The sequence below is a fragment of the Populus nigra genome, chromosome 12, assembly GCF_951802175.1.
Source record: "Populus nigra chromosome 12, ddPopNigr1.1, whole genome shotgun sequence".
Lineage (NCBI taxonomy): Eukaryota > Viridiplantae > Streptophyta > Magnoliopsida > Malpighiales > Salicaceae > Populus > Populus nigra.
The window spans coordinates 15,024,243-15,095,740 of record NC_084863.1 but is presented as its reverse complement, the minus strand read 5'-3'; the positions used below and the strand labels follow the sequence as shown (position 1 = coordinate 15,095,740).

The 71,498-nt window shown below is 34.3% G+C and overlaps 6 protein-coding genes and 2 pseudogenes across 12 annotated transcripts in view; 5 read left to right on the top strand and 3 right to left on the bottom strand.

Annotated features, from left to right (window-relative positions):
- LOC133670170 (zinc finger protein CONSTANS-LIKE 2-like) overlaps window positions 1–2,732 on the top strand; it is a 3,397-nt gene extending 665 nt beyond the window's left edge. The window contains exons 2-3 of one of the 4 annotated variants that reach the window (XR_009834020.1): window positions 1,737–1,877; window positions 2,172–2,732. Coding sequence is in view for 2 of the 4 variants with exons in the window: in XM_062090674.1 (XP_061946658.1) it covers window positions 385–510 (126 nt within the window). In the remaining 2 variants the exon portion in view is untranslated. Of the gene's footprint in view, window positions 1–384; window positions 976–1,736 lie in introns of those variants that run through there. The other 3 variants (XR_009834019.1, XM_062090675.1, XM_062090674.1) reach the window with 3 other exon arrangements.
- Window positions 2,733–9,829: 7,097 nt separating this feature from the next.
- Window positions 9,830–11,711, bottom strand: LOC133669420 (frataxin, mitochondrial). The gene is made up of 5 exons (XM_062089545.1): window positions 11,414–11,711; window positions 11,216–11,288; window positions 11,078–11,125; window positions 10,888–10,982; window positions 9,830–10,196 (listed from the first exon to the last, which is right to left on the bottom strand). The coding sequence occupies exons 1-5, from the start codon at window positions 11,644–11,646 to the stop codon at window positions 10,067–10,069; spliced, it is 579 nt and encodes a 192-aa protein (XP_061945529.1). The 5' UTR covers window positions 11,647–11,711; the 3' UTR covers window positions 9,830–10,066.
- Window positions 11,712–19,046: 7,335 nt separating this feature from the next.
- LOC133669658 (uncharacterized) lies at window positions 19,047–22,931 on the top strand. Of its 3 annotated transcripts, none has more exons than XM_062089879.1 (6): window positions 19,047–19,118; window positions 19,266–19,356; window positions 19,968–20,409; window positions 20,499–21,762; window positions 21,882–22,028; window positions 22,144–22,931. In XM_062089879.1, the coding sequence occupies exons 3-6, from the start codon at window positions 20,359–20,361 to the stop codon at window positions 22,767–22,769; spliced, it is 2,088 nt and encodes a 695-aa protein (XP_061945863.1). In that variant the 5' UTR covers window positions 19,047–19,118; window positions 19,266–19,356; window positions 19,968–20,358; the 3' UTR covers window positions 22,770–22,931. The 3 variants fall into 3 exon arrangements, with proteins under 3 accessions (XP_061945863.1, XP_061945864.1, XP_061945865.1); XM_062089880.1 differs by having other exon boundaries at window positions 19,047–19,356; window positions 19,968–20,234; window positions 20,322–20,409; XM_062089881.1 differs by having other exon boundaries at window positions 19,047–19,356; window positions 19,968–20,234.
- A 243-nt stretch (window positions 22,932–23,174) lies between these two features.
- Window positions 23,175–25,930, bottom strand: LOC133669659 (universal stress protein PHOS32-like). 2 transcript variants are annotated; one of them, XR_009833943.1, is made up of 3 exons: window positions 25,093–25,930; window positions 23,910–23,974; window positions 23,175–23,521 (listed from the first exon to the last, which is right to left on the bottom strand). XR_009833943.1 is itself a non-coding variant. In XM_062089882.1 (3 exons), the coding sequence occupies exons 1-2, from the start codon at window positions 25,841–25,843 to the stop codon at window positions 23,967–23,969; spliced, it is 759 nt and encodes a 252-aa protein (XP_061945866.1). In that variant the 5' UTR covers window positions 25,844–25,930; the 3' UTR covers window positions 23,175–23,521; window positions 23,927–23,966. The 2 variants fall into 2 exon arrangements, 1 of the variants encoding a protein (XP_061945866.1); XM_062089882.1 differs by having other exon boundaries at window positions 23,927–23,974.
- Window positions 25,931–29,689: 3,759 nt separating this feature from the next.
- On the top strand, window positions 29,690–32,738 carry LOC133670131 (pentatricopeptide repeat-containing protein At1g63330-like; annotated as a pseudogene).
- Window positions 32,739–33,685: 947 nt separating this feature from the next.
- Window positions 33,686–37,671, bottom strand: LOC133669396 (putative pentatricopeptide repeat-containing protein At1g12700, mitochondrial). The gene is made up of 3 exons (XM_062089516.1): window positions 35,803–37,671; window positions 34,509–34,662; window positions 33,686–34,388 (listed from the first exon to the last, which is right to left on the bottom strand). Exons 1-2 carry the CDS (start codon window positions 37,630–37,632, stop codon window positions 34,633–34,635), a joined length of 1,860 nt encoding a protein of 619 aa, XP_061945500.1. The 5' UTR covers window positions 37,633–37,671; the 3' UTR covers window positions 33,686–34,388; window positions 34,509–34,632.
- Window positions 37,672–41,591: 3,920 nt separating this feature from the next.
- LOC133669042 (uncharacterized) lies at window positions 41,592–43,523 on the top strand (annotated as a pseudogene).
- Window positions 43,524–45,251: 1,728 nt separating this feature from the next.
- Window positions 45,252–46,019, top strand: LOC133669041 (uncharacterized). Its single transcript, XM_062089051.1, has one exon. The coding sequence runs from the start codon at window positions 45,252–45,254 to the stop codon at window positions 46,017–46,019; it is 768 nt and encodes a 255-aa protein (XP_061945035.1).
- Window positions 46,020–71,498: the final 25,479 nt, after the last annotated feature.

Here is a 71,498-nt window from a genome sequence, read left to right as displayed (position 1 = left end):
CAAATTTGCAGGGATGAGTTGATCGATATACCAATTGAACTGTCGTTAGTGGGTAGTTTTTTATTTTCTTAGTGTTTATGATGCATTGTTTTTAGCTTGATCGGAAAGGTGAGCCATTTTCTTAAAGAATTCTTACTTTAACGTCAGGCTTTTTCAGATCAGTATGCGCAAAACTGAAATCTCTTCATGGTCAAATTATAATAGCTCATCAACTGATATCCGTGTTCGCAGCACTAGTTACTCCCCGAGCACACGTTTCGAGTTTGAGATTTATTTTATATATATATATAAAATAAGCAGCTCATCTACGCAATAAAAGAATTGTTGCATTGTCCAAGTAGGAATTGGAACTAGTATTTTCTTAGCGGGTTTTGATTATTGCAGGATGATCTCAACCGTTCGTATTCTCTACGGATGTACGGAGACACAGCTACTCCCGTTGAATGTTACAGTTCTTCTACGAGGGGATCTTTGAAAGAAAAGAGAAAGGAATTGGACCCGACGGTTTAAGCCGGGTGGAGAGAACTGCTGAGTTTGTTGAGAGATTGGGTGGAGGGTTCGAAGCCATTGATGTTGATTTGTTGAGGAATATTAGCCGTACGATTTGAGGAAGATTAGGGATGTCCTTACTAGTATTTAGTAGTTTGACCTTTTCTAACAAAGATATTAACAGGAGGTTAGGGCTGTTTAGCTGTGGATCTTTTGAGACTTTGATTGACCATTTGGTTAATTAATTGTGTTGTTAAATCTTAATTAATTATCTCCATGATTTCTCCATGTTGAAGCCAAAGCATAATCAACTTGTATCATGTTAGGAGTGAGTGCTGGTTCGCAAGTTCTTGGTGCGAGCCCATTTTTTGGAATGGTGTTAATGGTAGGGACTTGGGGTTTCTTCCATGATTAGAGGAAAAAACAGGGATGTGACATTTATTTATTTATTTTATTAATATTATTTGTCTCATTGATATTGGACTATCTACGTTGGAGTCATTTTGATTTTCTTCATAGGACAACGTCTTTTTTTTATTGTATGGGGAAATATTTTGGCATCCACAGCCTTGTCTTAAGCTCTATTTAGGTCTTGTTTAGATAGAAATTAGGTGATAGGGCGAGCATTCTTTCTTTCTTTTCTTTTTTTAATTTTGTGTAGGTAAATAATTTTGAGAGGTGCAATTGGCACATGTCGATTAAAGCATCTTTGTTAGTTTTATTTTTTAAAGTATTTTTTTATGTAAAAATATATTAAAATAATATTTTATAAAAATTATTTTTGATATAAATACATCAAAATGATCTAAAAAAAATTTAAATTTTTTTAAAAATACTAATAAAACAGAAAAGGATAAAGAAAACATGATGTTGTATTGCTGGGTTTGAAATTATATATATTCATTCTTTTATTTATTTAGATTTTGTTTATTTTTGTGTTTGAGATTGAGAAATGCTTTTAAAAAAATTGAAGAATTTTTTATGTTTTTTAAATTAATATTTTTTGATGTTTTTATATTATTTTAATATGTTAATATTAAAAATATTTTTTTTAAAATAAAAAATATTATTTTAATATGTTTTTACACGAAATAATTGTAATTACATTTTTAAACACGACCATGAGCATGTATTTTTTTTTTTTTCTATCACGGGATATTAATAACAGGGTTTTATCCTTCTTGCTATTTTTATCATTGAAAGTAATTATAGAAAATGGGAAATTGACGATTATTTCTGTGATGAAGCGTGGCAGAGTGATTTCCAAGAATATTTAGAAGGCATATGGAATAATGGAGAGCAGCTTTCGTTTCCTCCATGTCGAGAAAAGGAAAGAAAATTGCTGTATCAGCAGCAGCAGCAGCAGCTTTGAGTGTGGTGCACAGAAGGTATTTTTGAAACTTTAAATTCCATCCACTTGATTGAGAGGTGGGTTTTGCTCGCTCATCACACGCAAAATGTCAGGTGTCAGATAACCTATGGCCAATGTTGAGTCACTTTAGGGGAGAACATAAGCCCTTCTGGGGGACCTCTCTGCAGCCCTGAGCCTGTGTCGTGTCTGTCCTTCTATTTTCCAGTTTTTATTTATTTTTTAAAATGTATTTTTTATTTGAAAATATATTTTGAAATATACTTTTTTAATTTTTAATATATATAAATAAACAGAAGCTGCTTCTGAACAGGATCAAGATACAAACTACCTAAAGTCTCTGCCTGCCCTGCTCTGCTCTTCAAGCCTCACGAGTTCCAATCCTGAGAAAAGCCCTGCCAACCAAACCACTTGATTTGACAAGTGTCGTAACGCTATTTAATGTTCTTTAAAATTATTTTTTGATTTAACAATACATTAAAATAATTTTTATTTATATTAGAAAAAGTATTGACACGTGTTTTCCTATATAAATATATTTTTAGAACGATTCAGTTTGAATTTCATATCACCATCACATCTTGAAATTCAAGGTGATTTCTTCAATTCGTGGGAATCTTCCTTTTTAAGTACAAATAAAAGTTTATCAGGAAAAATCAAAGATAAAAAGATTTGAATATTACTGGCAAAAAGGAAGGGGGGAAAGAAGCCTTATCTCCTCGGTTAGTGGCTGTGGCCATGGTTAACTCTTTATCAATGATTAGAGTAAATAACTATGTTTAATTTGTGTGGTTAGCCTTTGTTGTTCTTATTATTTTTATTGGAGGATAAGGGTAATTATTTATTTGCATCAATTAAGATTTTTTTATTTTAACATACCCATCATCATATTATTTTGGTGCGTTTAGAAATATTTAAAATCTGTTTAGTAGTGTGACGAGGTATGATTGAAACTTGTTTTTTACTTGAATTGTAATTTTAAAAATATTTGATTAATTAATAAATATCATAATTTTTTTAAACATGCTTGTTTAAATGGAAAATCTATTACAGTACTAAACATACACTTAGAACGTGTTTGTATCTTTATTTTTATTTTTAATGTTTTGCTTTAAAACAAAGCAATTAAAAGTATATAAAAAAAATAATTTGGTAATGATTTTAAAAATCAATTGTTTAACTTTTGAGAATGGGAGATGATTTTTATAAGGAAAATAAATATATGTTTAAAGTTATATAAATTTTTACTTTAAAAAACATCCACTTTATAAAGCATCGGGGAATGATGCTTTTCAAGATGAAAATTTACTTATTTTGTTTAAAAGATAAAAAAATAATGTTAAATCATAAAAAAATTTATCAATATAGCAATTTTATTTAAAACAGTCAAGTGATTTTATTCATGGCACAATATGTCATTTCATTACTAAACATTTTAATATATGCTTAATCTTATAACACAATATAGCGCAACACTCACAATACAATATAATAATTATAATTACAATATAACACAGCAAAACCAAATAAACTCTTAATAAAATCTTCAAACTTCAAAATCCAAATTCAAAAGATAATAATAAGAAAAAAAACTAGTGAATTTATTTTAACTATCAAGCAAAGCTATTAAACTCGGTTTAGACCATAACTTATATCACAAATTGAATGGGTTAATTCAGATAAAAAAATTATTATTTTGATTTTTTCTTTTAAAAAAAGGCAAAACAGGTTTTGATCAAGTTATGAGTTAAATTAGTGAATTGTTAATTGACTTATAATGCTAATTTCTATATAGTTATTAAACTCGGCTTAGATCATGACCTAGATCATGAATTCAGGAAGTTAACTTGGATAAATCAAAATAACATCTTAATAATTATTTAAAAAATATTAAAATAATTTTTTCTGAAAGTTTTTTACTGAATCAACCGAGAAGGGATTCACTGACGCGGCCATCAAGGTCACCTCTAATCTAAACCAGATTTTTATGACAATGCTAGCGAGTAACCTATGAGGATTAGACACGCAGTTAACGACCTCCCTAGAGTTCATTCGTTTGGTTTACAAAATGTCAACATTGGTTGGGGAGATATCTATGAGTTTTAAATTGTTTTCTCTCCAAAATATCAGAGAGCATATGGTCTTCATGGCTCGCCTGCCAAGTTGATGTAAACAGAAGAGGGGCAGGCAGCATCTTTACTTCACCTTTTAAATAAAAATAAATAAATAAATAAATAAACATATGGTAGTAGTAATAAATACGAAATAGTATAAAGTTTTTGGCCGGCCATCACATCAATCAAGAACATCTTTATGTGTTGGAATTCAACTTTATTTAAAATTTAAAACCATAATTAGTTTTTAAAATAATGTAGTCTTGCAAGAAATTGTGGTCGAGGAAAGTCCTCCCACCATAGAGCATGCTCGAGCCAACCAATCAAGAGTCTTAATTACTTTGTTAATTATATATATAAAAAATAATAATTGGGATTAACGGTTGCCAAGGAAACTTCCCTTGAAATACAACAAAAAAGAATCACTTGAGAGAAAAGAAGAGAAAAACCAAGTGGGGTTTTGTGGTGGAGATTGATTGAGTGTTTTGAGGTGGAGTCGGTGTTTTGTGGTGGTGGTTGGTGGTGTTCACCTCCTGAGAATTTTCTTGACAACCGCGTTGATATTGTTGCTGGGGTGGGGGCTTTGATTGATCTTTCAGTCCCTTTATTTTATGAAAGTAATCAATTAATTCTTCATCTATTTTATATTTTTTTCTATTTTATTTTTATTTAAAGAAGTAGATACGATGAGGAAAAAAAATGTATTTTCAAAACAAAATACTGTTAAATTAACTATAGTCAATGCTTGTTAAGGGACCATTTAATTATTTTCGATATTATAAAAAATTAGTTTAATAAAAGTTATAATTAACTATTGATCATAGGATTCTGCTGACCGTGATCTCATGATCTTTGATAATGACCATATAATTTCCTTTTTATTTAAATGTTTGTGTTTTTTTTTTATAATATAGTAAAATGCAATTTAATTTATGTATCCATCCACCTTGAGTGATAGAGGATCATTTTGGCACCACTCCTCAAATTGGCCCTTCAATTTTATTAACTACATCATAAATAAATAAATAAATAAATAAAAATGTCCTTTGCCCCTCACTTTATGTTAATAATAATAGCTAAGTGCAATTGTGGCTAAGATCCATTCCTCATTGGCTTTTTCTCAGATTAGTGGTTTACAGGGCCAAAATCAATCATTCTTGTTTCTTTACACAAACTAGGTTGATTAAAACTTAACAAATGTTTGTTTTTGTGTTAAGATTTGATTTTCAAAGCGTTTATCAAATTAATCTTCATCTGAAAAGATATTAAATTAATATTTTTTATATGTTTTTAAAATTATTTTAATATCCTGATATAAAAAATAAAAAGAAATATAAAAAAATAATATTATTTTAGTATATTTTTAATTAAAAACAATTTTAAAAAAACATATGCAATCGGAATACCAAATACATACTAAGTCTGGTGGTCTCGCATCATTCTTTTTCATTCTAAGTCTAATAATTATAGCACTTGATCCTACAAAGTTAGATTTGGACTTATACTTGCTCAATTATATATAATGTTTTTGGAAAAAAATAACTTTTTTTAAAAGATTTTAAATTAATATTTTTTAGTATTTTATTATTATTTTGATATACTAATATAAAAAATAATAAAAATATTATTTTAATACGTACATTAACAAAAATCATGAAAAATACATCCTGAAAGGCAATTCCCACCTCACTTCCGAAGGCTTTAAAGCAACATAACATGCGGCTAAAACACTTATCCTGCGAAGAGAGAAGGACAAAGAGGCAAGCAAAGATTCGACACTGCAACTTCCCGATCCTATCTTCACTTGCTTGTGAAAAGCACTTCTACTATCTGTAGCTATCATGTTAAGTTCCCTTCCCTCCAAATAGCATATCACAGATATCAATTACGACTCTCGAGTTATTGAAAATATATGCGACTCATTGAACTGTGTTATTTTCTCAAATATTTTGTTCGGCAGGTTTACCACAGTTGCTTCAATTCACTTTCTAATATTTTTTAACAAAAAATTGCTTTCATCGGTCTATAAACTCAAGCTTGGAGCATTTTGAACCCAAATCAAATCTGGAAGAACCACTGCATGAAAACCAGAGTGTACCTGCCAGGGGAGAAACAAGAAATCAGTGCCAAGATAACTGAATTTTCAGGGCCATGAATATCCTGATAATGCAATTGGCTTCAAAGAGTACAAGGAGAAAAATGCAGATGAGCTTGCTAGTGCAAGAGCATATTAGATTAAGATGAGTGTTGAGCTTACAAACATAAACAGTCTGCATTAAAAGCGTATCCAAAAAGAAAAGAAATGACACGAACTTTGTTTTCTTTCTTTCTTTTTTGGTACCAAGAGGGAAGTAGCAAGCAGAAAGGATAATGGTGACGACAACTCTTTCAGTCATCCTAATTTTACAGTAGTACTGTGCAACCCTAGGAACTTTCTAAGCAGAACTATAGAGAGATGATGAGAATGTCTCTCCGTCAAAATGCAAAGAAGGTGTATTAGAAAGCAATGCCATAAGAGTGCACCACAGCTAAATGTGGCTTGCTGCTCAGGTATATCCATGCAAGACGCTTAAATTTCAAAACCTGTTATAGAGGTAGCAAGATCGGCATTGGCCTGAGGCAACCAACCAATCCAGAAGGAAAACTTGGGAGGTATGAAGATAATAAGATATCAAATCCCAGAGATTGAAGAACAAAACAAACTGATATGTTTAGAGAAAGGCACAGTTTTGAACAGCAAGGCAGTCGTCATTTATTTCTACACCACTAATTTCCTTGCAGAGAAAACCAAACCACCCTCGGAAATTGGCACAATGTTCAAAATGATCCTCAGTTGCATCAAATGTTTGTCAACCAACCATGTATAAGCAATTTATCTGATACTTAGGTCTAATCAATGTTCTTTTACCATTCAATTTATCTGATATTAAGCTCCAATCAAATTTACAAAAACCTACCACGATTTCTCTTGTTTCTCAGCATGTAATCAAAACTTTTCTAAAACCTAGATTCACATTTGTTCAACCGAAAGTATGTTTATGTAACTTCAACGAAACAAAGAAAGAAATCAGGTAAATATCAATGTAAGTGCCAGAAAGAATCAATTGAACAAGGCAAACTCGCAATCACACATCATGCCACACGAAACGCAACATTTGAATCACATTAGCATGGTCAAATAGACAAGATAACAACCAAAACATCAAGCCTAACACAACCATACCTCACTGGAGAAAGTGACCAAAGCTGCCTATTTGTGGTCTGCTTATTCAAAACACAAGTCTCTCAATCCCCCGAGCTTTCGAGTCAAATTCTCATTCGACAAAAATTCCATATACCAGAAACTCTCTGACAACAAATCTCTAATCAAAAGAAACCCTTAACAGTAATCAACAAAATAAAACTCTCCCCGTATCAATGTCAAGCCCATCAATTTGAACACTAGCATCATATTCCAGTCAAAACCAAAAAAGTTTTTTTTAAAAAAAATGTAATATAGCTAGGCCAGGTAATTCTTGTATTTGTTTTTTCTTTTCCAACCACTAGTCACTCTGTTTCAGTTTTACTCGTTATAATCTCATCATGATCATGTAATATATAAACTAAAACAAAGCTTATAGCATGTCAATTCATTATATTTCTACTTGCTTGAAGATTCATAATTCAACTGACAAAGAAAGCTTGAAACATTGATCAACAAGTTTTACAACTAAAACCCATTTCTTTTCCTTTGTTTTTTAGCAACAAAGATGTTGGCACACATACAAATCTCTTTTCTCAATCTTAGAGACAAGCCTGCATTTCAACAACTATAAACATTCCCCTACTTATTTGCAGTTGTTAAGATGCAGTAATATATTTCTAAAATTGAGAAAAGAAATAAGTCTATGAATCCACAACCCTTTCAGGACACAAATAAGCGCATTTTTCAAAAGATAGGGAAGCAAACGGTTAGATGTAAAACTTGGTTATTGATGTTCCGGCTTATGGTTGAATCATAAACCCTTTTGTTTCCATCACTTGAATTATAATTTTTCTAACAAATAAAATTTAAATTTGAAATCTACACGATATGAGCTATCTTTTGGTGCATGGCCTTGATTAGAGTGCAACAAGTCATACTGCAATAAAGTGGCTATTACTGCAGTCATAACAAAAACCAATTTTGAGGTTCATTTCACTGGCCACAGAATGCTGCTATGAATAATTCTTAATTTTTAACAATCTATGCAGGTACTGAAGCCCTTGAGCAATTCTTTCAATAATGCATATGTGATCATGTTCAGGAGAGAATTTCTGAAATGTTCCAAAGCTAGAAGCTAATGCAAGAATGACGTTGAACTAAGAAAGTAATGGTGAACGTAAAGAGGATGAAACTTAACTTCCTAGTATACAGGTCCATACCCTCCCTGTCAAGGCTTGTTTTCTGCTGAGAATTTTTCAGTTGGAGCAGGTGATCACTTTTATCAATCACCCATCTCGTTATGGAAAAACAACACTATTACTTCGTGGAAAAAATGTAGCAATTTCTAAGAATAAAAATGAATATGTAAGAATCCCATGCTATCATTGCCAAAGTCCAGGAAGTGATTCAAATGAAATTTCACTAAATCACAATGAGCCATCTAAATACTGCTTAGGCAACTTGGCATGCTTTAGTTGCATTATCAATGGCAGGCCACAGGTCAAGAAAAACAAAAAATTGTGGTTACTATATCAGACTAGTAACTGAAAAGGTTCTCTCTGTACCCTGACACTCATTTTCTTCTGCTGTCATTAGACTTAAGACTTTACTTTTCTCTTTCTGTCCAAAACTCACAGCAAGAAATAAGATTTACCTTCGTGTCTGAGCTTTCTCTTGAACAGGCAGCAGGTCAATGACCTGATTGTTTATACTGCAACCACTGTAAGTTCTACCATAACAAATGCACATACTCTAAAAAATATTTCCTGAAATTCACCACATTAATCATTGTTTTTACCACTCAAGTTTTGAAGCTCAGATGCAGCATGTTGATGTAATCTGTTCCAGCAGCACCACCTCCTAACACCAACTGATGTAAATTCACGAGAGCATCTTTCCGTACAAACCACCCACTGGTGATGAACGTGCTGTTCATGAGCAAATTTCTCATGCGATCCAATTAGCATCTTGCAGCACTTGTTTCCTAGTATGCTTTTGAATTTGCAAAGAATGCGAGACTTGACATTTTTAACCACCGACCTTCCTCTGCATAACCTTCCTTGTTCGCACACTGCAATGATTTTCTAACAAAAGCTCTCGATCAATCATTTAGTGCAAGAAGGCATGTGACCTTGGGAGCATTGACAAAGGTTCAGTGAAGTCTCATGAAGACACAGCAAGGCCCTCGAAGAGTATAAATGCCATCTTGGTCTCTCATTTTTATCAAAACACATCCAAAATCCAGATCACTAGGCCACAATGCTAGTTGGTCGTCCTGTCCTGAGATATTTACCACTTGTCTTGAAATTATAAAACTATTGTATACAGAATAAGTGAGATAGCTTCATTTTCATTCCACACAAAACTAAAATTAAATACATGAACATATTGTTGAATCTCATCTCACAAATCAAGCTAAAAGTAGTTCATTCCAAACTCCAATGCTCCAATACCTATACGGCTCATTCCATTATATGAATGAATCCCTCCATATAAGTGCATCACATTTGAGAATATGCCTGCTCCATCTGCTGAGTTTCCATGAATAAGAATCCAAAGTGGTATAGCTTAGTTGCCATGCTACGAGACATTCCTATTTGGACCAGCACACGCCATTCAAAAACTACCAATCTTTAGGAATGCATGCCAAAACAGGATAAGAAGTCAAAAAACTTATTTGTCAGACAAGAGAGAATTTCTGATTTCTTATTTCGGATGAGAATTATAGGACCAATAAAAATGTTGGAAGGAAACTCTGGTTTACTAGGGTTTTTTTCTCCCTACATTAAACTGAAAAAGGAACAATACAGTAATGATTTAGAAAAGAAATCAAAGCACAAAAACAGTACATATAAATTTCCAGGAAAAGAAATTCCGCAATACATCTTATAATTCAATTAGCAACGTTTCTTAAGCAAGTTTGATAGGTTCACCAAACAGTTGCCCCATTTCACTTTCCAAGACATTTAACAAATTTGCTTTCGTCCGTCTATACACCCAAGCTTGAGCACTTCGATCCCAATCAAACCTTGATGGACCACTGCAAGAAAACCAGGTCGTAACAGTCAAATCACAAACAAGAAAAACAGGGTGGAAAAAAAAAACTAAATTTGGCAGCACGAATATCTGATAATGCCATTGACTTAAATAGATAACAAAGAAAAAAGTTAAAGAGAGACAAGCATTAATGCAAAAACATTCTAGCTCAAGATAATTGTTCAATAAAGTACACTACCAAACAGAACTTTCAGCATCAAAAGCTCATCCTTAAAAAAAGAAAGGGACACGAATTTTATACACTTTCTTTGGTTCTGAAAGTGAATCAGCATGAAAAAGGATTACAATGATAGCATGGAGTTCTTTTGTTTTAGTTTTAATAGCACATTACTTGCTTCCAAACCTACTAATATATACAACTTAACCAACAATGTTCACTATTTCAACTTAGATCCAGATTCATTAGAACCTCCAACAATTCTTTCGCAAGTCCTAACCAACTTCCTCCAACCTAATTTCACAGCCATTTGACCGCCCACAATTATAGTAACATGTTCAATTTCACTCCAAAAATCAAAAGAGACAAACAAACGAGAGAACATCAGCACAATCATCCCCTTCAACCAAAGGGCATCAATCATTTACACAACATCACATGGTACTTAAAACACAATCCTAATCAAACATATAAAAATGTACGAACTGAACTAGCTAGCAATAAGAAAATTCCACACCTCACAGGGGAAGATAACCAAAGTTGCCGATTCGGGGTTTGTTTATTCAACACATAAGTCCCTAAATCTCCAAGCTTTAGAGTCAAAACCTCATTCTACCAAAAACCACATAAAAAACTTCATTAACAACAAAACTCAAATCAAAACAGAACCTCAAAACAATAACGACCAAAGAAAAAAAACAACTCACCCCATAATCGATATCAAAGCCATCAATTTGAACACTATCACCATATTCCTGTCCAAAAACCAAAAACTCATTATTAAAAAAAAACAACAAAAGCTTCAAACTCCATTAATTTGAAAGCCGGGAAAGTTAAAAATTAACCTCAAATTTCTCTTGAAGGTCATGAATAGTTGAATCAGCTAGAGAGTGAAATTCATCCTCCTGTAAAAGCGAACTGTATCCCACTTTAATCAATTAAAAAAACCATAAAAAAACCACCTTTAACCAAACCAAAAAAGACCCAGATAACAAAATCCGACATTAGGTGCCCCTTAACAAGACTTGCAACGAAAAACCTACCGGTAATCAATGGCAGCAGGACCTTCAGTGTCGGTTGAGTTGAGATTTAACAAGGGAGAAGAGTAGAAGGTTCTTGAAAGAGGAGGAGAATGACTGCTTGAATGGTGGTTGATAGTTCTTGAGGATTGTATAAGAAGAGAACGTGACCTGACCAAGAATGAAGAAGGAGAAGGAAAGCAGTGCTTTAGAAGTGCGGAGAGCCTTCTGACAGAAAGTTGCAGCTCTGAAGCCATTGATGATTTGCTAAAACCTGGTACTTCGGTGGTGCCTGTTGTTGTCTTAGCAAGCCTATGTGCTCGGTTTCTTAAGTTTGGATCAAATTTCTTATTGGGCTTGCATCCAATGGATTTGTGCAAGGGATGGACCAAAAGCATTGAAAATTATATAATTTTCGTATGATCGATTACAAACAATATTTTGTTACTTCTTGAAATAAAAAAATGAAGATGATGAAAATTTATTTAGTTAAATAAATAAATATAAATATATGAAATAAATTTATTTTTTTAATTTTAATATTAATTTATATACTTCTAAAATATAATATAAAGTACATGAAAGACAAATCTTCTATGTTTTAATTAGTGATAAAAATTAATCTCAAAATATTTTTTTTTAAGTGGATATTTTTTTTATGTAATTGATTTCAAAATTTGAAGGAACAAATTTGATCATATAGTTTTCAAATTATTGGAATTATAAATTAACAAACAAATATCATATGCTAAATTGAATTTTTTTGTTTCCAATTAAGCTGGTTTTGAAGAGGTTGAGATGTCCAAGATTATAACTAAAATAATGACAAAAATCAAATTTTAATAGTGGGACTTTCATTGCTATGGCCCAAGTTTACAACTAATATAGATGACAAAAATTAAAATTTAATCCACAGCTAAGGCAAAAGCTATTGAAACTTAGATTCTGATTGGTATTGTTATTAAGATTGTTTTATAAAATGTTTTTTTAATTAAAAATATATTAAAATAATTTTTAAATTTATTTTTAATATCAACATATTAAAACAATTTAAAAATATTAAAAAAATATTAATTTAAAATAAAAATAAATAATTTTTTCAAAAATATTTTAAAAACAAAAAAAAAGAGGCTCTTAAACACAAAGTTTGAGTTTAATTAAGACCAATTGATTGTTTTTAGGATGCTGATTTTTTAATTATATTTATCTATAGTCATATTTATTTATATTAGATTAATTGATTATGTTAAATTAATCTGGATTAATACAAAAAATATGAATATAAAAAAAATTAAAATTCTCATTAATCTCTATATTCATATTTTAATCTAAATACAGAATAATTATATATAAACTAAATTAAAAATATTATTATATTTTTAATAAATAAAACAAGATAAATATATAGTTCTTGATGGATTAGATTATACGGATGTAATTTTTCTATAAATATATTTGTAAGTGTAAATTAATCAATAATTTTGGCAAATTCCAAATACTTGTGTATATTTTGTTTCTGTATTAAAGCTTAGGTTAATTAGGAGAGAGAAAATACAACAGCCTTTCTCTCTTTAACAGTCGAAAAACGCATCAGTGTTTTTGACAGCAGTAGATGAGTACAGCAGCAACTCGATTACAGCAGTAGCAGCAACAAAACCTCCAAACGCATCAGCGAAGTAGCAAGTTTCTCTCTTTTTTTTCCCAGCTCCCAACTCAGCAACACGCAACAGCAGCAACTAACTTTTTTTTCAGCAGCAGACCAGATACAGTAGCAATGTTCTTCATGTAACAGCAGTTCCAAACCCTTTCAGCAGCTGCTATAGTCTCTTTTCAAAGCAAACAGTAGCTTGTAGCAATTATATTTGTTCAGACCCTTCCTCGCGCAGCTTCCGTTCAAGCAGCAGTTTTTTCACGGTAGTGCAGACCCTTCCTATCACAGATTTTTTTCTTACGGCATGCAGTACAGCTTCAGTTCTATCACAGCTTGAAGTAGCAACGTCTACACATATTTTTTTTCTTGTGATCCGTTGAAAAGCAGCATCCTTCTCACTTGTAATCAACATGCGTGGCAGCAATAGACCTCCACCTAGTCAAACAAGCAGAAACTTGATTTACAGTAAGCTCATTAGCCTTGCTGAAACAAGCAGCAGACTTTTCACTTATTGCTGACGAATAATTTTTTTTTTCAACAGCTTTGACCTTATTAATTTTTTCAAACTAATAAGTGTTCAAACAAAATAAAATTCATGGCTTCCCGTAATTTTGTTTAACCGGACAATCCATGCTTTGATGGTCATTACAAGGAGCATGCTAATGGAGAATTTTTTTTAACAGCAAAAGAGTATTGACAACTCATTTCAATGAATAATTTAACAATAGCGAATGAATAGAAATAGAAATTGAAAAATTTTAAGCCAAAAAATTATCTTTTCTAATTAATTCAACCATCAATCTTAGAAACTATTATTTGTAAAAAAACTTCTAAATATCGATATTTGAGATTTGATGAAAAATAATTAATACAAAGGAACAACTAGAGCAAAGAAAGATAAAATCAACTAGAGCAAATATAATTCAAATTACTTAGGAGAATTAATAAAATCTATTAAAAATTTAATTAAGTTCTTAAATTTAATTATTCTTGATTGACGTTAAAATTTAATATTCAAATCAATATATATATATATATAAAAAACACACAAAAGAGAGGAGGGGAGTACAAGAGGAATAACGTCTTAATTAAAAACCCAACTATATCGATCGATCACTGCATGGGAACCAAGTGTTTGAAAACCTCACTGCCCTATGGATTTGAAAAAATGGTGGTTGGAACCATCTGTATAAGATCATACACTTGTCCAGGGAGTGCATGCATGCACTAAAAAACATAGAATGGCAAGCAGACAATTGTCGACAGCATAACACTACACCAGTAGTGTCTCAATTATATCACGACAGTTGACATATTTGTGTTTAACAATTATATATTCATGATAAGCACCTTTACTTTAATGTGTATTAATTACTTATTTAAAAAAAAAGAAAAGAAAAACACTAGCATGCAACATAGGCTAACTACTATATATATTAACATGCAAGTACAGCAAAGAAGCATATCCTTAAAACTTGTTGCCTATGTATCCCGATATGGAATCATACAACATGGTTACTGTCCTTCAACACTGTCAAGTCTCTCCACCACCTGGTACCACCTCCGAGAAATCACTCCCTCTCACCTTTCTTGATCTTCGTATATATGGTTGACTCGTCAGCCAAACATCTCTTCTTCTTCGAATGCACCAGTATCTCCAAGAACCATTTTCTCGAGTCCATCATTCCAAAGCCTTAAACATTCATTGTCCCTCTCCCTCAAATACTACTACCCTTTTGCTGGAAATTCTGGTAAGCCTGAAATTCGTCACTTAGAACGTGATTCTGCCTCATTAATCTTCGCAGAGTCGAGTAGTGATTTTATTCATCTCACTGGGAAACAGATAACACGAAATACGACAGAATTCCTATCCTTTCTCCCTCAACTTGTCGATGTCACATGAAACGCTAGTGGTTCCAATTTCTAGTTTTCAAGTAACACTCTTTCCAGATTCAGGCATTTGTGTGGACCTCCACCTCCGCCATGCAATTGGTGATGGCAATTCAGTCGTCAAATCTTTCTTTAAAACTTGGGCTTCGATAACAAAAGCTGGAGGAGATGCCTATAATGGATGCTTTTGTGTCCATTTTCAGCTTTGGACTTCAAACAACTTCATAAGGAGTAAGATCTAAGGTTGGAAACTGAGAATTTGTTTTAATTTTTAATTCTACTGTCAATATATATATATAACCTGGTGCGATTCTAGCAATTAGGGGACATACTCCTTTTATAAACTATCAACTTCACATTGTACTGTGAAGTGATTCTATGCTAGTAGAACAAAACTATTAAACAAGATTTTCTTTATACTGCTTCAGACCTTCTTATGTCAGCTAGCTGAAGGCATTCATAAATGGAGTTATATAATTGTTTCAGTTTCTTCATCTGGGTTCTTGAATTTAAAGTCAAAAGTAACTAATTCTTGGTTTGTAACTCTATATTTTTTTTCTTTGTGGTTTAATTTGATATATGAATTTCATGCACCTGATCGATGGCAAGTGATTTCCGTCCAAAGCTCTTTGTCAATCAGCATTTCATTTTCTATAAAATCCACAAATTTGATCCTTTCGACAGTGTAATTCCTTAGAGAAGAACCTGCATAATAAGAGCTTAGAGAAAAAACCAAGATATTTTAATAAGAAGATGGTTAATTAACAATAGTTAAGGGATCAAGTTGTAAGTTTTTGAAAATAAAGGACTGGGTTATAATTGCTCTTAAAATCAAGGGACTAGACAATAATACACTCCGAATCCAGCTTCTAACGAACAATGTAACGTACAATCAACATTACCGGCGAATACAATTTTACAAAATGTTTTTTATTTAAAAATATAATATTAAAATAATATTTTTTTTATTTTTTAAAAATTATTTTTGATATTAATATATTAAAAATTCAAATATATTAAAAAATATTAATTTAAAATAAAAAAATAAAAAATAAAACATTTTTTAAAATACAAAAATAAATACACGCTTAATCTCATTAGGTGGATGGGACGAGGAAGAACTTCAGGATTCCAAGATGAAGCCAAAAATGGTGCTTGAGGTGGACTAGACCTCCTATGAACTAATTGGTTAATTAGGACTTTAATTTTCAAGGTTGTATTTAATTATTGTTCTCTGATAATTAAAAAAAAAAAACTTCTTTGGTTAAATTAATGGTAAAGATAGAAATATAGAATAAATTTATTTTTAAAATAATTTTAAAATAAATTTATATATTTTCAAACCAGATAATATATAAAAACATATCTTTATTGTTATTTTTTTTATCTGGGAATAATATCTACCTATAACTTTAGATTTGATACTTCTTTTATTTGTTTTTAACATCAAACCAGCTTTTTATTTATTTATTTAATTGGAAATACTCTTTCAAGAATTGAGGAATGGTAACGTCGTCCCATCCACCACTGCTTTAGAATGTTAAGGGTGGAATCCACATTACCTAGCTAGCTCATTCACATGATTTGATTGGCTCATAAAGGAATGAAATAATTGATTGATTTTTCTGTTTCTTTTTTTTTACTTTTTTTTCTTTTATCTCATCTCCACTAGGCCATATGCTTTTTTATTTTATTTTTTTATTTTTATTAATATAAATATCTAGGTCAGCTTGTATACATCTTAACTAATCTCACGAACCTTAAAATTAATAACCATATAGATGTCTAGTGATCATCATAGTAGTAACCACAAAACTCGAATTTAAAACTATAAAAAAATAAATTTTTTAATTCCAAACTTTTAATACTAGATTACCTACTATAGATTTGCCATATGTTCTTTTATTAATCAGAGAGTTGGAAGCTTCCCTGGTTAATGTATCTGTTTTGAAGATGATATTCTACGGGTTGTTGTGATGGATTTGCATTTTCCCTGCATGTACAGATAAAACACCAAACTATTTTAATAATCTTCTAAGATTATAATTTATTTTTTCCAATTGAAACATACGATACTTCAAATCATAATTATAAAACTTAATTTGAGAATTAAATTAAAATAAGATTTGGGATAGAAAATTGAAGAGTCGACCACCCAAAAAATATTTTAAATAATCAAAATAATATCGTTTCAACTTAAAAAATAATATTAAAAATAAATAAATAAATTAAGAGTTAGTTTTAAACGAATCAACCAAGTAAACAAGTTAATTCAAGCTTTCGACGTGGTTAATAATGTTTTTCCTACTATTTTCTCTATTCCCAACCAAAAGTAAAAGAGAGATAACTAGAATAGAAAAGACAAGATGAAACAAAGAAGTTGATATTGAATTAAACTACAAAAATGAAGAAAAAAAAAAGTTTTCCTTTTCTTCATATTTATCATCATCAAAGCAACGTTTTCTTCAAGTACCACTATACGTATATATTTTTGTTCTTTTTAAGGAATAGAAAATTGATCTCTTTATCTTCGTAGCTAAACATGTTTCTTTCTAAGCTGTCTTTATGTTTTATGTCCTAAGATCGCAAGCAAGAAAAACACCAATGAAGGCTTTATAGATTCAATATTGATATATACACATATTGTTTTATTCTCGTTGGAAAAGAAAATTTGAAAAAGTAAAAATAGTGATGCACATGAAAAGCAAATCACATGACACTTGTGTATTTGGATTACATTTGAAACTATTTTACAAATATATTTTGCATAAAAAATCATTAAATTTTTGTTTTTTTTTTGTATTTTTTTATGGTTTTGATATGTTAATATAAAAAATATTTTAAAATTTTTTGTTGTAATATATATATAAACCAAAATATTATAAAATGGTGGTTTTTCATTATAACAAGATATATAGTTCACTAAGAATTGTTACAGTGAAGTTACTTATTTGCTATTAAATAGAAAAGAAGAAGTCTTGAGGTTGGGGGTGCTTTGGTCTTTTTTACTAGCTAATTGATCATTAAAAGATTGATTGAGGGTATTTAAGTTTTTATTTTTATTTTTTTGCATAGTAAAAATATTTTTTTACCTTTGAAGTCAATAAAAATTAGAGTTGCTGATTAAGAGTTTTTTTTTTTACTTTTTATAAATTTTTAAAGAGAAAATATTTTTTTTATTCTAAGGATAAAAAAATTATTGGATTGTTGGATAAGAGGTGTTTTTTGTTTTTTTCATTATTCATGTTCCATAAAAGCATGTTTTTGGCCTTAGATAAGACAAAAAAATTAGGTTTGTGTTTGGTAATTATCTTGGTAATTACAATGTGTTTTAGTATTTTCATATTAACTTTTATTTTTTAATTAAAAAAGTTGTTAGGGCGTGCTGAGTGAGTGGTGTCAATGTTATTTAGGCAGTGCATGTTACATTGCTCGATGGCCAAACTTGACCCTCTGTTGTTTCCTTGAATGCACAATCATGTCCTCTTTCACATGGTATGACATGTGACGGTGTATAGTTATCGGATTGTAACCAACAATCGTTTTATTTTTTTCTCCTCCTTTTCTCTCTCCTTCAAAATAAGTATATGACTCTCATCTTTTTTTGATTTTTTAATTTCAGTCTTTATTCTTTTAAATTTTTATTTTGTTTCTATTTTTTTCATAGAAGTTTTTTTTTAACTTTTTACATTTGTGCACTTTACAAAGTGTATATTTTATTTTATGTGATTGAATATCTTAATCTACATTCATCTTTTATTTTTTTTATTTCTCTTTTGATTTTTATTTTTTTTATTTATTTATATAAATAATTATCAATTTATTTAATTAGAAGTTTGCATATACTTTTTAATTTATATTTTAAATTTTTTATGTAAAAACATATATATATTTTTAAAAAATTTATAACGCAAAAGAATATACTTGCGTTAGATAGTGTGTGTGTATATATTTGGCCATCAAATAAAAATATACTTAATAAAGCAGAATCCATTTAAACATATGTATTTGTTCTTTCCGTAAAAAGAAAAATCAGCGAAATTTTATTTTTAATCACAGCCATAAATATTCTTGGCCTATAAAAACCTCAATCACAAATTAGTACAAACACACAAAATATTAGGGTTAGCCAAGTTCCAAGCTTTACCACATAGCCTCTCCCTTCATCAAATCTCTCTCTAAAAAAAAGTATTTTTACCATTTTTTTTTTGTTTCCCATTGTAATAACGATTTCTGTTTATTTTGGTAGCCCAAGAACAACACGCGACGTATTTTTATTTTTTATTTTTTCTTTTTATTTCCCATTGTAATAACGATTTCTGTTTATTTTGTTAGCCCAAGAACAACACGCGACAGCAAAATAACAAGAAAGCTTTTTTCTCTTGCAAAAGGACCATGGTCTTTATCAAAACCTGGCTAGAGAAAGGTAACATGTTTCTGCTTCTCTTTTAGTTTTCTGGGTGCTAGTTGCTTTTATTTTTGTTCTCTCAAAATGGGTTCTTTTTTTGTTTTTGTGTATCTCTTGGTTTTTTGTTTGAGAGAATGAATTCCTCTTGCTTGTTTCTGAGAAAAAAGTTAATTGTGCTTGATATCTGTGTTCTTGAATAAATGGGAAAAGATTTCTTTTTCTTTGTTTATGCATAGATTGGTCTCCTGTTTGTTTGAATAACAGCAATGTGTCTCTGCTTCATTGAGTTTTGTTTTCTGAAATATTGAATTTGCTATGGTTGGCTGAAGTTTATTGGCTGCTGCTTTGGCGTTATGTGATTGCTAAGGACTGATGGCTATACAGTTTTTGTGAATGCTATTCTTTGATTTGGTTCTTGTTTAGAAACCATGTTTGAGAAAGAAAGCATCTTTAATGCCATGTTTGTTTTCTTATTGCAGAAAATTGTTTTTGTTTCTTCATGTTTGCCTGTTTTGATTGAAACAACCCAATGTGGGTCTTGAAGTGTTCATGATGGGTTGCCAATTGTATCACCCCTGCAGATTATAAATATGCAGGACATTTGTTTGAACTTTTTTCCTTAATTTCAGGCCAGCATTTCCTATGCATAATAGGAATTAGGTTTTCCTAGTTGGCAAAGATATTGGTTCACTCTGGCCGCCGCAACAGATTTAAAGCATTCTCACACCTCTAGGAGGGTGTGAGGTGATAACGAAGGTGTGATATTGCTTTGAGTTTTAAGGCGATCAAGATCATCTTATGTTTGGAGACTGTGCCATGTTCAAAGGGCTTGTCTCTTGATTTTGGCTATGGTTTGCTAGCTTTCTGGAAGCTTGATGGTAGTTGAAGATAGTCAGGTATCAGTTCTGGGCTCTAGGAGTCTGGACGTTAAGAAACAGAAATAGTGTAGTTGTTTACTGATAGCATTCTTTATTCAAGTTTAGGCCAATTGTAGATGTAGCTTGCGTTAGTATTGTTACAATGGTTAGGTTCTCATGCTTCAATGCTCACATCCTTTCTCACAAACCAAAGGTATGTGGAGAAATCACTGACTTGGACTTAGAATCTTTGTACTTATCGTTTCATGGCTTTTTTTTACCAGAGTTTCCTTTCTTGTTCAGAAAACAGCCCACGCTTTTGCTGAAGCAAAGCATAAGAGTTTGGAAGATTTTTCTCAAATTCAAGCTCCTAAGGCATTGACTAACACTTCAAGCTTAGTACTTCCGAATGCACGAGTAGATGCTCAAAGTAGGAATGGTATCAGGGATGTTACAAGCTCTGATGTATCTGTTGGACAAAGCTGGATTTCAGACAAAATTGAGAACAAAATCAATGTCAAGAATGACATAGGAGCCCATCAGACAAGGCTTATTAGGAAAAGTGAGTCTCTCGGGAGTGGATTATGCCTTGAGGGAAGGGATCTATGTGACAATGATACTGAGGAGGAGATAGATCAAGGAGTATATAGTGATTCCCTTGATCAAAATGGGTTACTTGGACCAAATGGCATTAAGGATTCAGGAATAAGCCCAACTAGTGAGGATATGAAAGCTCAGCAACTAGAATCTGTTAATAAGAGTTCTGAATTTGTCAAGAAGGAATCCATATTCTCAATTGGTGATTCTCAGCATTCTGAAAAGGAAAGCCCTGAAAATTCTGATACTCCATTATCTGGTGAAGGTGGCAATGTCTCTGGTGACCAGTCACCTCACAGCCATCCCATCATTGAAAAAGCATGTACTTTTTCAGACATGGGCTCTTATGCACCGACTTTTCATAGACATTCTTGTGAATATTTAGCACCTCGGTCAAGATCCTCTGAGGACCTCAATGCTCTAGACTTGAGGTGGAAAACGATTTCAATTCATGGGAATGAAACTCAAAAAATGAAAGAAAAAGAAGGGGATGTTAATGTGCCTAAAACTGAGGAAAACAATTCAAAAAGTCGTGTTGATGAAGGTTTTGATTTTTATAATTACTCAGCTTTGGCAAAGGACTGGATAATGCCAGTTATAGACGAAGTGAACCAGGCAAAAAATCTCCAAGGGGAATCCTCCACTCAGCTGTGGGAAGAATTGCCGAGTAAGGATTTTAAAATGAAGCGTATCGTGGACTGGGTAAACAAACTTCAACATTATGATTCTTTGGAAGAAACAAATGGATTGCCTGATGCCGATGACCCAGTTGAGGGAGATTCCAATGATTTGACTTCTGCCAATGTTGATAATAAGGACACTCCTGGTATAAAAGCTGCTAAAAGATACATCTCTTCTCTGAGTGTCTCTGCTACCACAGCTCATATGTCAGACCTTGGGCTGGAAGTGATCCCATTTCTTAGTGTATTTGGTAGCCTGAGGGTGCTTAATTTATCAGGAAACTCTATTGGTTTGTTTCTCCTTCATCCCATTTTATTTCTTCCATTTTTTCAAGCGCCTTGGCAGAATAGTCTTGAACTCTTGAGAAATTTGTGCCTGACATTTATTTGTTTCTTATATGCCTTGCAGTAAGAATATCGGCTGGTGCCCTCCCTCGAGGACTTTATATGCTGAATTTGTCAAGAAACATTATTTCCACCATTGAGGGTTTACACGAGCTCACCTGCCTCCGTGTACTGGATTTGAGCTACAATCAAATATTCAGAATTGGACATGGTATGTTATATGCTGGATTTTTGTTTGATGGTTGTATCTTTCCTATTCGCTCTCTGTTGAAATCTTCTCGCATTAGTCATGTTGATTCTTGTAACACTACTTTCTTTTGTTAAAGGTCTGGCATCGTGTTCCTCCCTGAAAGAGCTATACTTGGCTGGAAATAAAATAAGCGAGGTAGAGGGTCTCCACCGTTTGTTGAAACTGACCTTGCTGGATCTGCGTTTCAACAAAATCTCTACCGCTAAATGTCTGGGCCTACTTGCAGCTAACCACAGTTCCTTGCAAGCCATCAGCTTGGAAGGAAATCCAGTGCAGAAAAATGTTGGAGATGAACAACTCAAGAAATATCTACAAGGCCTTCTTCCCCATCTGCTTTACTTCAATCGGCAGTCAATTAAAACCAGCACTTTGAAGGACTCAGTCGATCGATCAGTTAGGATAGGCATCAATGCCCATCAATTTGATCGTGGCCTCAGGTCAGATAGCAAAGCTGTGAGAAAGGTCAGCCATGGTCTAGCTGGTTCAAGGCCATTACCTTCATCAACTCATGGTCGTAAAAGTCAACCTTTGACCTCAACTAAACGGTCAAGTGGAAGGCATCTCCACTCACAACCAAGTAGAACCCAATCAACAACAGGCCATCATCATCATTTCATTGATCCTGGTAGCAAACTCCTGAACTTTAGATCGGAGTTCTTAGTTCATAGGAGTCAAAGTGAGGGGACTCTGAGAGCGTTCTAGGAGATTTTCTATTATGCTTTCCAAAGTCTGGTTGGTACATTACTTTGTGTGGACGTACGGTTTTCTGTCATTATTATTTTTTACTCAAAGCAGTAGAGGTTGTTGTAAAGGAACCGGCCTCTTAATAGAAAGGTATATGAGAATCAAGTTGCAGCTTGAAAATGGCTCTAATGTGATAGAGAACGGAAGGCAAATTTACATTTTATCAAGTTGCAGGAAGAAAGTGGTTGCCTAGTTTTTTGCAAGCTCCATAACCACGATAACTTTCTTTCTGCCTAATCTGACTAAATTGATGCTTTTTCAGCCAAATATTTGAGAAGCAATTTTAAACGCAGCATTACCAGACAGAAGTTTATGCGAGGTTTCCTCAGGACACGTTGACAAGGAGCCAATGAAGAAATAACATGGGCAAGGCCATGGCCTGATTCCCTGAAGGCCATGAAAGTGTATTATACATCATCATGCAAGGTGCACACTTTTTACACATACAAAGAAAAGAAGGGATGCAAAAGATGTCCAGAAACCAGAGCGTGCAACTTTTAAATTTGTACAACTCTAAAAGCCAGTTCTCATAAGACATTGGAATGCTAAAAACCTATTAACATTCTCAGAGAAACTGGGTGAAGATATGTAACTACCAATACATCGCATCTGAAAACAAGCCAGTTGACAAGGAATTCTAAAGAAACCAGACAGAGAGTAATTCTTGACAGTTCACAGCCTTCAACTATTTTGGGGCCTTGAATTGTTAGCTGCACAATGTGAAGACATATATATCAGATTTGGCCAATAGATCACAATAAACTTCGCATCTTAGTATATAATTCTCACACTCAAACGTGAGGAAAAAATTACCAAGGAGTTAATCAAATAAAATGTACAATTCACATGAAAAAAATCTGAACATAGCACCACACTACATTTATAAATTTATTTCAGTTACAGTCAACAACCTTGTGTTCCAAGCAATCGATCAGAATTCGATCCATGTAATATAATTTAGCATTGATGAAAACCTTGGAACATCTTAATCTAAAGAAAAAAATCCTGACAAGTCTTACTTGTCATCTAAATTAAACTTTTTTCTCCTTCTGTGCAAAACAAAGGGGGAGCGTAAAAAGATTTGCAAAGAAAAATGACCTGCAATTAATTGTCACCTGGATTCAAGAGGGGGCTTGCAATTGCACTGAGCACTTTCTAAGCATCTGTTACAAGAGAGGTTAAGAGTTATACAACCATGAACTTTCATAAACAGGGTAGGAAGTCAGGCACTAGGAAACATAGCTACTATCAAGCGAAGAAAACACATAGTTAAGAACAAATAAATCCACTGAAGAAATTAATAGAAACATTAGAAGAGCACCGGACCGAGTCAAAGGTCCCAAGTCTCATTGCCAGAAGTTCCAGAAAAACTAGTACTTGAGCACCAATGCAATCCACATATGTTCTAAGCTATTAGCAATGTTTAAAATAAAGCGCAGCAGCAAGAAGAGAAAGAACAAGGGCATATAGCAATTTCTTTGCCCATCCTGCGCCAAACAGAGGACAGTTAGGCTATTACCCTCCCTTTCCTATATCCTATCCCTTGGCCTACCACAAAGCCCCCAAAGCTTTATCCACTACTCAGCCCATTCCTCATAATAGATCTCCTAGGCAAGGGTGCCCACCATATTTGCCAAAACAACAAACAAGTTTGGGTGGCTACTTCTCCATTAAAAAACTGGAACAACATCTATCAGTTCAGAAACTCTAAATATTTAACGAACCTATACAGAGATTTCTGTTAAAAAAAAATGAAAAAATTAATCCCCTAGAGAATTTTGGACAGCAGATTCTCCTTCATTTTAAAAAATAATAATGCCAAAGACAAAAGCCTCCATAGCTAATTCAAGTATTACCGATCATTCCAGTGCAGAGAAGAGCTATTTTTTCTCCCTCACCTGGTCTTGAAGCCAGAAACAGCACAAAATAATAATAATAAAAAAATTAAAAATTAAAACTCCATCCCCATTTTTTCTCTTGGTCTTTCAAGGGAACCATATAATAGAAAGACTCCATTGCTACACCTACACTATAACTCAATTACCCAAACCAAGCTAAAATTTACAAGCAGCATCAAAAAAGAAATTATCCACATAACATCAACATAAAGACCCGAAAAGGCTCAAATTGCCAAAGCATTACAAGAAGTACAAACAACCTCACCAATCAAACCAATCACCTAACCCAAAAATTCCCAAATAAACACAAGACTCACATCAGTAAATCAAAAACTCATCATGTCATAACTAAAAAAAGACACAGAAAGTTCTAAAGAACAAACCTTTCAGCTCATCATCGACACACTCCTCTTGATCCTCCTCAGGCACAGGATGGAGACCCTCTTCAACCCCGTCACCAACACCACCTGTTTTCACACTCTCTTCTTCTTTACCATCATCACTACACCTAACAACAACAACAGGGCAAACACAATGCTGCACACAATAATCACTAACACTCCCTAACCTCCCACCACCAACACTTCCTCCTTTACTAATCCCCTTCTTTCTTGTAGCACCAAAACCTCTACTTCCCATTATCACGGCACTTAACCCCAATCTCTCAAATTCCAAACAAAGCCTCTCCTTCATGTCATGATCTTTCACTACATGAATCTTGAAAGGAACATTAGCCTCCAACAAAGGTTTAGCCAACAAATTGGTTTTTTTATTAGTAAAACTATCAAAATCATCCTCAAGTTTCTGCCTTTCTCGATTATCAGGACTGTTTGAGCCACTTAGCACAAAAGGAGCGTTGTTGTTATTGATTTGGAGTTGAATTGACCCCCAATCAACGCCGTAGAGGACGGAAGTTGGCCGGACGTGGAGGAGGATCACGGCGTCGCCTGGTCGGAGGTAGTTCTCGACTGCCCATTTGACTGCATATGCACTCTCGTCGGAAAGGTCCACGGCTATGGCGATACGGCGGTTGGAGGTGGAGTTCGGGGTGGTAGGGGAGTGGAGGCGGGGAAGGGTGGGGAGTGGTGGGACTGGGAGGTCAGATTCAGATTTGTAAGGTTGTTTTGAGTTCATTTTGATCAAAGAAATGGATTTTTTTTTTGTTGCTATTTTTTGTGATGTTTTTGACTTTTGGAGGGAAGGAGAGAGTTATGATTATGGTTCATATTTATTCATATGTTAGCTCCGAATAAGTTGACCGATCCAAGTCCCCGTCCAGGTTGGACAATTCAATCTCAAGATAATTTAAAATAACATAACAATTTTGTTTTAAGGTTTTTTTTTATTTTAAAAAAACTATTTATTTTGAAATAAAAAATAAAAAAATAAATTAAATTTCACTTAGTTTTAATAAAATTAAATAAATTATGAATTACTCGAGTTTAATTATTTCAACTATCTATTTAATTTGTTATTAAAACCTAGCCTGGATTATATTATAAATGGATGAATTATTTATTGGTTTGTTTGACCGGGCTTGGTTTGATAATCAATGCTAAATTGGTTATAATTCAGGTGGGAGCTAAAGTTCCTCATATTTCTTAAATTAGAATGTTAATTGATATAAATATATTATTTTTGAAAAAAAATTAATTATGGGATTCAAAATTGATATATTGATTATATAATTAATTCACTAAGGATTGTAAAAATTGCAAATACTTTTATTCAGGTGAAAATAATGATTTTAATAATGTATCTTTATTATGTTTAATTTCTAATTAAAAAGATTAAATAAAATTAAGATTTTATTTTTAAAACTTAAAGCATCTAAATTTGGCAATGGTAATGTATGTCTTTGGTCCGAATAATCAAGAACGTGTTCACATGTTACTTGTGTTGAAACTCATATATTGAATGATTTAGCAATAAATTTAATTGGTAAAATTGTAACTATTTATTATACTCATCTACTAAAAACAGAGAGAGAAGTTTTTTTAGTAGGAAAAACAATATGTTCCTAATTTCTCAAGGTGAGAGTTTCTTCTTGCCTTCCATGCCATGCACGGCGGGCAAGCGGTGTAAAGATCAATTGCCTTCATCATCCATGCTTGACCCACTAATGGCTCTAAATTCTCTCTTCCATTAGTATATATAGGGTAGCTCGAAGCCATAAGATATGTGTCTATGTGCATTCCTCGCTTCATTTCTTGTGCAAAAATGGTATTTTAATGGTATGTAAAAGAACCATCTCAACACAATAGTTTATGTAGTTCATTGAGATTCTATGATATAATTTATATTATTCTTTAACACATTCCTTCAAGTGAAAACTTTTTGGACTTGAAACTTGCACAGGCTCACACTATCTTGTGCTTAATTTTTATCACATAAATAGAAATGATGAGATTTGAACTCGTGACTGCTTGGTCATTAAGATTTTGATACCATGTTAAATAATCATCTCAACTTAATAGGTTAAATTGTTAGGTAAGATCTCAAGATATAATTTATATTATTTTTTAACACTATATTAATAGTGTTACCAAGCATGGGACAGATTTAAGATGTTAATAGGTTAAATTGTTAGGTAAGGTCTCAAAATATAATTTATATTATTTTTTAACACTATATTAATGGTTTTGTTGCGAAGCACGGGACAGATTTGAGGTGTTAGTAATGTTATTGTGAGCATTTTTGTTCTTCATATGTTCGTCAAGAAAAGCTATCTTTCATATTCAAGTTGTAGTAAATTCAGTGGCTAAATCTCGTAATCAAAAGAAGAAAAAGGAAAGGTTTTCAGATATAAAACAAAATGAAAAACACCAAATAAACCTTAAAGTCCAAGTAAAATTATCAAGTTGCTTTGCAAGCTTGCCATTCACACCAAAAACCCAGACATCAACGCTCTTCTTGTTGTTTTGTGATTGAAAGCGAGTTTTGAGATTAAAACCATACAAGAAGAGTGCCCAAAAGTGAGAGCAACAGACAGCAGAAGGCTGGACATTAAACTCCGAATAGGCCAAAAAGTTTAGGTCAATATTTGTGTGTGATTCATGCTTGAGGATTGAGACATGAGCGATGCTCGAGGAAAATGAGAGAGAGAGAGAGCTATCAAGAGTGCTGGAAAAATAGCTGTAAGTTGTCCATACTTTATGGCACTCTCTCTACGCGTCTAACTCTTTTCCAGTGATCTTAGACAGTGCCTAAATAATATCTATGTGAGTTGTAAATGTTTTTCTATAAAACATCAAAATATTATTAATGGCAAAAAATTTTAAATAAATAAATAAACTTCATCAATATTATGATTAAAACATTATTTACAAAATGATATAATTATCATCAAGATATTAACCCTCCCTCGACACAGTTTGATGACTTTTATTTAACGACTAATTAAATTAATATATAGGATGGATCATTATAGAAAAAGGGTCTCAATTATAACACCTTATACTATCAATGATTTTTCCTCAAAACATTTAAAAAAAGTTTTAATTCCTTAATAAATCCAATCCATATATGATCTTAAAAAAACTATATATAAACTTGAAATTAGTTTGAAATTAAAAATATTTTTGAATTTAGATTTGGTTTTCCAGGTAATTTTAAGATGGAAAAACATCCAAATAAAATTTTCCTCACCAAATAAAATAACACTAATATTAACTATTTTGGTTATTAAAATTGATCTTAACATTGATTTTCTTTATATCATCTAAATCCAATGATTTCTTTTTCTCTTTTCAAACCAAAAACTAAAAAATAACAAAAATTAATTTTTATATCAAAATTAAATTGTAAAAAATTAAGGGTCATCATAGGTGTAATTTATAAAGTTTAAAAACTAAATAAATTTTTATAAGAACTTTGAAACCATCGTCCATTGATAATATCCTTTTCATTTTGATTCCCTATATTGGAATATTGTTTATAGAGGCACCCTTCTGGAATTTTCTTTGTCTTTTAAAAAACTTTTTAAAGTATGAACATTTGCATTAATCTGTCCCCTCTGTTTTCTGAAAATTTTATAAATACAGAAGTTGTTTCGGATTCCTTGATTTAGGCCTTCAACGACACCATTCAAAGAGATGGAAGAAATGCAGTGAGTGCACTTGGCCAAATGAACACAACACATCTTTCATGAGGCCTTTACGCCTCCACCTGGCACCAAATGAATTATAGAGATTAGCATGTTATTATTTATGCGACGTGTATAATATTTTTTTATTTAAAATTATATTAAAATAATTTTTAATTTTTTTTAATTTTTGATACCAAAATATTAAAATATATTAAGAAGAACATTGATTTGATACAATTTCCAAATAAAATAACAAAAAGTGAATTCCTCATCTTTCTTCTTTTTTGAGAGGAGTAGATATTCGGTTAATTTAGATAAAAAAATTATATTTAGTATTTATTGCTCGATTTCAGATTTCTGTAAATGCTGTAATTAGGACGTCAATATATCTATTGTCATGATAATTAATATATTGCGAAGTTAGCAATAAATTAATTGATATATTCAACATCAACATTCTACTGTCTTGATTTTATATAATACATAACTTTTATTTTTTTATCTTGAAATAATAATAATACAATGAATGTTTTTCATGCTGTGAGGTTTTTCTTATTTTTAAAATATATCTAAAATTATCTATACAGTTATTTTATATTCTTTTTATCCATTACTTTAATCAATCATATTAATACTTATAAAATAAAAAATTTAATATGAAGTTAATTCAGAGTAAAACTCGGGTTACGATGAAGAGAAAAAACCTAAATTAATTTAAAAGGACTTTAAACAATTCAAGCTATAAATTAATCAGGTTTTACATCAACATGGTAGGTCGGTTCTGATTTTAAAACAATAGTTTAAATCATTAAAATGCTTTTATAAAAAATTTCTTGACAAATTTTTTTAAAAAAGGAGTTTGGATTATTACTGTATGCATCCCACCCACGCAATAGGCCCATAACTTCTCCTAAAACCGAAAAACCAGCAACGGGGCCTAACCCTAAACCAAATTGGAATCAAGAAGTCGTCAGAGCCAAAACCAGGCCACAAAGTGGAAAACAATCAAACAGAGAGAGAGGGGGAGGGGAGAGGGGGAGAGAGAGAACGCTACCACTGGCGATGATGATGATGGCAACGAAAAAGCTAAGCTTTTTGGTCGCTACTTCATCTTCAGCTTCAACCTTCATTGGGTTTCATCTTCTCCGCCAAATCAGGATGGGTATGATAATTTTTCCTTCTAAAATCTCATTGTTATTCTACAACAACATCAACAACAACCCCATTTGCTGCTGTCTTCATTCTTCCAGTAGTTATAGACATAAAAACAGAACATTTAGGAACATTAATGATGCCTTGTCTGCTTTCAATCACATGGTTAACACGAACCCTTTGCCTTCTATTGTTGAGTTTGGTGAATTGTTTTCATCACTCGTCAGAATGAAACATTATAAGACTGTGGTTTCTTTGTCTAAACAAATGGAAATGGCTGGGATTAGTCATGATGTTTTATCTCTTACCATTTTGATCAATTGCTTCTGCCGCTTATGCCATGTTGATTATGGGTTCTCTGTCTTGGGGAAAATTATTAAACTTGGTCTTGAACCAAATGTTATTACATTTTCTACCTTAATTAATGGGTTTTGTATAGAGGGTAAAGTTGGTCGAGCAATAGAATTGTTTGATGTGATGGTGGCAAGAGGGTATAAACCTAATGTACATAGTTATAGTATAATAATCAAGGGTTTATGTAGAGTAGGAAAAACCACTGAGGTGATTAAATTGCTTGAGCATATGAAAGTAGTAGGTTGTGAGCCGGATGTGGTGATATACAATACAATTGTTGACAGACTTTGCAAGGATAGATTAGTTAATGAGGCTGTACATATTTTTTGTAAAATGAAGGGTACAGGCATTTTACCTACAGTTGTCACATACACATCTTTAATCCATGGTCTACGAAATTTAGGCCGATGGAAAGAGGCTTTTGGATTGTTAAATGAAATGAAGGGTGGTAATATAATGCCAGATTTAGTTGCCTTTAGTGTGTTGATTGATATAATGTGCAAAGAAGGTGAGGTTTCAGAGGCTCGGGTTATATTGAAAACAATGACAGAAATGGGTGTGGAGCCTGATGTTGCTACCTACAATACGCTGATGAATGGATATTGCTTGCGGATGGAAGTTGTTGAAGCTAGAAAGGTATTTGAGGTGATGATAAGCAAGGGCTGCATGCCTGATGTTTTTAGTTTTAGCATCTTAGTGAATGGATATTGCAAGGCCAAAAGGATAGATGAGGCAAAGCAACTTTTTGATGAAATGACTCATCGAGGCTTAATTCCAGACACGGTTAGTTACAACACTCTAATAAGTGGCTTGTGTCAAGCAAGAAGACCTTTGGAAGCAGAAGAGGTTTTCAAGGACATGCATTCTAATGGATACCCCCCAAATTTAGTAACTTACTCTATTTTACTTGATTGCTTAAGCAAACAAGGGTATCTTGATCAGGCGATGGAACTGTTTCGAGCAATGGAAAATAGTGGCTTGAAGCCTGATTTGGTGACCTATAATATCATGATTGATGGCATGTGCAAATATGGAAAGTTTAAAGATGCAAGGGAATTGTTTGCAGAACTCTCTGTCAAAGGGTTGCAGCCTAATAATTGGGTTTGTACTACAACAATTGATGGGGTTTGCAAAGAAGGGTTGCTAGATGAAGCACACAAAGCTTTCAGGCAAATGGAAAAGGATGACTGCTCATCAGCACAAGGATGCATCAATGGTCGTGCAACTTATTAATGAAATGGCTGATAAAGGATTTTCTGCAGATGCAGGCACCACAGCGTTGGTGGTAGATGACAAACTTGTCCTGAAAAGGCTGCTTGGCTTTTCTGAAGGTCATCAAGGAGAAAAGGTGAAGTAATTGTTTCATACTCAATGATGCTAATTATAATGCCCAACATGAAGTAGCTTTCTGTCCCATTGTAAGTTATTTTCACTTCGTTCCTGTAACCATATTCTTCTTCTCATGTATTGCTGATAATAGAGGCATCAAATCTGTAGATGAATAAAATTTTACGAACTCCTACCAGGCAAGTTGCCATTCAACTAGATTTAAAGGAGAAAAGAGAGATGAGAAATCAGATCATCAATGAAGCTGAAGAGTACGGGCTCTTTCTGGAAAAAGGCACAAATTGTGAAACCCAGAAATCTCATAATATATACAGAGAGAGAAGGTAAAATTTCAAAAAACCACTTTTCCATGTGTCCTCGTTTGTTTCGAAGTGCATGCATGCACTTATATTTTCCACATTCCTTCCAGCTTTATCATGGAGGTAAAAAATGCATGTGTTTGTCTGCAGTTGTACAAGGCCAACCAAGAGAAGCTTCATAGAGTAAGACAAACATTACTAGAAAGCTGTTGTGGAGTGTGGAGATCACCTCTAGAGGTGCTGAAATTTAAAAGAGGAGGGGTAAGAAAGTTGCAACATTGTCGTAATTGACCAAAGCCTGGAAAACCCACTGATGTTCAAGGATGAGGCAACTTTTTTTGAAGCCGAACCACAACCCTTTACCTCACGTTATGTCTTGTCAGCTCTCACCTGCCAAAGACGAAAGGATGGGAAAGATGCCAAGGATGTGAAAGGTAAGAAAGATGGAAAGGGGAAAGTGAAGGGAAAGATGACGATAATGGGAGAGGGCCTACACTATCTGCAATTAAGGTGCCGCTACTGCTTTCACCTATTAAAGATGACTATTGGATACTCTTGCTGCTGAGGATGAGCAGGCTGCTTCCAATGAACTAGCTACTGCTCAGTGAAGATACCATAATTTCTTCTAGTAATTTCTTTTCACCATTTAGAAACTTGGCTTAAACCTTCATTATGCAGAATGAGTATAGATGCAACTCTCGATAGATGTTATCAAGCCTGTGGAAAGCTTACTTCTTAACTATAAGATTCTTGGCAATAAATGCAAAAAAAAATTCTTTTCATTCCAAAATTTGTCAATATTTATAAACAAGCTAATCTGTTTTTCAGCTCTGAATATGATTGTTATAATCAAGGATGTGTCATTTAACCATTCATGATTCATAGCAGGGAAACCGTATGCTGTTTAATTTTGCGGTCAAAATATGTGGTAATTCGTGCCCCAAACTATCACTATTCTATTGCAGGTTCTTATTAATCTGTATTATGAATTACCTGACCATAAATAAAGACGGGAATTAATTTTGGAAATGCACTCTTTCGGCATATACAAAAGTCCAAGTCATAAGCAACGCTGAAAAAGAGATTCAGCCAGATAATGATCTGGTAAAAAAAAAAGAACTGCCAGAAGCAATTTGCTTTCCTTTTTGTCAAAATCCACGAAAAATTGTGCATAATCCTCCGTGTAGAACTATCAAAAATAAATCCAGCCAAACGGCAAAGTCTTCAGGTGATGGCCATAGCCTCTTTGGTTACTCATCCATTCTGAAATCTAACAAACCTTGAAGCTTTGAGGCTCCTCTCTACTGCACCTGACACAGCTTGAACTCAACTTGTTAGGATAGATTGACTCGAACTTGGTATGTTTAGTATAACATGTCAAGCTGTTGCTAGACTTCATCGCCTCCTATGTCTTCAAACCCCACAATTACATTTCTGCACCTCCTTTGCAGGGTTTTGGCATGGAAAAGGCTGTTTTAAATCCCAATTGCATCTAATCAACCCAAAACTTGTTACGTCTGTAATGTCTCTTTTTCCCATACATCCTTCGAGGAGTTTTTCTTGCTCATATCCTAATGATTCGAGCTCAGGGCACCTTTTCGGTTTTCTTACTTTTCAAAATTCAACTGCTCATGGATAACCCTACTAAGATAGTTATAGAACGTCTAAATAGTTCAATGGCACATCCAGAAATGCAGAAATCAGATGCAAAGCTCAAGCAAAGATATAGCTAGATAATTACATAAAAAGCAAGTAACAGATACTTTTTTCTTTTTGGCACATAAAGCCAGAGAATCCTACAGTTAAAAAGAAAGCTCTCCACAACACATGCTGCAGACTCCAGCAACAGAGAGCTCCTGTTTTTCTGACTATGCAAAATGAATGGTTAAGCACGGTATTTAAATGGAAAACAGGACTTAATAGCAAGAATTACGATGTGTCATCACCAAGCTATAGCTGGTTCCGTTGAAGCAGCTTTTCTCATCCTCAGCAACAGCAGCAGGAGCATATAGTTATTCAACAAGTCAAGGGCACCACCATTGGCAGCATCTTTAGGAGTGAAGAATGCTTATTCCAGTGGCAGAATCAGCTGCAACAGGATTTGCAGGAGTAGGACTTTTCCCATTCTTGGCATCTTTCCTTTCATTTGCATCCTTGCTATCTTTCCTGCCTTTTGCATCCTTGGCATCTTTCCCATCCTTTGCAGTGGCATCATATGAGGTGGAGGGCTTTGTCTCATCTTCAAGATGCATCATCATTGGAAGATAAGTGGGTTTTCCAGGCTTTGCACCAGAATTACCACTAGAAGATTGCTTTCAGTATCTTTCCTACCTCTCTTCTTTTCAACATTCAGCACCACTCAAGGAATGTGCTTGGCAATGTCTTGCCAGTAATTTTTTTCAGCTTCTTTATGGAATGTCTCATGGCTGGCTACGTGCAACTGCAGAAAAACACATTTGTCTAAAATCATAATAAAGGTGAAAGGAACATGGGTAATGTGCATCTACGTCGAGAGAGGGCTGAAAGGGCACAGAAAAGTGGCTTCCTAGAAAAAACTTACCTTCTTCTTTCTCGGTTCTGAGCTTTCTTAGTTTCACAACTTTGCTGTTTTTTTCTCATAAAAAGCATGTCGATTCTCTTCAGCATAATTTATGATCTGATTTCTCATCTCCTTCTCTGTGTTCTCATTTTCTTCTAAATCCATCACAGTGTGCCTGCAGAAAGCGGATGTGAAATGTTTTATTCAGGTATAAATTTTTTGCAAAAAGTTTATTCACAACCTACATTTTTTATGCCTTGGTTGTAGTCAATAAATAAGAAAAAGAATAACATGATTTTTAAAAATTCTTTACACTTCAAATTTATCACCATACAATCATGCAAAGCAAATATCATTCATGACTCCAAGGATATTTCGCTAGATTGAAGCAGGCTTCCCCTATCTTCTTGTAGTTAAACATGCCACAAAAATTATATAGAAACACCAAACCTGAGATACAGGATGGTTGTTTTTCATTTGAACAAAAAATACATGATACTTGATCAGGACAGGAAAAAAGAAAATGAGATATTAGAAGATTCTGGATTCACTTGAGAGAAAATGGATGCTAGTCAGTAGCATCTGCACATGTTATTGACAGAAGGAAGAAAAAAGAGAGGTCACATACTGAAACGTACACGGCTGTATTTCCAAGCATACATATATTATAATTATAAGTCGTGTTAGGATATTGAGGCGATGAATAAGCCAAAATGCAGGTATAGATATGGGCGAAGTAATGCAGAGCAGCAACATGTAAATCAAAGAAGTCCTGTTTACTTTGTAATTTTAAAGCAATCAATTTTATAATGTTATTTTGGAAATGATCAGAAGGGTTGATGTCTTCCAACAATGAACAATCTCACCTTCTTCATTTCATAAAAAACTTATGACCAAGAAAGTTCTACTATGGTACTGCCTAAGCCCCTTCTTCAATAATTATTAAAGATCTCAACTCTTGATTTCAACCTACCTTCTCAAAGGTATTATTTTAACAAAGGCTCAAAATGACAAAATTACTACTACCTCCCTGTCTCCATGACAGATAACCATGAAATGAAGAAGTGATTCAGTATTAATTTACCACTATTCTTATTTGGTTGAAGCAGAGACATCTTAATTAGGATGAAGAAGAGAAAACTGGAATAGCTTTCATCAATTAAATCTAGTAAACCACATGTTGAAAGACACATAAATCCACATGTATCGATTTATAACCCACAAGAACCAAATGCTAGTCCCAAACAGGTAACTAACAACCACACAAAAGAAAAGCAAGTGATTGGCGGCTTGGTCCAGACATTGACAAGACTACCTTTTGATGAACTTCACAAGAGCCAAGCAACTGTTTGACAACAAGATCATCATCTACCACCAACTCTGTGGTGTGCACATCTGCTGAGAATCCTTTGCCTGTCATCTCACTGATAAGTTGCACTGCCCTTGGATCCTTGTGCTGGAGAAGTCCTCGGATAAAAACATTATAAGAACAATTATCCGGTGGGCAGCCATCCTCTTCCATTTGTCTGAAAGCTTTGTATGCTTCATCTAGCAATCCTTCTTTGCAAAGTCCATTGATTATTGTAGTCCAAACCCGAACATTAGGCTGCAGCCCTTTGACAGAGAGTTCCAAAAACAGCTCCCTTGCATCTTTAAGCTTCCCAGATTTGCACATGGCATCGATTATGATATTATAGATTGCCAAATCAGGCTTCAAGTAACTATTTTGCATGTCTCGAAAGAGTCCCAACGCCTGATCAAAAGAACCTTGTTTGATTAAGCCATCAAGCAAAATTGAGTAAGTTATTAAATTTAGGGAGTGGCCCTGGGTATACATATCCTTCAAAAGCTCTTTTGCTTCCAAAACTCTCCCTGCTTGAAACAAGCCACCTATAAGATTGGAGTAACTAACGGTGTCGGGAATTAGGCCTTGATGAATCATTTCATCAAAAAACTGCTTCGCATCATCTATCCTCTTGGTCTTACAGTATCCATTGATCAGAATACTATAACTAAAAACATCAGGTGAACAACCCTTGCTTATCATAACATCCAATATTTTTCTCGCTTCAACAACTTCCCTTCGGAGACAGTATCCGTCCATCAATGAATTATAAGTAAAAATGTTAGGCTCCACACCTTTTTCTGTCATTTGTTTTAATACACCTTGAGCCTCTGAAACCTCACCTTCTTTACACAGTGTATCAATCAACATGCTGAATGTAACTACATCCGGCATGATATTAAGACCCATCATTTCATTTAACAATGCTGAAGCCTCCTTCCACTGGCCTGAATTGCATAAGCCATGCATTAAAGAGGTATATGTGATAACATCTGGCTTAATGCTTTTACCCTTCATCTGAGAGAAGATATCTAAAGCCTCATTGACTAGTCTATCCTTGCAAAGGTTATCAATAATTGTATTGTATGTCACAACATCCGGCTCACAACCTGCCTCGTCCATTTTCTTGAGCAATCCAGCAGCCACAGAGGTATCTCCAATCTTACACAAACCATTGATAATCGTATTATAAGTATGTAGATTAGGTTCATATCCTCCTGCCACCATGTCATTAAAGAATTCCACAGCTCGAGCAATCCTACCCTCAATACAAAGCCCATTAACTAAGGTAGAAAAAGTGACAACACTGGGTTCAAAACCAAGTTTAATGATTTTGGCCAATACAGAGAACCCAGAATCAGCATGTAAGTGGCAGAAGCAATTAATCAAGATGTTAAAGGTATAAATATTTTGAGAGATTCCTGCAAGTTCCATTTGTTTGGACAAAAAGAGCACAGTCTCATAATATCTCATTCTGACAACTGCAGACAATAATTTACTGAATTGGACAATAGAAGGCTGAGGTTGCAAATGAAGCATGTGATTGAAGGCAGACAAGGCATCATTAATGTTGCTAAAAGAACAACCTTTTTTGTCTTTACTATGTCTGTAGCTACCACCACTACTGTAAGAATGAAGGGAGCAAAAGGGGTTGTTGTCTTTGAACAATAAAGAGGGTTTAAGAATCATACCCATATTTCTTATTTGTCTTCGTTCAAAAGGAAACCCAAGAAAGGCTGGAGAAGCTGGAGATGCAGCAGAAGATGGAGCGAGCAGAAGGCTTAGCCGCTTCATTGCCATCGTTGTAAGAATTTTTACTCTCGCTCTCTCTGTTTTTTCCCTGCGGTCTTTCTGCTTCGTTATTAGGAAACGTTATGGGCTTTAATGACCATTTCATATTTGGGCCTATGACTCCTAATGGATCGGGTTTATCCGTTTCTTTTTTAATTGGTGAAATTATATTTTAATATATTAGAGTTTTTCAAGAAAATAAATAAGTCCATTCAAACCTTGAATATAATTTAATTTTGGATGAAAAAAATGTTTTTATAAATTAATTATTCATGCAATTTTTTTTGTTCGACTAAAACATGTCTTTTTTATCTAGTAGCTTGTTTCTTTGAATAAAAAGTAAAGGTGGTTAACATATTTTTTCTTTAAATTTTAATAATTATAAATAAGCAGGTAAAAATATATATTTTAAATATGAATCTCATTTATATATTTTTTTCTCAACATAAATATTTTTTTAAAATAAAAAAATTATCTAAAAAAAGTTTCAATAAAAAAATAAAAATCATAATTAGATATTTTGTATGCAATTGAAAGAAAAAAATAATTTTTTTATAATAAAATTATATGAATAAATTTAAGAATGTATTTTAGATATTAATTTATTAAATGCCATTCAATTTTTATTTTTTCCTCGAATAAAATTAGAGTAACTTTTTATAATACTAGCAAATATTCTTTTGGTATAATCCATCATTATCATATATATTTTTTAATTATATCAAGTTTGTTTTTATATGAGTGTTTATTTTTATTATTATTTAATTGAATAAAAATAATTTTAAGAGACAAGTTTATTAAATCTAAAATAATTTCTATTTTTAATTATATGAATTGAATCGAAAATATAGTCGTTTTGGTCTTTAAATTTTTTTCTTAAAATAAATATGGTTGCAAGCATACAAATACTCTTAATCATCATGCTATTATATTTAAGCCTGTCATTAAATATTAGGTGAATTAATAAGATATGAGGAGGCTACAATTTTTTCCTATGGAGGCTGAATTCTCTCTTTTATTGTCATCGGATTGTAACTTACATAGATGAGTAGAATTCTATTATTTACTCAAAACTAAATTTAAAATAATTAATGATTATAATATTGTAATTTTTTTTTTATTACATGAATCTGGAACAGACTCAAACAAAATTATATTATAAAACTTGAAAATGATAAAGAGGCAAAAAGCATAAAGAAAACAACAAAGCAGCCTCAAAAGAAAGATTAAGCAAAAAAGAAGCTAAACTAGAGGGAAAATAAAACATAAACTGCACAGAACCTAGCAGCATGGAGACTGAAGTGGATGCTCGAGAGCCCAGAACCATCTCCTGAAAACTGATACAACTGGATCCATCATAAACCAAGGCAAGAGAGATAGCTATCAAAAACTCTAGCGTCAAAGAAAATCCTCTATCAAAGATTACACTCTGCAGCTTGTTCACAATCTTCAGCTTCATTCACGATCTAATCTTTCACCTCTCTTTTCTCCCTTTCCCCTAGATCCATTGCATTTTGCCTGCTGAAAAAGGATCTGAAATGTTTATCCACACATGCAAGAATTATACAGGAACACCACAGGATGGTTGTTTTCTCTTGAACAACAGATACAGGATGATACTTGATCATGCATGGGATTAAAACCACATATTGACAGACATACAAGTCTGCATGTATCAGTTTATAACCCACAAGAGCTAGTGATTGGTGGCTTGTTCCAGACTTCGACAAGACTAATAATACCTTGTATGAAGCTATTACGTCACCTTTTCCCCTTGATGAACTTCACAAAAGCCACCAACAGTTTGCCGAGAATCCTTTGCCTGGCCTTGGATCCTTGTGCTCGAGAAGTCCTCCGATCAACTGTTTTGCATGTCTCGAAATAGTCCCACCACCTAATCTACCCTTGTTTCCTTGAGCCATCATGCAAGCAAAGTTGAGCAAGTAATCAAATCTAGGGACATGCCCAGGCACGCATATCTTTCAAGTTTTTTGAAGTATGTTAGTTGTTGTTTTTTAAAGTGTTTTTTTATTTAAAAGTATATTAAAATAATATTTTTTTATTATTTTTAAAAAATTATTTTTGATAACAGCACATTAAAACAATTCAAAAATATAAAAATATATTAATTTTAAATAATTTTTTTTAATTTTATCCAATCCTATTTGGAATGCAATACCAAACAAGAACTTAAACAAACTAATAGTATAACTAAAAATGTCTAGAATTTACTAGATAAATCATTTCATTAAAAACTTGCTTGATATCCATTGATTAGAATATTATTTTTATTTCTATCATGTGAAATAAAATATTAATTTACATAGAAAAATGGAAATATTAATTAAGAAACATGATCAATTTTGAACCAATTAACAAATAATTAGCCAAAAATAATAAAAACTTGAAATGATAAATTATCAACAAATAAATCCTTATTATTCTGAATATTAATCTAAAGCCTATGCTGAATTTATTAAGAGAAAAAATAGTTATTACATTAAATCTATTTTAGTATTATATATTATCTATCCTCAAGCCTCACTTATTATAGAAAAAAATGATTAATATCTTTATTTTATGTAAGGCTCCATGAAAGATTTGTTATTTTTACCATAATGGTTATTTTTCTACACTGATTTTTAATAAAAAAAATCTAAAATCATGAAAAATAATTGTTAAGTATGGGAATAATATTGATATCAAGAAAACAATAAACCATTGAAAAGAAAAAGGTATTAAGAAAAATCAGGTTGGATGTACTAGTAGCATGTTTGGAAGTGTGGTTGCTATTGTTTTTTAATATACTTTTCATTTAAAAATATATCAAAATAATGTTTTTTTATTTTTTTAAAATTATTTTTGATATCAGCGTATCAAAATGATTTGAAAACATCAAAAAATATTAATTTGAAATAAAAAAAATAATTTTTTTTTTTAAAAACACTTTTAAAACGCAAAAATAAACAAGATTTAGGTGATATAGAACCAACCTTGTGTTAGAAAAGTATGGCTCAATAATATTAGAAAAGAAAAAAAAATCAGGTAGTTGGTTTTACCTCTAAAGCCCATTTGAGCCAGTTTTTAGAAGAAAAATAAAAGGTGTAAAACACCTCCACAATCCTCAATTGCCTTTTTGTTTTACTCCAAAACAATAAAATCAAGAATTAAACTAGATCTAATTAAAAAGACTTTTTAAGTATACATCTATTTTTTGAGCATAGTTGATAGAAAAAACCACCACAAATAATTTTTTTATTTCAAGAGAATTATTGATATTAAATTTGGTTTTTTTAATAGCCGATCAAATATTTTATCTTAACTTGTTGTTTGTTATTGATTTTATTTTTTTATAACAAAAAAAAATAAAATAAATTTTTTGATCAAATATTAAGCTTAAAGAAATAAAAAAAAGAGAGTGAAAATTGAATTTGTGGATTGAAAAAACCTTTTTTTGCTCAAATTCATCAATGACCACTTGTCTTTTTATGTGTTTTGAACTTTAATCATCTGGCTTAGAACTTTGACTTTTAATTGTAAATTATAAGAAATTGGTCATTAAAAGAGAAAAAAGTTTAAAAATCAAAATGAAATAAAAAAAGCAATGAACAATATGTGAATAGTAAAACAATGAATGAGTGCGTAGTGCAATGTGTCTGAACGCGCAACAAATAAACATGAATTTCCTGTTTTGTTTAGGTTTTTTTTTTAAATTAGATTTAGATTATCCAAAATTCTTATACGATATATAAATATTAATTAGCTTATGATTATTGATTTTTTTTATTTGAATATAATGAAGCACATCTTATAAGATTTCATTCTTCAAATTTTCCACCTCCGAAATATAACAAACACACGCGCTGTGTCTCTCAATAAGAGAAAATAAATCACAAAACAATTCAAATAAAATCAAATTCCCCCGCCAAAATGAAAAATCAAAACCTCCGCCTGTCTCTCAAATGTCGATGGAGAAAGGTTTGATATCAGTTGACCGATTCACCGAGTCAAGCCAGGCATACTTCTTGACTCACTTACACACGGACCACACTCAAGGCTTGACCTCAAAATGGGGAAAAGGTCCTCTCTTTTGCTCCAAACTAACCGCAAAGCTCTTACCTTTCAAGTTCCCTGATTTCAACCTCTCTCTACTTCGCATCGTCGATCTTCACATCTGGCATTCCTTTTCCCCATTTCTCCGACCATCGGATCTCAAATCACCACTCATGTCATGGCTCTTGATGCCCATCACTACCCTTGTAAGCTAATTCATTTATGTTTTCTTTTTTATCCCGGGACCCACCGGTCGAGTTCGTTTGCTTATTCAATTGCAATGCATGAGATATTTTGGGAATCAATTTTGGAAAAAAAAAACCTTTCTGAAATCACTTTTTTGATGGTTGGCTATGGAGATTTGATGGGATTGAACTGTAACAGGAGGGATTATGTTTTTGTTTCGCGAGGAGTTTAATACGTATTGTAATCCTTCTTATGATTTTCCCACTCAAGAAGTTACTACTCAGCAGGTAGGATTTGCATATTTCTTGTTCACATAGCAGTTCTTTCTTTGAGTGGTTTTTGGTAGGTGTTTACGATTAATGTGCATTGCGGAGAATGGATACTAGTTAATAGGGATGAAGTATGGATAAAGAGCTAAATGTTGGTGCTGAAAATGAGAAAATATAGTGAGCAATTGATTAGTATTCGTGTCTTAGGAATGGTCATGAAAGTAAGTAGATTTATTTTGAGTTTATGGGCTTGGCGGAGAATATTACAGTGCTTCAAAATAGGAAAAAGATCAGTTATATAACTTTTTTTACTGGTTTAATTACTTGGAAATGACAGGTTGTTGACATCATTGCTTCTCATTGGGAACATGACATCGTTATTGGGATTGATACTTTGGGGAAAGAAGAGCTTCTAATTCACATTTCACGTGTGCTTAACATAAAGGTACGATCATCGTTGATGTTGATGGAAGATTCTGATCTTTTATATGCGTGGATTATGAAGGATGTGTTTCTGTAAAGCACAGAACCGAGTTCTTAGCTCAGTTACCATGCATGTTTATTGTTTTTATTATGATTCTAGGGCATTCATATTTTCTCATCGTTTTACAAGAAAGTAGGTGTTGAATGAAATTTAGTGAGTTACTTGCAAATTACATTTGCGAACTATTTCTGGTTCAGGTTTGTTTTAGCTTTAATTTCCTTTCCTTTGAAGATTTGGGTGTGGCCAAAAAGTTTACAAACCATGTATCTTCTTGGATTCCATGACACATCACAACTAAAACTTCTCTAACAAGAGTCCGAGCAGTTCCTCGTTACAGTTTTAGCGTTGAAACTTTAGAGGGATTAAACACAATGCGACCAACAATAGGAATCATGCCATCTGGTCTTCTATGGGTGCTGAAACCTGTTAAAGGAGACATCAATCTCTTCAGTTTGCTTTAAACTTCTCGTTCCAAAAAAAAGACAGCCATCTGATAAGCTGGACGATAATTTAGGATATGCTGATAGGTACTACCCATACATGTTTTCAATTCCTTACTCTAATCACTCATTCTTTGCAGAGATACAATAGTTTAGTGAACTTGTCCAGCCAACTAACATGAAAGGTATTGTGTCTTCATCATCTTGTTATGTTGGCCCACTTTACTACTTCGGTCGTCTTTGTGGTGTAAACCAACCATCAAAGAGGTTCGTCTACAAGAATGAAAGGAAAGAGGGAGGAAAAAAAGAAGTTGTTGTATCTTATTTTGAAAGTGGTAATTCTCCCAAGGCAGGAAGGAAAAAAAGCAGGCCAGTAAGAGTGAATTATAAAAGAGTTGATGTAAGCTGAGCAAGCACGTTAAAAAGAGTGCGCCGAGGGGCCAAAATTATGAAAAGTGACTATTCAGATTAAAAATGTTAATTTTTATGATTGGTTGAGCCAAAAAAATACTTGTAGAAATACTTGCAATCGAGCATATATCTGTAGAACTCTGGTATGGGTATCACGTGGTACCGAAAATTGCTGGAAATGATAATTTACCCTGTTTTCAGTATCTCGAGTTTTACTGTGCAGTAGTTGATGAACTTTATCATGAAGGATACATCGATCCAAATTCTTCAGGTATTTTGTTAATGCAAAACTTATGGGATTTTGTCTGCCAGTACACCCTTTATAGATATTTAAACTCTCTCAATTAACATCATCAGACACTAATCGTGAGACTTTCAGTGCAGGCATTCACCAAGCTTTATAAGTGCTTTGCCTCATCTTATTCTGTATGTCAAACTTTATTGTATAAGCTGAAAATGTTCATTAGTAGTGTCATGTATTGAAGAATCAAGAAATGGGTTGTAGCCTTGTTGGGTCCCCTGTTAAGGTGACTTTGGTTTAACTGCAAAGTCACTACTTTTTACGGTCAACAGTCGGCCAGAACTCAACACGCGGTCCACCCTTGAAATGATGCCAAGAAAAATGGCCACCTAAGTTTGAATTGGTGGTGATTTTGTGTCATGTTACATAAACATGTGAGAAATTCGTGGAATTCTACGTAAGTTTCTTAGGAAAACTCAAAACTTCTGCTACCTTTTAGAATGCCTTTGAAAGAAACACCTTTTTGGTTATGTTGAGCTGATGGTATCTTAGTTGTTTTCTGTCAATGCTGACTCCAACAATTTGAATGTGGCTGTTGTGCATGCTAGTGCACTTACTCATGTGTGATCCTGCTGTTGTGCATACTCTTCTTCATGTTGATAACACGAGTGCTATTCAGATTGCTACCAATCATGTTTTTCATGAGCGTACCAAACATATTGAAGTGGATTGTCATTCTATTCGAGAAACCATTGATGCTAATGTTATTTCTCTTCCACATATCTCTACCGACCTTCAAATAGCTGATGTGTTTACCAAATCCATGAATCGTCAACGCCATTAGTTTCTAGTTGGCAAATTGATGCTTCTTGATCACCCAACATCAATTTGAGGGGGGATGTTAGTATAATCCTTTTCATTAGAATCATTAGTTTCCATATACATATTTGTTATTTATGTCAAGAAAACCGGTGTAAATATTTGTGTAATCATAGTATAAATAACTTTCTATAATTAGGTCGGGATTATAGTTAATAGTAGTAGATTTTATGGAATGTAAATAAGAATTCTTCCTATTTAATTAAAAAGACTCCCATGAAGAGAGGTCATTTAGCCAAATTGACACATGTTTGTTTTAGCTTTAATTTCCTTTCCTTCTTTGAAGATTTGGGTGTGGCCAGAACATTTACAAACCATACATCTTCTTGGATTCCATGACACATTCACAACTAAAACTTCTCTAACAACAGTACAAGTAGTTCCTCGCTACAGTTTCAGCATTGAAACTTTAGAGGGATTAAATATAAAGGAAGATTCTGTGGCTCATGATCAAGTCAAAATAGCACACACGTAGCCTACAATCATGTTAACTATTCTGTCATTAATATTGCAATTACAACTGATTCTATGCTCAATATCTATAGCTGTAATGATAGCATAGACATTTGAACATTTCCTAAGATAGATTCTTTACTATTGTAAATATAAGACATAACTCCTATCTATGAAGATAATATAGAATTGAAGCATTTTTGCTTTGTTATATGGTATCAAAGCCTCCAATCTATGTTATGCCAACGATCCAAGCATCCACCATATCTGTTTCCCCCAATCAAACTTCAGCCTTTCCTCTTCAACCCCAACCCTCTTTTGTAACAAATAAACCACTCATTACCCTTAATATCACTGCCCAAATCAATGAAAAATTAACTTCCTCCACCTTTCTTCAATGGCGTGCTCAATTTGAAGCATTCCTCATCGGGTATGATCTACTCAACTATGTCAAAGGCACTTTTCCATGCCCTTCCTCTACTAGTACTACCACTGATGAGCTGCAAAAGAACCATTGGATCAGACAAGATAAACTCATCTTAAGTGCTATTCTAGCCTCTACATCCTCCTCAATAACACCTCTAATTGCTACGGCACAAACCTCTCATGAAGCTTGGAAAAAGCTCAAAATTCTATATGTTAGCAAATCTAGAACTCGTGCTATGCAGTTAAAGGAGGAGCTCATATTAATCCAGCGCAAAAATCGATCAATCACAAATTATCTCCATGCTGTGAAGACATTGGCTGGTGAAATAACCATTATTGACCACCCAATTTCAGATGATAACCTAACCCTTTATGTGTTAAATTGTTTAGGTCCAGATTTTTGGGAGATCGCAGGAACCATCCGTGCCAGGGAGTCCTCTTTAAACTTTGAGGAGTTACATGATCTTCTAGTTGGCCATGAGGCGTATCTAAGGCGCCTGGAAATTGCAACACAAACCATGGTTGTCTCTGCCAACTACACGAAGACAAAGTAGTATGTGCAAGGAGGATATAATCAAGGGTCTTCAAGGCACAATAGGCCAAACTCTTAACATGGGCCTCACACTTCCAGCCCAGGACGAAACTCCAATGGAGCTCACCATGATAGACGTAGCTCCAATTACCAGTCTAGCAGGCCCACCAACTCCAATTAACGTTATCAGCCCAAATGCCAACTATGTGATCAATTGGATCACACTGCCAAGTTCTGTTCCCAATCAAATTCCTCAAATTTTTCTGCCAACTGTGCCATATCATCCATGAGCAAAGACAAAAATTGGCTTCTTGATTCAACAACTTCTCATAATATCATAGGAGATCTCTCCAATTCTGAATATGATGGCACTGACGAAGTAATTCTTGTTGATGGTTCAGGTTTGGTAGTCTTACATATTGGTTCTTTGGCTTTGCACTCCCCTAATCGAACCTTTCTCTTGAGTGATACTCTTTGTGTTCCAAACCTTTGCAAAAATTTAATTTATGTTCATCATCTTACCAAACAAAATAACATGTTTGTTGAATTTCACCCTTTTCATTTCCTTATGAAGGACACGATCATGGGGGTGATACTGCTAAGAGGAGCATATAACGATGACATCTACACCTTCCCAACATCAATGGTTCCAGTTTCCTTCAAAAAGGTTGCTAATGTTCATAGACGAACTTCAATTGATGGATGGCATAAGCGCCTTAGGCATCCTTCTAATAAAATCGTTCACAGTCTTGTCAAGAGTTTTTCCCTTCCTATTACACCCAATAAAAAGTTGCCTTCATTATGTCACTCATGTTCTATTAATAAAGCACATCAACAACCCTTTCGTGTCACAAGTCTTCAAAGCCATAAATCACTTGACATTATTTACACTGATGTGTGGAGTCCCGCTAGTTATACTAGTATTGATGGATCATGATATTATCTTATTTTTATAGATCATTATACCAAATACACATGGTTTTATCCAATGGCCACTAAATCCAGTGTCTCCACTATTTTTCCACATTTTAAAAAGTCTGTGGAAAATTGTTTTCAAAAATTTATAAAAACATTATATTCTAATAATGGTGGTGAATTCATTGCTTTAAAATCATATCTTTTGCTTCATGGTATATCTCACTATACCACTACTCCACACCCCCTCAACAGAATGGTATCTCTGAACGTCATCATCGTCATTTAGTTGAAACGAGCCTTACCTTTCTTCATGATGCAAATCTTGATCTATTGTATTAGCTTTATGCTTTTCAAATTGTCTCTTATTTCATCAATAAATAACCTACACCTCTTCTCCAAGCAAAATCACCATATAAAGCTCTTTTTCGTCAACCACCAAATTATTTCAAATTAAAAAAATTTAGGTGTATTTGCTACCCTTTTACCCGGCCCTATAATTCAAACAAAATGCAGCCCAAATCTCAAACCTGTATTTTTCTTGGCTATTCTTCAATGCAAAATGCATACAAATGCTTTGAACCCACTGCAAAAAAATTCTTTACTTCAAGACACGTGCTATTTGATGAAAATAAACACTTCTTCAAACCATCCACTCCCATGTCCTCCCCTCTACCTTACAAACCTTTAGCGTCTCAAACATGGCTTCCCCTCTCTTTTGCTCCTTCGATGTCTGCTATCCCTCCATCATCGCCACCTAGCAAGCACCAGGAAGGTACACCTGCCATCGTTACGTCCTCTTCAGGTAATTTCAAAAACCCTTTTGATCACTCTATTCTTAATTGTTCACAAAATCTAAGTCATCACACACCTTCTTCACACGATCCTCTACATGATACTCTACATAACTCTAACCAATCCTCTTCTGATACCACATTAAGTTCCCATCCTAATTCCCCCCACCCACATTACCCTAACCTTCCTGAAACACATGAACCTCCCCAACGCACTCACAATATGACCACCAGATCAATGCACAAAATCTTTAAGCCCAAACAACTCAATACCATGTCCAAATATCCTTTTCCCCAAACCATTGAGCCAACGAGTGTGAGTCAAGCCCTATCTCAACCTCACTGGCATGATGTTATATCTCACGAGCTTACTGCTCTCATGAAACACAGAACTTGGGACTTGGTTTTACCACCTTCAAACTGTCAACCAGTAGGTTGCAAGTGGGTATTCCATATAAAACAAAAGGCAGATGGGTCAATGGATCGATTCAAAGCTTGTCTGGTTGCTAAAGGCTATAATCAACATCCTGGTGTTGATTACAAAGGGACTTTCAGTCCCGTGGTCAAACCAGCTACTATTAAGGTTGTCCTCTCTATTGTTGTCATGAATGAATGGGTATTGAGGCAAATGGATGTTCACAATGCTTTTTTAAATGGTGAACTAACTAAGATTATGTTTATGCAGCAACCCCCAGGATTCAAAGATTTGTCCAAACCTCATCATGTTTGCAGATTAAACAAAGCACTATATGGCTTCAAGCAAGCCCCACGAACTTGGTATACAACTATTAAATCTGTCATTCTTCAGCTAGGTTTTCACAATTCTAAGGCAGACTCCTCTTTATTCATTTACAGGGAAGGATCAATTCTTTGTTATCTTCTAATATATGTGGATGATGTTGTCATTATAGGGAATAATCCATCATTTGTGAACTCTGTTATTTAGCAGCTAGGTGTCATGTTCTCTCTCAAAGATCAGTCTCTTCAATTGGTTGATGGCACCGCTGTTGTGGACAGTTCAAATTTTCATCGCATCATTGGCAGTCTTCAATACCTTACTTTGACACGCCTTGATATCTCATTTGCTATCAACAAACTATCTCAATTTATGCACAAACCTACTATAACACATTGAACTGCCACCAAAAGGCTCATTCGTTACTTAAAACATACCATCTTTCATGGTATTTAGCTCCGCAAAACTGGAACCCCAGCCTTACGGACTTGCTTTGATGCCGATTGGGCTGACAACATTGATGATTACACGTCCACAACATTGATGAACTTGTCCAACCAACTAACATGAAATGGTATCATGTCTTCATCATCTTGTTATGTTGACCCACTTTACTACTTCTGTTGCTACCCAATTTTTTACCCATGTTTTGATAAATTTTCAGAAAAATCCAAAAATAGCAAAAAACAACAAAAATCTAAAAAATATGTTTTTTTTAATATATTTGCATCGTTTTTATCATTTTCAGCATCATCTCAAATAATTTAAATTTTCAAAGATCTTGGGAACGCGTTTGACTTTTAACGCATTATTTTTAAAATCACCGATTTTTCTCATTCTAGTCGATGTTGAAAAGAAAAATACAAAAAAATAAAAAAATCAAAATTTACAAAAAAGAAGTTAAGGGACCAAGTTTGAGACCTAGCAACATTTTTGCCTATAAATAGTAGCCTTCAACACACACAAAAAAGGGGGGTCAATTTTGCTTATTTAGGGAGGCAACACAAAAAAACCCTAACCTTAAATCCATCACTACCCAACCAGCCGCCCCCACTCATCCGACAGCCAGTTCCTATTCTTCCCTCTTAGTCGTCCCCTCAACCTTCACCCAAGCCATCCTCTCTCTCTCTCACGCTTCCTTGGCCGAGAGCCAGCTCCTCTCCATTCATCAACACAGCCCTGCCAAACGCCCCTCACCCAGAAACAAACCAAACAGTCACCCCCTGGTTTTGATTTTTCTCTCCAGCCGATCGCAAGACATGCCCTCCTCTCTCAGAGCCATAGCTTCTCAACCTCCCTTACCATAACTCTCCTCTCTCAGCCGACCTATCGGTTGCCCTTCTCCGCACAAGCCTTCCCTTTCCCCTCAACTGCAGGCCTTCCTTTCAGCTACAAGACAGCCACCACATTTCCACAGCCCTCATTTCTAAAGATTTTCCCTCAATATTTGTTCCTATTTCCACCGCAGCTTTAGCAGCCACAGCCGATTTTAACCGCCAGCAGCAGTAGCGCCGTCCTCGCCAGTGAGCCAGCAACCCACAAACGGCAGCGCTGGGGCCACACTCTTCAACTTCTCCCTTGGCAGCGCCAGCGGACCCAACAGCCTCCAACAGGAGCCCGAACACAGCGGCATCTACATATCAGCAGCAATCCTTCCTCCTTTTGCCAGCTACTCGAAGCGGAGGGGAGGACGAAAAACCCATAGAATAACAGATCTGCAGTGAAGCAGATCTAAAGGAGAAGAGAGAGAGGCAGATCCAAAAACAAGGAAGAAAAAGATTAAAATCAACTACCATTTGTTGTGTTTTCTTAGATTTGCAGGTGACAGGGTCCTCAAGGGCAGCAGGAAAGTGAAGAGGGGAGGAAGCCATTACAGCCCCCCCACGCTGTCTGGATTTCACGACAGCGCGTGAACCCGCGCGCTGCCAGTAGCAGTGGCGCTTGGAGGAGACACGCCGCCACTGTTCCTATAGTTCTAGAAGGCCTTCCCTGTCATTTCTAGAGTTTTTAGGGGCTATTTTATAAATTTGAAATTATATAATGTAATTTTTATCTAGTTGTTTTGAATTTGTATTTTGAAGTATAGATGTAAAAAAAAAAAGGAAAATAAAAGGAAAAAAATATAGTAAAAGTGTATGTGTGTGTTTGTATGCTTTTTATGGATGTTTTTTTTTTGGTTTTATGATAAAATTGCAAAGAATAAAAAAGAATTTAATATTTTGATTTGTTCACGGTCAAGAATTATGAATTTACACGTAAGTTGTATTTCTAATATCCGATGAAAAGATAAAAGTTTTAAAACTTCTTTAATACATCAAAGCCATGAAGCACTTTACCTCAGGTAGGGTGCGTTAGAGGTGCTAATATCTTCCCTAACCACAACCAGTCCCTTACCCGTGAATCTCTAACAAGACCAATGCATCCGGGTTTCCTAATAACCCTCAATTAAATACTAGGTGGCGACTCCAATAAACCAATCAAATCCACGAAATGAAAAATCGCTAACGATCGCTGTGCGGTGACGTGCGACAACTTCGATCGCCTTTGTGGTGTAAACCAACCACCAAAGAGGTTCGTCTACAAGCATGAAAGGAAAGAGCGAGGAAAAAAAGAAGTTGTTGTATCTTATTTTGAAAGTGGTAATTCTCCCGAAGCAAAAAGGAAAAAAAGCAGGCCAGTAAGAGTGGGTTATAAAAGAGTTAATGTAAGCAGAGCGAGCGCATCAAGAAGAGTGCGTCGTGGGGCCAACATTGTGGAAAATGATTGTTTAGATTAAAAGTGTTAACTTTTATGAATAGGTGAGCCAAAAAATACTTGTAGAAATACTTGCAATCGAGCATATATCTCTAGAACTCTGGTATGGGTATCACGTGGTACCGAAAGTTGCTGGAAATGATAATTTTCCCTATTTTCAGTATCTCAAGTTTTACTGTGCAATAGTTGATGGACTTCATCATGAATTATCAAGTTTTACAGTATAAGCTAAAAATGTGTTGGTGCGTGCATATACTTTCCAAGCATGAATATAATAATAACAAGTAGAGTTAGGATATTCAGGTGTTGAATAATTACTCGAGTAAATTTAGAATCTTCTATTGTCTGTATTTTTTTTATGTCCTGTTCAAGCATCTTATATCTATTGTGCAAAAGAAAACAACCATCATGGATATCAGGTTTGGTGTTTTTGTATAATTTCTACATCTGTGGATAAACATTTCAAATCCATTTTCTACAAGCATAATGCTATGCATCTAGAAGAAAGAAGAAAAAGGAAGGCCAGATATCAGATCATGAATGAAGCTGAAGATTGTAAACAAGCTACAAGTGTAATATTTGATAGAGAATTGTCTGTGATGATGGAGTATTTGCTAGCTTTTTCTGTGTTAATAACACACTCTCAAACATCCACTTATACACCCTTAGTCTTTACTTTGAGGTTGCATAATTATTTTTTTATGCTTTTTTGCTTTTTTATCCTTACCTTTTCAAATTGTTATTTAATGATCATTAAACTTTCTTTGAAAAACAAAAGGTACCACAAAGAAATTTATTTTCAAGTTTTATAATATATTTTTGTTTGAGTTTATTCAATATTTACGATAATGATAATAATAAAAGAAATTAATCCAAGCAAAACTTTAAACCTTAACCTTTTTTGTATAAATACTACACTGTCTCTCTCTCTCTTATCAATCCATTCATCATCTCCTCTCTCTGTGTTTTATTCTAGCTATGCTCTTCATCATTTCCTTAACAACTTACAGTAACAATGGCGGCTTATAAAATCTTGGTGTCTTAGATGCTTCCTGCTTTACGGGTTCAGCTTTGGCTCAGGCATCAGGAGCCACACCAATAGCTCCACTAGCCAAATCACCATCTCCTGCACTAGCTGCTCCAATAACTCCAACTCCCGCTCCATTTGTCCCTATGCCAACTCCCTCTACTACTCCATCCATTCCTCCTTATTCATCTCAAGCCAGCTCACTGATAAGGGAATTTTTAGAATGTATATTTTCCATTATTCATGCTTACTTTTGAAATATTTTGGATGTGTTGCACAAGATAATTAGAATTTTATATCCCTTTTTGAACTATTGACCTTGTGGGAAATTAATGTGTTTTCAGATATTAGGTTACTGAGCAGGTAGAATCTAGCAGTAAAACCAAACATTGATTTATTGTGTGCTGTAAAGGAAACTATACAACTTAGTTCCAGATGTTCATCACCATTTTCAAATATCTAAGATGAAGGTCTACAAAACATGCAAAGGGCATATAACTCAGTTTTGTTGTTTCGAAGCCTAAAAAGTGAGTCGAAAAACAGGGATTGAATCAGACCCGAACTTCCTGCACTCCAAATACTGTCTCGGTTTATGGTCCTTATCTCAAGTCTTAGAGATCCAAAAATTGTTGAATTAGACCCAAACTTCCTGCACTCCAAATATTGTCTCGGTTTATGGCCCTTATCTCAAGTCTTAGAGGTCCAAAAATTGTTGAATCAGACCCGAACTTCTTGGACTCCAAATACTGTCTCGGTTTATGGCCTTTATCTCAAGTCTCAGAGGTCCAAAAATTGCAAGATTGGTGTCGTTGGAAAGAAGATTCAATTTTCTACAATTTCTCCAGAAATAGAGATCTTTGAATTCGCACGTTTCCTACCTCAAATATGGCCCGCAATGTCTGGGTAGGAAGGAATTCAAATAAAAAAAGGAAACTGTCTTCATTCCAGCGGGGGGTAAAAAGGCCACAATATAAAAGAAAAAAAGAGAGGTTTGCAAGAAAAATATGCATACATAGAGACCTTAAAATAGATTGAAAGGAGAAGAAGAAGCTGCATAAAGAGGGACGAAAAATGGAGGCAAAAATAGAGAAGATTTGAAGGACGCCTATCTATTCCACTGTCATTCTCAGCTTTTAAGTGATGTTCATCGTATCAAGTTTGTTTCTCTTTAATCTAACTATAGAGTAGACTTTTATTCTAGGATTTTTTATGTAACCTTATTATGAATATGTGAACAATTTATTAGATTGAATTATTACATTAAGTTGTTGATATTTCATTATATGTGTAATGCTTGTGTATGTTTGGCCAACATCTGCATGATTTAGAATTCAATTTGAGACTGAGAAGTGATAATTGTTTTAGCTATTGTTTGAAATACCTTAAGAAATCTATAGGATAGAGATATCTTAGGAACTTTTATAATTGTTACAGGTTTTACGGTACTTAATAAATTTCGACAAGTTCAGAACTTTTATAGAGTATATGAAATTTGCTTGTCGAAATAATTTATTGATACTCGAGAGAGACTAATGTTTAAATTAGAAAAACCTGATTATCAACGTTAGGAGTAATTAATTCAATTGAGAAAGTTCATATAGGAATAGTTACAGTGAGTCAGAAATCCTAGAACCAATACAATTGAATTCATTAATATTTAATCAATTGGTTGTTTGTTTTTAATCATTAATTTTTGTTTCATAAACTATCTCATTCGATTCCTCAAATAGATGATAATTTAAAAGACTTTGGTAATTAGTAGTAATTTTTATAAATCCTCGTGGGACGATACTCAACTCATCACTTTATTACTTTTTAAGATTCATGCACTTGTGAAATTAAGCAACACTCACCACCATCTCTTGTTACCCCTAGCCCCTCCATATCTATTCCTTCAAATGTTGTTTCTTCTTCGAACACTACCAACAATCATTGTCTTCCATCTATTATAGATCCAAATTAGTAGTGTAAAAGATGTTTAGTGGGTAAGAAATTTCTCAAGAGTTTTCTAAAGGAGTCTATATCAAAAGCATGCCAACAAAAAAAAATACATGTTGATGTTTGTAATCTTATCAAACCATGTTTGTTTGGTACAAATCTGTATTTTTTACTTTTTATTGATGATTATAGTAGAAAAACTTGGGTATACGTTTGAAAAGAAAAGCCTAGTATGTTTAGTTGTTTTAAAAAGTTAAAGGCATTAGTTGAAAAGAAAGTAATTATTCTATAAAATCACTTAAGACAGATAGGGAGTGAATTTTGTTCCAATGATTTTAATGAGTTTTGTGAAGATCGTGGTATAAAGAGACTCCTAACGGTGCCTAGATCCCCATAATAAAATGACATGATAGAGATAAAAAAACAGAAGCATCCTCAACATGGCAAGAAGCATGCTTAAAACCAAGATGACTTCATAAGAAGTATGGAGTGGAAGGAAGCCAAGTGTTTCTCACTTGAAAGTTTTTTGGAGCATTTTCTATATGCATGTAGATGATCAAGTAAGGACCAAGTTAGATGACAAGAGAAAAAAGATAATTTTTGTGGGTTATGATCAAAATTCCAAATGATACACGCTTTACAACCCTAATGAAGGAAAGATGGTGATTTGTAGAGATGTTGAGTTCAATGAAGATGGAGTATGTGATTGGAAGACAGATGATGGTAAGAAATGACTTCCTACTGATTCTTGATGAAGATGAAGAAAGATATGAAGATCATTAAGAACCTATAGTTACACCTTCATAAACACTAATGAGCTCAATTTCTTCTTATTCTTTCTTTTTCTTTTAGTAGAAGCTTAAGTAGTGGCACTCCTCTAAGTCCACCAAGAAAGATAGAGAGCCTTGATAACTTCTATGGGGTAACTAATCTTATTGATGATGTAACATTATATAATCACTATTGTTACTTATTTTTGGACCCCATGTGCTAGAGGCAATGTATACCTCTTTCAAACCAAGTGCAAGAGTGTAGCTCATATTTGCTGGAAAATTGACAAAAGTAGAAAAAGAAATATTTTTTTTTGAAACCCTGTTTGAGCTGTTTTCTGCTCTCTTTATCCTTTCTCTTTGCTGCCAAAATCATCAGGTTTTCTTAGACTGACTAGGGGTCTTCATAATGCTAAATTCGTTCCTTCGTTATCTTGTTTTTAAGGTTGGATAAATCCCTTAAATTTTGCACTAAAAAAAACTGATTATGCTGCTATTGCAATTTTTTGTTCCAAATTAGGCTATGATTCTGACTTGGTTTTGTAGGATATCTAACCATCCTAGCTATATTCTGTCACTCATGACATATTGAAAAATTGACCTACATCTTTATTGGGTTCTAGGAATCACTGATCTTAGGGCAGACTCTTAGTCAGATTTAGATGCTCAACATTGTCAAATCAAGAACCTTTTTGACCAATGAGATTACTACTAGATTCTGTTCTTTAAAAAGATTTTATTTCAATTCAAAATCCTTCATCAAAGTTGTAGTCCTAAACACGTAGATAAATTTAGGCTTTTGAATTGCTTGATTTCGATATCAGAAGCTCAAGATATTCTCGTTTGAATATTTAGTGTGAAAGCAGGGATTTCTGCCGCGAGAAAGATCACGACCTGATTTTTGCACTGAAAACTCTATTTCCATCACAAATTGTGATGATTTGTTTATAGGTCATACTCTCAGTCATATCGGGATTCTCGGCATTGTCAATTTCTAAATCAGATCAGGAGATCCTTTTTGATCAACCAGATTACTGTCAGATTCTGTTCTTTAAAACGATTTTATCTCCCTTTGACTCCCTCATCAAAGTTGTAGTCCTAGACGCGTTGATAAATTTAGGCTTTTGAATCGCCTGATTTTGATATCAGAGGTTCAAGATATTCCCGTTTGAATATCTAGTGTGAAAGCAGGGATTCCTACCGCAAGAAGGATTTTTTGCCCAAGTTCGCGGGACTGATTCGAAGGATTTTTTTGGACCAAGGACTGAATTGAAAAGTGCTAAATAAGGGATTGATGTGAACAAGGATATTAAAAGCTGGAGAGGGAGGCTGGATCATTATAAATGACAGGATTTGTACCACAACGAATAAGGAAAACAAGACTTTGCAGCTGCACCCTCCATCTGATTTCTTTCCTTTTTTCTCTGAAAATTCCTGTTGTTTTTCCTTATCATCACGCCTGATTTTTAGAGCTGAAGACCATGTTTTTGTTGCCTCATTTCAAAGGGAGCAGCTGGCCCTATAGAAGGAAAGAAAGAGCCACACCCTCTGTTGCTACCCAATTTTTGACCCATATTTTGATAAATTTTCAAATAAAATAATAAATAAAAAATAATAATAAGGGTTTACATGTGGCGATAACATAAAGCATCAAGGCTAATATCAAGGAAGCAATATGTCAAGGAGATAATTAATGAATCATATATAATTACTGCAATATAAAATACCATATATATATATATATATGATTTGATTCGTGTTTGGTTATGGAAAATAATCATACCATAGATATATGATTTGATTCGTGCTGGTTATGGAAAATAATCACTGCAATATAAAATACCATATATATAGGATTTGTTGGTGCTGGTTATAGAAAACAATCTCTGCAATAATTATTGTAATATTTCCTTGAATAGCACGTGTAGAGATTTTCTATATAAATAAACCTCCAGCCATAATAATGGGGGGGGGGAACGCACAAAGAAAGAGCATAAAAGGGGGAAGGAGGAACGAGAAAAAAAAAACAAAAACGCAAGAGAGGGAGGCAGTAAGAGAGAGAAGGGAAAAACGCAGAGAGCAGGGGTTCATCTTTTCGACTGTGAAAGTCTTCACAGGAACAAAGTTACAGAAAAAAAAAGAGAGGGAGCGGACGAAACAAAAAAAGGAGAAAAGGGGAGGGAGAGAGAGACCAAAAACAGAGAGGAGAAGCAAAAGAGGGGGCTTTCTTTCATCCGGGGGTTACTGGAAGACCTTGACTGAAACAGGGAAAGACACAAAAAAAAGAAAGAAAAGAGAGAGCAGAGGCAGAGAAAAAAAAAGAATGAGAAACGAAAGAAGAGAAACGGGAGAAACATAGAAGACCAAAACAGAGAGAGGAGAAAGGAAAGAGAAGGAGTCTTTCTATTGGTTACCAGAAGCGAGAAGGTAGAAGCTTTTCCCATCGGCTGGTACGTCATCTTTGGCATTCAAAACAAGCAGGATTTACAGGTATAAGTTTTAGTTTCTCCTTCCTTGCAATATTTCAAAGCTGGTGTCTGCTGATTGGTTTTTTTTTTTATAAAAAAAACCTGTTTCTGCTCTTGTCTGGGACTTCTGCTCTTGTCTGGGACGTGCGTTTTTGTTTGTTTTGGCAACAAGTTGCAAGCTTGCTATGTTTCGTTCATGACTGTGATTTTTAAAGGGGTGTGTATGTGAGTGCCGCGGGCCTTTCTTTTTTTTTTTTCCTTTAAATGGGTGTGTATGTGAGGAATTGTGAGCTTTAAAGCTCCTCGTCATCCCCCACCCGTCTGTTCGGTTATATTTTTCTGTTTTTTGCATGCAACGAGTGTGGCAGCTCCCATGATTAGGAAAGGAGTAAAGGGGTGTGAGTCACGGTTCCTGTCATAATTTCAGTTTCAGAACTTTTGTTAATTTTTCGTGCATACATCCTTGTTGTCTTATTTTAGAGAATGATGGGTTAGGCTCGTTCAGGCTTCAAATCCAAATTGGTGGGAACTGTTTTAGGTTTTTGTGAATTTTGGAATAGATGGGTATATTTTATTTTTTTTGTTAATTGTGATGTTTGTGTTTAATCTTGTTGTTCGTGTTTTGACAAAATATAAAAATGTTTTCTTGTGTGTTGCATACGGCCAATACCTTAACATATTTTGAACGTTTTTTATAAACAAAAAAATATTGGAAGTTTTGAAAATGTATTTTCACATGGATTTCTTAAACACAACAAAAAAATTGTTTTCTTGCATTTATGGATTTTACAACATGTTTGTAAAACTCCAAAGGGTATTGGCCAATATTCCAAAAAATATAAAAATCTTATTTTGGGGGGAATTCATCTATTATTCACCACTAATGTTTGGATAAAGAAATCCTTAAAGGACGAATATCCAAAATATTATTGGGAGTAATAAATCCGCACAAATCCTTGAAAGAAGCCTTGATTATAATCGAGGACATTTCAATTTTTTACTTCACGGTTTACAACACTAAGACAAAAAAATAGGTTTTTAAAGCACCCCAGATTTCTAAATTTTTGTCCCTCCTCCTTGCGATTTACGAGTCGCAAACTCTTGAAAAACTAAGGGGAAAATGAGCTTTTAAAGCACATGGAACTTCCTTGGATTTCTATCCTAATAATTTTAGTTTGAATCAAAACCTAGAAAACTGATGGGATTAGAAAACACCAACACCATAACAATTATAAGACAAACCAAACACCAAGCAGCTTACCTTAGGTAGGGCGTACTAGGGGTGCTAATACCTTCCCTTTACGCAACCAGTCCCTTGCCTTAGAATCTCTGAAAGACCAGTTAGGTTTCCTAGTGACCATAATATTAGGTGGCGACTCCCTTATTCACAATAAAACAAAAGACCCCGAAATCAATCGAGGATCGCCGTGCTCCGCTCGCGAGGGTGCGACAGGATGGCGACTCCACTGGGGACCCTAAGACTAGGCTTGGTAATTTGTTTGTTTATGCTATGTTGGTTTTTTTTTTATATGAATGATACTTTGTTCAAAAGCTTTAGCATGCATCTTTACATTCTGTCATACATGATATAGTCATTCATCACTTTATGATTATTATCTTTTTGAGGGCACACACATTAAACTTTAAGTTAAGCGGGGAACTAGCAGCTTGCCTTATGACTTGAGTCAAGGTTTAAGTTTGTGTAAACCCCAACTCTTTGCTGAGTGTTTAGACTGATAGTGATTGGTACATGTGTCATCCCACTATCTGCTGAACCCCCATATTGCCTTTACGAGGGCGATCACTGGGACAGCAAGAGACCTTTTTTTAGAGACAAAGTAGTAAACCTACACAATGTCTCACATAAAGGAAATAAAACCTATCCTTAGGATGTATGCTCCATAATATCTTTTTACATCCAAACAAGCCTAAGCTCAAAGCATTTTGAATCTCAATACCTTCATTCAAAAGCTAGCAAAGGGAGAGATGTTCCAGAATTGGGAGACCCAAGAAGCTCTATTGGTGTTCAAAATTTAATCAACAATGTTTGTTTGATCATGATATTGTGTTGTTTGCCTTTTTCACCTTTTTAAATCGAGTTTTCAAATGTCAATTGGATTTTATCCTCTCTTTTTTTAGCTAAACTTTTCCTTTTAATGAGATCATGCATTTTCAAAAGTTCATCTTTATGTTTTTACTATGCATTTACACATCACTTTCCGCTCGTAAAAACCCTGAAAGGGGATCTTCCATAACAAACACCTGCTCTTTACACTGAGAATGAATGGCTGAACTTTAAAGAATACATATTAGTTGTAGAAGAAGAAGAATGAAAGGGAAATAACATTAAGGGATTCACAAAAATTAATAAGAACAATATGAACAAGCTTGGAAACCCGCTAAAGAGGAATTTGAAACCATAGATGTGGGCAATGAAAAAAATCAAGAGAGAGTTGAAGATAAGGATTTTGATCACCCCTAAAAGAAGGAGAAAAGTTAATTGCACTACTCCAAGATTATATAGATTTTTTTTTCCTGGTCCTACAAGGATATGCCTGGTTTGTATAGGATACCACTAGTAGAAGGATGCAAATCGGTTAAGCAAAGGTTAAGAAGGACCAATCTGAATGACTTGATCAAGGTAAAGACATAAATTGAAAAGTAGTGGAATGCTGGTTTTCTAGAAATAGTTAAGTATCCGCAATGTGTGTCCAACATAGTGGTAGTACCCGAAGAGAAAGATAAAATTAGAGTTTGTGTGGACTTTAGGAACTTAAACCGAACTAGCCCTAAAGACAATTTTCCTCTATCACACCTAGATTTGCTAGTTGACAATGCAGCACGTAACTCCATATATTCCTTCATGGATGGATTTTCTGGCTACAATAAGATAAAAATGGCGCAAGAGGATAAGGAGAAGAAACCTTTGTAACACTATGGGGAACCTTTTGCTACAAGGTCATGTCATTTAGGTTAAAGAATGTCGGGGCCACCTACCAAAGGGCCATGGTGGCTCTATTTCACGACATGATGCAAAAGGAGATTAAAGTATACGTGGATGACATGATTGCTAAATCTAGAGAGGGAGCGAATCATGTCCAAATATTGAAGGAATTATTTGAAAGACTAAGGAAGTACAAGTTGAGTCTTAACCATGCAAGGTGTTCATTCGGGGTGAAATCTAGGAAGTTGTTGGGATTTATGATGAGTGACAAAGGGATAGAAGTGGACCCTGGTTAAGTAAAGGTTATTCAATCTATGCCAACTCCCAAGGTTGAGAAGGATGTAAGAAAGTTCTTGGGAAGGTTGAATTACATTGCTCGGTTTATATCCCAATTAACCATGACTTGTGACCCAATCTTCGATTGTTAAGGAAGAATAATCTTGGAATTTGGAATAAGAGTATGAAGAAGCTTTCGCGAAAATCAAGCAGTACCTACTGAATCCACCCTTATCTATCAAGCCAAATGGCAAGTTCTAATGGCTGAGTACGACATCGTATATATGACAAGGAAAGCCATGAATGTCATCGCCGATCACCTAGCTGACCATGCTATGGAATATTATGAGTTGTTAAAATTTGATTTTCCTGATGAAGATGTGTTTTCAGTCGAGGAAGGGAAATCAGATTGGTGGATTATATACTTTGATGGTGCTATGGTAATGAAGTGGGGGCAATGCTAATCTCTCCTGATAAGAAACATTATCCGGTTTCATTTAAGTTATAGTTTAGGTGCACTAACAACATAGGAGTATGAAGCTTGCATTCTCGTTTTAGAGGTGGCATTGGAGCTAAATATTAGAAAGATAGATATGTATGAAGACTTTATTTTTTATTATTTGCCAAGTGAAAGGAAAATGGCAAACCAAGGACGAGAAGTTGAGACCTTACCAAGAATACCTGTCTAAATTGGCTAGAGAATTTGAGGAATAAAGTTCACCCATCTAGGAAGGGAAGGAAACCATTTTTCTGACGCTTTGATCACGTTAGCTTCTATGGCTAGAATAGACTTTGGGCACAAGGTACACATTGATATCAGAAATAACCCAGCTCATTATTGCTCAGTTGAGAGAGAAATAGATGGAAACCCTTGGTACTATGATATCAAGAATTTCATCCAAAAAACCAGACATATCCCATGGGGGCATCCAAAATCAACAAGAAGACTTTGAGGAGGTAGGCAAGGGATTTCTATCTTGATGGGGAAACTTTGTATAAGAAATCATCTGACGGGACTTTGTTGAGATGTTTGGATGACGTGGAGGCAAAAAATGGTGAAGAAATTTATGAAAAGAGATTTGATCTGTCGATATGGTCCCCTAGAAAAGATTATATCTAATTATGGCTAGAACTTCAATAGCAAGATGATAATAGAACTCTGCGATAAATGTAAAATCAAGCATTCTAATTCCTCGCCATATAGGCCAAAGATGAATGGTGCGGTAGAAGCTACTAACGAAAATGTCAAGAAGATTATTTAGAAGATGGTAGTCACGTACAAGTATTGGCATGAGATGTTGCCATTGGCCCTTCATGCATACCGCACCGCAGTCCGAGCACCAACAGAAGCCACCCCGTACACTTTGGTATATGGAATGGAGGCGGTGATGCCTTTAGAAGTGGAAAACTCCCCATTAAGAGTATTGGTAGATTCTGAATTTAGAAGAGGAGGAATGGGTAAAAGTTAGATATGAATAGTTGAATCTGATCGGTGAAAAGAGGATAGGCAATCTGTCATCATCAACTATACCAAAGAAGGATGACCAAATCATATGATAAGACGGCCCGACCTCGAGGATTCCACGAAGGAGATATCGTACTGAAGAAAATGTTGTTTTTACCAGGAGAAGATTAGAGTAAATGGACGCCAAACAATAAGGGCCCTTACGTGGTAAAGAAAGCATTCTCGGAAGGAGCTTTATTGTTATCTAGAATGGATGGAGAAGATCTAGTTAAACCTGTAAATTCTGACTCTATAAAGAAATACTATGCTTCCTAGTCAATAAAATAATGTTCGGCCATGAATTCTCTTCGTAAAGAACTTTTTTTCATAAAACATATGATCTCATAGCATTTGAAATCTTTTACTTAAAAGAACTGTTTTTTTTTTAATGCATGACTAAGGAGATGACTCCATCAATTGGGGAGAACCAAATCAAATCTAAACTTGACATATTTTTGCACACCACACTGGGGGCAAGAAGTGTACGAAGTGCACATAGGGGTCCATAGTGAACCAAAGCCTAAAGGGGTATCATCATAAAAACTTCTAAAAAAGCATCTTTTATGAGAATTGCTAATTGCATTGAAAGTTTCAGTTTTCATGAACAAAACCAAATTTTTTGAGTTTTCCTTTTAAAATAATAATAAAAGACAATACTCAATGGAGCAAGAAAGGGCCCCATAAGGAACCAAAGATCTCTTCACCAAGAGGATAGGAAGTATAGTGCGTTGAGCATATTCTGTTTCAAGAGGACGAGTCGGACAAATAAATGGAAACAAGAGCTCAACAAGTCTACAACAGAAAGGGGGACCTATGCTTCCAAAATAGGTAACAAAAAAAACATGCATGCTATTTGTCATAACACTAACCTGGCAGGAGAAGGTGTGACGAAGGCCAAAATAGTTCCAAGTTTTTGGGAAAACCGCTGAGATCCAAAATCTCAGGTCAACAAAACTACAGAAAATGATAGGAATTGTGAACCAGCACTGCTTCATTCCTTGAGGTAAGATGATTTCTTTTTAAGTTCAAAACGAGCAGGTCACCCGATATTGAGATCATTTTTTGAAAAAAAGCGTTGAATTTTTCTAAAAAAATAGGACAGGTCATCCTATATTGAGACCATTCATTAGAAAAGCGTGGAGTTTTCTAAAAATATTTTTAAGATGGGCAGGTCACCCGATATTGAGACCATTTCTTAGAAAAGCGTGGAGTTTTCTAAGAATTTTAAGAGGGGCTGGTCACCTGATATTAAAACCGTTTCTTAGAAAAGCGTGGAGTTTTCTAAGAATTTTAAGATGGGCTGGTCACCTGATATTGAGACCGTTTCTTAGAAAAGCGTGGAGTTTTCTAAGAATCTTAAGATGGGCAGGTCACCCAATATTGAGACCATTTCTTAGGAAAGCGTGGTGTTTTCTAAGAATTCTAAGACGGGCCGATCACCTGATATTGAAATCATTTCTCAGAAAAGCGTGGAGTTTTCTAAGAATTTTAAGACGGGCCGGTCACCCGATATTGAGACCATTTTTTAGAAAAGCATGGAGTTTTCTAAAAAAAAAAAATTGAGGTGGGCAGGTCACCCGATATCGAAACCATCCCTTAGAAAAGCGTGGAGTTTTCTAAGAATTTTAGGAGGGGCCTGTCACCTGATATTGAAACCATTTCTTAGAAAAGCGTGGAGTTTTCTAAGAATTTTAAGAGGGGTCGGTCACCTGATATTGAAACTGTTTCTTAGAAAAGCATGGAGTTTTCTAAGAAAAGCGTGGAGTTTTCTAAGAATTTTAGGAGGGGCCTGTCACCTGATATTGAAACCGTTTCTTAGAAAAGCGTGGAGTTTTCTAAGAATTTTAGGAGGGGCCGGTCACCTGATATTGAAACCGTTTCTTAGAAAAGCGTGGAGTTTTCTAAGAATTTTAAGAGGGGCCGGTCACCCGATATTGAGACCATTTTTTAGAAAAGCATGGAGTTTTCTAAGAATTTTAGGAGGGGCCTGTCACCTGATATTGAAACCGTTTCTTAGAAAAGCGTGGAGTTTTCTAAGAATTTTAGGAGGGGCCGGTCACCTGATATTGAAACCGTTTCTTAGAAAAGCGTGGAGTTTTCTAAGAATTTTAAGAGGGGCCGGTCACCCGATATTGAGACCATTTTTTAGAAAAGCATGGAGTTTTCTAAGAATTTTAGGAGGGGCGGTCACTTGATATTGAAATCGTTTCTTAGAAAAGCGTGGAGTTTTCTAAGAATTTTAAGATGTGCCGGTCACCTGATATTGAAACCGTTTCTTAGAAAAGCGTGGAGTTTTCTAAGAATTTTAAGATGGGCTGGTCACCTGATATTGAGATCGTTTCTTAAAAAAGCGTAGAGTTTTCTAAGAATTTTAAGAGGGGTCGGTCACCTGATATTGAGATCGTTTCTTAGAAAAGCGTGGAGTTTTCTAAGAATTTTAAGAGGGGCCGGTCACCCGATATTGAGACTGTTTCCTAGAAAAAAAAGCGTGGGGTTTTTCTAAAAAAAATAAAAAAACCTGGAGTTGTTCTAAAATTTTTACAATAGGCAGGTCTCCAGATATTGAGACCCCTTTCTAAAATCCTTTTTTCTTACATCTGGGTAGGTCACCCATCATAATGAGACCATCATTTTTTCTGGGTAGGTCACCCATTAGAATGAGACCATTCTCCATTATTTTTTTACCTGGGTATGTCACCCATTATAATGAGGCCATTCTTTCCCCTGGGTAGGTCACCCATAAGAATGAGACCACTCTTCCCCCTTTTCACTTGGGTAGGTCACCCATCATAATGGGACCATTTTTTCTGGGTAGGTCACCCATCATAATGAGACCATTTTTTCTGGGTAGGTCACCCATTAGAATGAGACCATTCTCCATCTTTTTTTTACCTGGGTAGGTCACCCATTATAATGAGGCCATTCTTCCCCCTGGGTAGGTCACCCATAAGAATGAGACCACTCTTCCCCTTTTCCACTTGGGTAGTTTACCCATTATAATGAGACCATTTTTTGGGTAGGTCACCCATTAGAATGAGACCATTCTCCATCTTTTTTTTTTACCTGGGTAGGTCACCCATTATAATGAGGCCATTCTTCCCCCTGGGTAGGTCACCCATAAAAATGAGACCACTCTTCCCCTTTCCACTTGGGTAGGTCACCCATTAGAATGAGACCATTCTCCATCTTTTTTTTTTTTACTTGGGTAGGTCACCCATTATAATGAAGCCATTCTTCCCCTGGGTAGGTCACCCATAAGAATGAGACTACTCTTCCCTTCTCTCCACTTGGGTAGGTCACCAATCACAATGAGACCATCTTGCATTTGGGTAGGTCACTCGTCAGAATGAGACCATCTTGCATTTGGGTAGGTCACCCGTCATAATAAGACCACACACACATTTTTGTATTGGTTTCGGATTAAAGGAGATCACCAGATGAGATCTTAGGTTAACCCAACCCCACACAGAGTTTAGCTTTGGTTAAAGGGAATCGCTAGATGGGATTTCAGGTTAACCGAGCTACACACCAACTTTGCTTCGAATTAAAAGAGATCGCTAGATGGGATCTCAGGTTAACCCAACCACACACATAGTTTAGCTTTGGTTAAAGGGAATCGCTAGATGGGATTTCAGGTTGACCGAGTTACACACCGACTTTGCTTCGAGTTAAAGGAGATCGCCAGATGGGATCTTAGGTTAACCCAATCAAAAGGGCAGGTAGCCCATGAAAATAGACCAATTTTTTTTTTCTTCTTTTTTTCTTTTTTTTTTAAAAAAGGGGCAGGTCACCCATGATAACGAGACCATTTCCTTTTAAAAAAGTGAAATGCTTGGATGAGTGGATCACTCAGCAAGCAAGGAATACTTTTTTTCTTTCTTTCTTTACAAGCTTACTATGCAAAACATTGAGGAGTTTTGCTTCGTAAGCATTGTAAAGAGGGGGCATCTGTTGCTACCCAATTTTTGACCCATATTTTGATAAATTTTCAAATAAAATAATAAATAAAAAATAATAATAAGGGTTTACATGTGGCGATAACATAAAGCATCAAGGCTAATATCAAGGAAGCAATATGTCAAGGAGATAATTAATGAATCATATATAATTACTGCAATATAAAATACCATATATATATATATATGATTTGATTCGTGTTTGGTTATGGAAAATAATCATACCATAGATATATGATTTGATTCGTGCTGGTTATGGAAAATAATCACTGCAATATAAAATACCATATATATAGGATTTGTTGGTGCTGGTTATAGAAAACAATCTCTGCAATAATTATTGTAATATTTCCTTGAATAGCACGTGTAGAGATTTTCTATATAAATAAACCTCCAGCCATAATAATGGGGGGGGGGAACGCACAAAGAAAGAGCATAAAAGGGGGAAGGAGGAACGAGAAAAAAAAAACAAAAACGCAAGAGAGGCAGGCAGTAAGAGAGAGAAGGGAAAAACGCAGAGAGCAGGGGTTCATCTTTTCGACTGTGAAAGTCTTCACAGGAACAAAGTTACAGAAAAAAAAAGAGAGGGAGCGGACGAAACAAAAAAAGGAGAAAAGGGGAGGGAGAGAGAGACCAAAAACAGAGAGAAGAAGCAAAAGAGGGGGCTTTCTTTCATCCGGGGGTTACTGGAAGACCTTGACTGAAACGGGGAAAGACACAAAAAAAAGAAAGAAAAGAGAGAGCAGAGGTAGAGAAAAAAAAAGAATGAGAAACGAAAGAAGAGAAACGGGAGAAACATAGAAGACCAAAACAGAGAGAGGAGAAAGGAAAGAGAAGGAGTCTTTCTGTTGGTTACCAGAGGCGAGAAGGTAGAAGCTTTTCCCATCGGCTGGTACGTCATCTTTGGCATTCAAAACAAGCAGGATTTACAGGTATAAGTTTTAGTTTCTCCTTCCTTGCAATATTTCAAAGCTGGTGTCTGCTGATTGGTTTTTTTTTTATAAAAAAAAACCTGTTTCTGCTCTTGTCTGGGACTTCTGCTCTTGTCTGGGACGTGCGTTTTTGTTTGTTTTGGCAACAAGTTGCAAGCTTGCTATGTTTCGTTCATGACTGTGATTTTTAAAGGGGTGTGTATGTGAGTGCCGCGAGCCTTTCTTTTTTTTTCCTTTAAATGGGTGTGTATGTGAGGAATTGTGAGCTTTAAAGCTCCTCGTCATCCCCCACCCGTCTGTTCGGTTATATTTTTCTGTTTTTTGCATGCAACGAGTGTGGCAGCTCCCATGATTAGGAAAGGAGTAAAGGGGTGTGAGTCACGGTTCCTGTCATAATTTCAGTTTCAGAACTTTTGTTAATTTTTCGTGCATACATCCTTGTTGTCTTATTTTAGAGAATGATGGGTTAGGCTCGTTCAGGCTTCAAATCCAAATTGGTGGGAACTGTTTTAGGTTTTTGTGAATTTTGGAATAGATGGGTATATTTTATTTTTTTTGTTAATTGTGATGTTTGTGTTTAATCTTGTTGTTCGTGTTTTGACAAAATATAAAAATGTTTTCTTGTGTGTTGCATACGGCCAATACCTTAACATATTTTGAACGTTTTTTATAAACAAAAAAATATTGGAAGTTTTGAAAATGTATTTTCACATGGATTTCTTAAACACAACAAAAAAATTGTTTTCTTGCATTTATGGATTTTACAACATGTTTGTAAAACTCCAAAGGGTATTGGCCAATATTCCAAAAAATATAAAAATCTTATTTTGGGGGGAATTCATCTATTATTCACCACTAATGTTTGGATAAAGAAATCCTTAAAGGACGAATATCCAAAATATTATTGGGAGTAATAAATCCGCACAAATCCTTGAAAGAAGCCTTGATTATAATCGAGGACATTTCAATTTTTTACTCCACGGTTTACAACACTAAGACAAAAAAAATAGGTTTTTAAAGCACCCCAGATTTCTAAATTTTTGTCCCTCCTCCTTGCGATTTACAAGTCGCAAAGTCTTGAAAAACTAAGGGGAAAATGAGCTTTTAAAGCACATGGAACTTCCTTGGATTTCTATCCTAATAATTTTAGTTTGAATCAAAACCTAGAAAACTGATGGGATTAGAAAACACCAACACCATAACAATTATAAGACAAACCAAACACCAAGCAGCTTACCTTAGGTAGGGCGTACTAGGGGTGCTAATACCTTCCCTTTACGCAACCAGTCCCTTGCCTTAGAATCTCTGAAAGACCAGTTAGGTTTCCTAGTGACCATAATACTAGGTGGCGACTCCCTTATTCACAATAAAACAAAAGACCTCGAAATCAATCGAGGATCGCCGCGCTCCGCTCGCGAGGGTGCGACACCCTCCTCTAAAACTAGAAAAAAATCAGACGTAAAGCACCAACACAAAATCAGAATATTGCAGTTTCCTTTTTGCATTTTTTTTACTGCAAATCAGTAGGGATTTGCGTCCTAGGATTAATGCATTGAATCCTTCCTAAATAGAGACATATTTAGACTATATATAAGCCCTTCTAATGACCTAAAGGGGGCGGCAAAAAAAGAGAGCAAAAAAATAAGAGAAAAATAGAGAGAAAAAAAAAAGAAAAAAAAACACAGCAAAAGAAAGGAAAGGAAAACACAAGAGAGGCAAGCGACATAGGAAACCAGTTATTTACCGGCACATAGCTGAAATATTTCATCCGCTTCAGCATCTCTATTTTCGTCTGTCATTTTCCAGTAGCTATGGAGGCATACGTGAGTTGTCTTTCAATTTTTGGTTTTTATTTTCTGCAAACAAGAGCTGCAGGTATAAGCCCCAATCTCTCCTCTTTTGTTATTTTTATACTAGGCATTTGGTTGCAAAGTTGTTTCTTCCCTCTGAATAATTGGTTTCTGTTTAGAAAAACCAACGCTTGCCTATTATTTCTTTCATGATTTTTGAGTTCAGCTGTTGTCTATATAAAAAGGGTTTGTCTTTCATGTTTAGGAACTTTTACATTTAGGGACTTTCCTCTCTTTTTTCCTTACACTCGTTGGAGAAGAAATCAGCCGACCTTTGATTTTTGTTCCTAGTTTTATTTTGTACTTGCTGTCTGCGCATTGAGTTGGCTTTGATTTTTTTTATTGCTTTAAGCTTATTATAAATCTTAGAATATATATGACGGCTATTTAGCTTTTATTGTGATTTTTCTTTTGTGTTTAACTGTGATGCTTGTGTTTCGATAAAAAAAATGTTTTCTTGTGTGTTTCATACGGCCAATACCCTAACATGTTTTGAACGCTCTTTTTTTTTTATACAAAAATATCGAAAGTTTTGAAAATGTGTTTTCGCATGGATTTCTTAAACACAACAAAAATTATTTTCTTGCATTTCTGGATTTTACAACATGTTTGTAAAACTCCAAAGGATATTGGGCAATATTCCAAAAAATATAAAATCTTATTTTGGGAGGAATTCATCTATTATTCACCGCTAATGTTTGGATAAAGAAATCCTTAAAGGATGAATATCCAAAATATTATTGAGAATAATTTGTTATTATTCACTGTTAATATTTGGATAAAGAAACCGAGAGTGGTAAATATCCAAAATAATTTTCTAGGAATAATAAATCTGCACACATCCTTGAAAGAAGCCTTGATTATATATAATCGAGGACATTTTAATTTTTTGTACTCCACGGTTTACGAGCCACGAGAGTATAAAACACTAAGGCAAAAATAGGTTTTTTTAAAAGCGCCCTAGATTTCTAAATTTTTGTCCCTCCTCCTTGCAATTTACGAGTCGCAAACTCTTGAAATACTAAGGGAAAAATAAGCTTTTGAAGCACATGGAATCTCCTTGGATTTCTATCTTAATCAATTTAGTTTGAATCAAACCTAGAAAAACTGATGGGATTAGAAAACACCAACACCATAGCAATTATAGAGCGAACCAAACACCAAGTAGCTTACCTTAGATAGGGCGTACTAGGGGTGCTAATACCTTCCCTTTACGCAACCAGTCTCTTGCCTTAGAATCTCTGAAAGACCAGTTAGGGTTCCTAGTGACCATAATACTAGGTGGCGACTCTCTTATTCAATAAAACAAAAAACCTTGAAACCAATCAATGGTCGCCGTGACGCCGCACTCCACCACAAGGGTGCGACAATCACCTTGTTATATATGATTCTATAGTTTTAAAAAAGCAATAAATGATGAAAAGTAGAGAATTGCTATGGATGAGAAGATTGCATCAATTGAGAAAAATAACACATGGAAATTGGTTCTTAGACCAAGTGGAAAAAAGCCAATAGGTGTCAAATGGATCTACAAAGAAAAGAAGAACGTCAAATAAGAGGTGAAGAGGTACAAAGTAAGGTTAGTGGTAAAATGCTATAGTCAAAAGCATGAGATTAACTATGATAAAGTATTTGCTTCAAATGTGCAAACAACAAAGTTGGTTGTGGATGATGATCATGTTCTCAAACAATTGTTTAGACATGGTGAACTTGTAATTGTTTCATATAAGTTATTATTATTAGTCTTGTCGAAGTGTGGACCAAGCCACTAATCACTTACTTTTTTTTAGGTGTTGTTAGTTATGTGTTTGGGCCTAGCATTTGATTCTTATGGGTTATAAATCAATACATGCGGATTTATGTGTTTGTCAATATGTGTTTTGGTAGATTTAATTAATGAAAGCTATTTTAGTTTTCTTTTCATCATCCAATTATGATGCCTCTTCTTCAACCAAATAAGAATATTGATAGATTATTATTGAATCACTTCTTCGTTCATGGTTATCTGTCATGGTGCATTTCTGCATGTAATACTACCCTCTTTTTTTTTCTTGGTTTTTGGATCTTTTGTTCTGTTCATTTGGAAGTCAAGATGATGGAGTTGTTTGAAAGAAATGTTAATATAATTTTGATTGGCATTAAGTCATTCGAATGTAAAGTAATATGAGATTACATGTTTGGTCTTCTTAGAAAATTTCTTGTAAGATTATGCTTGGAGCTGAAAGTGTTGATATGTTGTAATTACATGATGGTGATACCTTGTGTTTCATTATAAGATGTTGTTTAATCGTGGAAATAAATGTTAGTTTAATATGCTTTGTAGTCAATCGGTTGATTACACATGTCATTATTATATTAATGTAAATACATTTTTATTATTAATAATGGCTTAATTTATCTTTAATATTCATATAATATTAGATTAATGAATCTAGAGTAAAGATAAAGTTCATAGGACAAAAATACTCTGCAAAGAAAATTATAAAATTGTTATAATTATGAGATTTCTATAGCATCAATGCATTGTTTCTAAAATGTTCTTGGTCAATGCTCTCTTAAATACTGAACATTCATTAGAGCAGTAAAGACTAGTACATATTATGTTCTTTTCTTCATGAAAAGAATGTCAATATAAAG

Excerpts from the sequence above, each read along its gene's own strand:
- LOC133669420 (XM_062089545.1), bottom strand. The coding sequence starts at position 11,646 with ATGGCTTCAGAGCTGCAACTTTCTGTCAGAAGGCTCTCCGCACTTCTA. Across the intron at positions 10,983-11,077 it reads GCTTTGATATCGATTATGGG|AATGAGGTTTTGACTCTAAA; the intron begins GTGAGTTGTTTT and ends GGTTTTTGGTAG. Across the intron at positions 10,197-10,887 it reads TGGTTATCTTCCCCTGTGAG|TGGTCCATCAAGGTTTGATT; the intron begins GTGTGGAATTTT and ends GTTTTCTTGCAG.
- LOC133669658 (XM_062089879.1), top strand. The coding sequence starts at position 20,359 with ATGGTTAGGTTCTCATGCTTCAATGCTCACATCCTTTCTCACAAACCA. Across the intron at positions 20,410-20,498 it reads TCCTTTCTCACAAACCAAAG|AAAACAGCCCACGCTTTTGC; the intron begins GTATGTGGAGAA and ends TTTCTTGTTCAG. Across the intron at positions 22,029-22,143 it reads AATATTCAGAATTGGACATG|GTCTGGCATCGTGTTCCTCC; the intron begins GTATGTTATATG and ends CTTTTGTTAAAG.
- LOC133669659 (XM_062089882.1), bottom strand. The coding sequence starts at position 25,843 with ATGAACTCAAAACAACCTTACAAATCTGAATCTGACCTCCCAGTCCCA.
- LOC133669396 (XM_062089516.1), bottom strand. The coding sequence starts at position 37,632 with ATGGCAATGAAGCGGCTAAGCCTTCTGCTCGCTCCATCTTCTGCTGCA. Across the intron at positions 34,663-35,802 it reads CTTGTGAAGTTCATCAAAAG|GCACACTGTGATGGATTTAG; the intron begins GTAGTCTTGTCA and ends CGCTTTCTGCAG.
- LOC133669041 (XM_062089051.1), top strand. The coding sequence starts at position 45,252 with ATGGTATCAAAGCCTCCAATCTATGTTATGCCAACGATCCAAGCATCC.